Raw genomic sequence first — 72,089 nt, forward strand, 5'->3', positions numbered from 1 at the left:
AGATATTCCTGTAATAAAAGTAGGAATAACTTCTCCTTGCACAGGTACCTAACAAATTAAAAGTGAGGGGAAAAAAAGTTACAGGGCAGGAACTACAGATTAATTGGCTTTACTGTGCTTGAGTTACTCTCTGTTTTAAACTGGCACTAGCAGTGATGTGCAGATGGAAGGAGCCTGCTGTCCACAGAGTCCCTTGTTCACTGCCCGTTTGCCCTCTGCCCCAGGAAATGCCCCCTGGACATTCACACAAGCACAAGGAATAAACGCTCTGTGGTAGCTCACCTAGTCATTAAAACTCAGTTCAAACAAAGGATTTTAAATCTCTTATTCTGAGTAACCAGCTGTCCTGCCCAAGCCTCGTTTCCTTCAGAAATAATTTCACAGACATCAGATCCCAAGCACTCTTGAATAATTTATGGCCTGGAGGGTAACAAATCTTTTTCATGAGTATCTGTAACCTCCTACTAATAAATAATTAACTGTTTGCTCATTAACAGTACTAAGAATAAAAAAGCATTAAATTTCCATTGAGTCTCCTAATATATTCCAGGAATGCTAAGGTTTAATGCATCAAGTGTTCCAATATTAAGAAATTTCAACTTGTAACATGACCAATAAAATTTATTAAGTATTATATTTACAACTATTTACATATCTCTTCCATAGATTAATATTAAAATAGACAATATACAATTTAAGAATTTTAATTCAAAGGCATTTTGTTGGAAAAAATAGGCTCTATTACGAGACCACCATATAAGAGCAAAAGGTTTTTTTTGTTTTACACAAAAATATTTTCAGTATAGGAAGTCACAGATATGGCATTACAACAGCAGACTAATATGAAGTATGATTTTGTAAATATTACAACAGTTTAGGTATCAGTTATGGAAGAGCAGGAGTTCAGAATCCTGTGGAGCATGCAATACAGTTCAATCCTTTTACAGTTATGGTGATGAAACAAGCAGCTAAATCGAACGCATGCCATACAAAGAGGAACTGCCAACCAGGAACACATTACACTTAATAAAAACAACAACTTTGGTCCAATAAAACATTAGACAAAAACAGTTTTACAGTTAAAATATCTATTTTATACAGGTTTGAACATTAATTACAAGACTATTTACATTTGCACAATATGTATAAAATAAATTATTTAAAAATGAAGACAATATTACATCTTTTTCCAAAAAGAAATCTGTACAGTAATTTACAAAACATAGTAAGATTGATTATTTTCCTCCAAGTCTTCCACTTTCTTCCACAGGCTTTCTCATCATTTTTCTGTGGGAGTTCAACTGTTACTGAAGTTTAATAATACAAAGCTTTATAGCAGATTGTAAGTATCGTTTGCTTTTTGGTGGATGTTTTAGTTATTAACAGCTTCCAGCGCTGTGAACTCACCAGGTTTTGTCATACTTTTCAGCAATAAGCTCTAAAGCTACAGGCAATTTTAAAATATAGATAACAGCAGTTACAGGGAATCTGAATTTGAAATTAGCATCCATCTTCTGTGTTTAAACAAGTGCCTGTGCCACACTTTTCTGTGGGAACACCTGAATTATTGAGAAATGTGGTATTCCCCAGAATTAAGTGCTCTGTCTCAAAAGAAAAATACCTTTGTGCATCACTGCACCTCAGTCTCTACAGGGAGGGGCAAGCCAGATGGTGCTGGTTGTCATATGGGTGTCAATTCAAAGTCATCATTAACATCAACAAGAGGAACATAAAACTCCTGGATTTCATAAATGCTGATAGATTTGTATGTAGCAGGATCAAGCTCTTGCAGTTTAAGCTGCCACTCCAGTCTCTGCACCGCATTCAGTGCTGCTGCTTCGTGCTGCTGCCTCATCAAAAGGCACGTCTGGTTTAAAAATCAAGAAAAAAGTTATTGAAATATTTGAAAAAATACTATTTCAACGAATTTGAACACAGGAAATGTCTCTAAGAGCCTCTCTGGTGATAGTAAATAACTCCCCCAGTATATATTCAGAAATTTACAAAATATTCCATTACACTACATGGCAACAAAAGTTAGGTTTTTTCTATACTAGCAGACCTTCCTTTGTGTTGCCTCCACAAAAGCCCATGATACTGCACACAAATCTACTATTTATTCATCTCCTCTTCATAATGACATTTTTTTTTTTTTTTAAGTGGAAAGACCAAGGAGTGTGTACCTTTAATTTGTCAAACTTATCATCAACATCCTGCAGCCATGACATGAACTGTCTTGCATTAAATCGATCCCTCACCGATGTTTTGCTGTCATCAGTCTGCAAGAAAAAAAATTTTACTCAAACTTGATGATTCAATCTTAAAACATACTTTAAAACACAAAACCTATTCTGTGGGACATGAACAATAAACAATCCCACAAAAACTGCTTCCCATGGAAAAAGAGATTCAAAGTATAAAGGTGTATAAATGTTGACCAACACTTCCACTGTGAGCCAGCTGCTCACTAAAAATGGGTATTTTCAGATTCCCTCCAGCTATTTACTGTGCTCTGGTTTTGAAATTTAGAGTGGGATGCTTAAAGACTTATACTCTAAAGTCTTCACTAATAAAAGGCAGATCCTTCCACAAAAATTACTGTCTCTTTTTTTCTCTTTAAAATTCAGTAACAAATCAAATCAATATCCCTCAGGGAAAAGCAAAAATTTTATTAACAGAAAACTTAAACAGCCTGATTTAACTAACTACACAAGTATTGAATGCAATTTAAAAAATATTTTTGCCATCACAATCCCTAAAAGGAGATTAAAAAAATGGAACAGACCTGTCTTATGTCCTGCTTAATGAAATAGTTGGCTTTTTAAAAATTCCAATAATTTCATAGGGATTTGGAATCTCACATCTGCCCACTTTGAGAAACTAGATATATTCTATACATAGTCCTAAAGCGAGACTATGCCAATCTAACATTTAAAGAATAACCACTAAATACAAGAAGCTGCTGTTCTTCTTTCAGGGAGAAGAGACTGCAGGAATTTGTACTGCAGCAGAAGGAATAAAAAGAAGCCCAACCAAATGTGCAAAGATTGACCTTTCTAGAGAAGAAAATTAGTATTTGCTAATGGGCTAACAGGAAAATGCAGGATGCATTACAAGACAATGTTTTCTTATGTATCTACATTCTTCTCATTAAACAAATTTAAATTAAACCATCAAGTTGGTAGTATAAAACATTGATTTCATTTATGTAAAATATTTATTTCATAATTTGCTGAACATTATATGCAAAGTTATTTCCTAAGAAAAATTACTACAGACTGAAACACAAAGCTGTTGAAGTAGTGAGGGAGGAGAGGCATTTTATTACTGCTCTTGTTATTATAAAGATGATCAAAAAAATGGCAATACTTGGAGGTACACACAACACCTCAACTTCTCCCCCAACGACGATTCCTTTTGTTTCACAAAATTCAAATACATTATCAGTTTACTTTAAAAGAATTGTAAAATCTTTACTACAAAAATGCAGTTATGTGTTCAACTCATGTATTCCTCATCTCTGAAAAGCTCAAGGTCTATGAATTGGAGCAGAAATCAAGCAAAGTATATTCAGAATTTTGGAAGAGAAAAATGTTTGCCCTATCAGTTAGAAGTACTAAGGAAATGATGCTTTAAAAATTTATCTGTATAAAACTTAAAATGAGACAACAGTACAGTCTCCATAAACTGCTATCTCCTGCTGAATCACCTTGTTGGGCATAGCTCTAGTTCTTTAAAGACTGGGGAAAAATGTAGTAAGAGACTGAAGAAACACTGGAAGCTGTAATAATTCTATAAAGGGCTCCGAAGCTAATGCAAAATCTCCCATATGTTGGAAATGTGTTCCATTTTTAAATGTCCAACATCCAATGCATCAACACATTTATTCCACCCAAAACATCAACATTTCCTCCTTGCATTATGTGCTGCTCACAGTCACTGTGACAGGTGTCAAATGCTGGTTCCATGTTTGGAAAAAACTGTCCACAAAATACCAACTCCATGAGATTATTTTCTCTTAGAGATACAGCTGCAGCCAACTTTGAGTGGCAGTGCATAAAACATACACAGATTGTGAAGCACACTGCTTATTTTATGTTTTAATGAGGACTAAATATCCACATTGAACATGTAAATAACATAGCACAAGTAAGTCCTATGCAGCCTAAAGTATTTTGAAAAAGGTTATTTAATCTGGTAGCATTCAACATTTCACTGTTGGTCATTTGTTTTTTATGGTACAGTTCTAGCAACTGTATTGCACAGAGGAGAAAAGAATAATGTGGATATATCCACAAAACATTTCCAAATTTCATAAACCAATTTTATAATTTCTCACACTACTGCATTCCAATTATCTTGATTACTGATTGATGTGATCTTCTATGCTAATGATTTCTTTGCTCTTGTTTAAGCTGTATTTGTAAGCTTCAAAAACATGTTCTGTTTATGACTGAAATCTGTTTTCTATAACAAAATCAGTAGAAGAATTTTCTTATTCTATCCATCCCATAATTCCTGGAGGTGAAAGAAAACCAGACATGGTACAAAACAAAAAAACCTCATACACACACCCCTATCTTCCTATTACTGTACACCCAATTGAGGCCCAATATAAGTAACAACCTGCAGTGGGCATAATCTTAATTCCAGGCAAATCAATGACAATTTTTCTATGGGAACAGAATTCTCACCAAATGCTTAAGCAAGGCTAGCCAGACCTTTTTGTCTGAAGTTATGAGGGATAAATCTTTACCTGAGCATCCAGAGGCACATTGTACACCTCAGCATCCAGCAGCACAGTGCAGGCACTGAAGGGTAGAGTTTGATTAGCCAAGGTCCTGGCTGCTCGGTAGTGAACACGCAGAACCTCTTGTTCATTAGAGACAATAAGCTTTTCCTAATTAAGATATCAACATATAAATATACATTTAGTAAATTAAGCATTCATTAAAATGTCCACTAATTTAAATGTTTCTTTTTTAGGGCTTACACTTTTGAACAGTGGGAGAAATGGGCAGCTGAAGATAGGAGGGGTTGTTCTTCTAATGAAATCCAAAATTTCAATTTAAAGATGCAAAGAGTGTTCCATGGATGTCAGAACTGAAAACACCTTCTTCTTAGCCCCAGCCTCCATTGATGGCTAAATGGTTCCACTCATTGAGGCAAGTTCTGGTTAATGAGGGTGGGGAAAGATGAAAGGTAGCAGGAGCATAGGGTACAGATTTGTGAATGTTAACTGTATGAAGCCTTTTACTCCAGGCACAGTGGCCAAACAAACTGAAGCAGAAATATAATATAATATATAAAATATATTTTATATAATGATATATAATATAATTATATAATATGTTTTAAACAACATGCAGTAACTCCCCAAATTTCAAGCTGCATAAATACTCTTTCCTAAATTGAGACAAGAAAAATACAACTCACTTGACAATGCTTGACTTCCAGTTGTATAAAGTGGATTTCATTTGAAGAACAGCCCTTAATGAGTAAAATAATTATGAACATGCACAATTTTTTTAAGACTTAGAAGAATGTTTGTATGTGTTTACTGCTCCACAATAAAATGGCTCTATTTTTTTATCAAAATAAAATAAAGTGGATTATAATTTTATAACGTATTTCCTGGTTTTAGAAAACAGGGAAAGGAGCACCTTTCCTTTAGTTAGAACCATAGAGTCTGGGTTGGAAGGGACCTTAAAGATTATCTGGTTACAACCCCCCAGCTGTGGGCAAGAACACCTTCCACTAGACCAGTTTGCTCAGGGCTCCACACAGCCTGGCCTTGAACCCTACCAGGAACGGGGCATCCACAGGTTCTCTGGGCAATCTGTTCCAGTGCCTCACCACCCTGACAATAAAGAATTTCTTCTTAATATTCTAATCTAAATCTCTCCTCTTGTGGTTTACAAGTGTACCTCCCCTTCTCTTATCACTATTTGTCTGTATTAAAAGTCACTTTCCCTCTTTCATGGAAGCCCCTTTGCATGCTGAAATGCCCCAGTGAAGTCTCCCTGGAGCCTCTCTTCTCCAGGCTGAACAGCCCTAGCTCTCTCAGTCTATTCTCCACAGGAGAGGTGCTCCAGCCCTCTCACCAGTTTCATGGCCCTCCTCTGGACTCACTCCAACAGGTCCATGTCCTCCTGTGTCAGGGACCCCAGAGCTGAATGCAGCTCTCTGGGGAGCAGGGGGTCTCACCAGAGCAGAGTAGAGGGACAGAAGTACCTCCCTCGCCCTACTGGCCACAATATTTTTAGTTGCAACAGATTTCCTTTCAGTCAAAACTTGAACCATGTTTACAATCTTGGTACTTCTTATTTTATACTTTTCACTGAAATACTAAATTTAAGTAAAATCCCTCCCTCAGCTGGGTTTGTTAAGTCACATTGAAGTTGTCAATTTAAAAAGCATCATGCTATGTTTGATGTGGCAGCTCCTTGTATAACTATGTGGAAATCCTTATACATCTGTGCCAGAAAGGGGTTCTGCCTGTGCCCACAAGCTATCTGGCTCACAATACTGGCGTCTAAAGCTAGGTTAGCAAGGAAAAAGGGCAACCTAAAAATAAAGAATACTCCTAAAGCAAGAGTATTTTCCGTATTTCTGTATTCAAAAATCAATGATACCTACAGATGTAGTTCTAAAATAATTTTAGGCAGTTTCTGAGCAGAATACTGCCAAACATATTTTAGTCTTAGAGCCACATGTGTATCCTCTCAATACAGAATTTACTATGTTTTCAATTCTTTAAACTCAGTCAGTTTGGTTCTGAAGTCTACAACCATCATTAGTTTTCAAAACTACAGTGTGAAGCTTCCTTCCCACTGCCTCTAGGATAAATCTGGGACACAACTCAGAGCAATTAGCAGGAAAAAAACTGCTCTCTTACCAACTTGAGGGCTCTGCTAACCAGGTTGAAACCATTTCCCCCTGCTCGCTTAGAAGTTTCTCCAATTAATAAATTTGGATAGAAAGAAGATTATTTGTAAACATTGTTAAATTGAGAAAAATGTTGTCTGTTCATTGCAAAGACAAAAACTCCTAAAGCTTAAATCCAGGACATAAAATTAAATTAGCCTTACCCTTTCAATACTGTGCTGTAAACGTAGCTTCATTCTTACAACCTCCTGTTGTTTAAATAGTTCCTTAAGTGGGTCTGACAGTGATGGAGGTGGTGTAATCTGTGGGAAAAGTATTAAAAATAGTATAGTGAATATATATTTAACATGTTAGCACTGCTTATGTGATTTATATAAAAAACAAAACCCAAGAAACAATAAGTAAGGCATTAAAAAAAAAAACATGAGCTTTTTACTGTCCATTAATTTCGTGAATTCGATGTGTAAAAGGTTTTAAGGATTCCATACCATAAAATTCATTTCACCCAAGTGAAAATGGTGTTTCAAGCTGTTTAGTGCATTTAACCAGTCATTATCAGCATTCCATAGCTGCTCTTTTTAAAATGCTATACTGTAGAATATAGTAAGAATACAACTTGCTTTCAGTTTTTAAGATTTTTTTAAAGCACAGTTGTTCATTGTGAAAAGACAAAAACTGGCTAGCAAAATGCAAGAGCAAAGCAAAAAAAAAAAGTATTGCTAAAAAACCCCCAAATCACTTGATATATTCATACAACAGCAACAGCATTTTATACTGCACAAAAGATAACCAACCATACTCCTAATCTTGCAATCATGCAGAACACAGCCAAGCACAAAAGGTAGACTAGAGATGCAGACAGTAGCTTAAAAAAGTGCTTTTTCCTGTCAGTTATTCAAATAAGTTTTTTAAAAAGAAAATAATTTTTAAAAACCAAATATACTTGAGTGACATATCAACACTGTTACTGATTTGCTATTCTATAAACATTCTGCATCTTCAGTCAATTATAGTAAACAACCAGAATTACTGTCTGGTCTGAGATGTATGAAAAACAAGGCACCTGGAGCTCTCCAGGCAACTGCAGAAATCAGGTGCTTTTTGAGAGGTAACTAATAAAAATCTTGGGAGTTTTAAGGCTCCACCCAAAGTTTACTTTTCTTTATGCCAGTTCGATCTGACAGTTCAGCATGGGTTTTAACAAGTGGCACTGCTTTGGAAAGACCCATTCAAATTACATGAAACAGTACCTTACTACCTCTGATACTCAAAAACCACAGCTCAAATACATACCTGCTACATGTAACTATAGTAAATATGCTAGTTACTATCACCTACCTCGTACCTAACAAACAGAAAGATAAATAAATCTCTTCAATAAGTCCTTCTACTGTCAAGAAGTAATAAATCCATTATTTATTGACACACTATAGATTAAACTAGATTTTTAATATCAATCTTGCACCTACACATTCCAGTAGTGATTTATCTACCAAAAATGCCTGAATTATTATTATTACATTGAAAAATTATTTCAGGACAATTTTTTCCCCAATTGGAAGTTAGCCAATGTCTCTGGAATTATAGAGCGTAATACGAATAACTGATTACAGTTCTTTTCTTAAATTATTTTATCTTATAAAATGGCATTCAACTCCTTCACATTTCAAACTACAGAATAGGATACACTTCATTTTTCTCAGTGAAAACAGTTTGGCTCTCAAGCCAGTAATGTTTATGGCAGAGCCATTTTGTATAAAACATCAGTATTAAAAACAAATATACTCCCTATAGTCTAGTTTTTCCTGAAAACTTTGCATTCATAGTACAGTATAAGAGTGCTGTCACAGTCTTTCAATAAAATAAGACATGATGCTTCTAAGTAATATCAAGCTTTAATTTTAATAAACCCAAAATATCTCCCAAAATCTCTGTTCTTTTGCTTACAGAAAAGCACACAGATAAGAAACAAGACTGAGAATCTGTCGATAAATAAGCTTTGGGTTTATGCATCTACATTTTCCAGAAATAAAAATTTCAGAGCTGGCAAGCATCCGTATCACCTGAACAATGTCACAGAATCACAGAATGGTCCGGGTAGGAAGGGACCTTAGAGGTCATCGAGTTCCAAGCCCCCTGTCATGTGCAGGGATGCCCCCCACTAGACCAGGTTATTCAAGGCCCCATCCAAACTGCGCTGAACATTTCCAGGGATGAGGCATCCACAGTTTGTCTTGGCAACCCACTCCAGTGTCTCGCCACTCTCACAGTGGTGAATTTTTTAGTAATATCTAATCCAAACCTGCCCTCTCTCAGTTTGATGCCATTCACCCTTGTCCTGTAAGAAATATTGTAAAATATTATTCCCTTAAATTTACAGACTGTTTCATTGCACAAGAGAAATGAGGATCAACACCATAGAAATAATTTGACAAGGAGATGATCACCTAGACAGCAGAGCTGTGTGGACTTTTATTTAAACATGTAGAACTCTGTGTCAGCAGATTATGTTCAGCCCCGAACACAGATCATGTTCTGACTTGTGTGACATTGACAGATCTCCATGACCCCAGAGATCCCTACTGCCACTGGATACATCCGTAAACTCTTCACTCTTGCCCAGCCCAGCACTACCTGCCAAAATGTACAGCTAAATACTAGGTTTGGTTGCAGTAATTTATGGAATGATCTGTTTTTTCCTCTCCTCTTGGAAACTTGGGAAAAGTGAGCCTCAGATCCTTAAGAGTCTGAACGCAGGATCTGGGTAGTTGCACACCACCTGCTGGAAAACCCAGCCTGTGAACCAGTACTGGACTCAGACAAAGGAAATTGGTTTCTTTGAGATCAGAAAGTCTAACTTAAAGGTCTTGAGGGAGGAACACCCAGAGGAGCCTCTTGGACCTTCTAGTCAAAGAAACTGCTGCTAAAGAGACCACAAAAAAACTGTGTAGGGAAAATACAAGCACATAGGTTGGACTTGCAAGAACAGAGCATGAAACTGAGCACCACAAAAAAAGGTGCCCTCTGTTTTTTTGCATAACCAAAATATTAAGCTATTTTCTTAAGGGCCCACACTCCATACAGAAGAGAGAGAAACAAAAGGGCGCTGCCCGCTTCAGAGAATTTTCTGTTCTCAGTCTGAGAAACAACTCAGAAAAGCCAGACATAACTTGGCCTTGTGCCTCTGCTCCACCTCACCTGGAGCCAGCCATTAGAGCATGTTTGGTTGGCAAGAGCTCATGTTCAAGACATGCCCTCCCCCTCTCCAATACATCAAAATCCGTCAGCAACTTTACTGCAGGCTTGCATGCTTCAAAGCAACTACAACAAGAGCATCAACTCTTCACTCTGTAAGCCTTCAATCCCCATTTGTGCCTGCTACAAACCTTCACTCTTCTGCGTCATCCGAACAACTGGCCTGCTCTAATGCTCTAGTTCATGCATTTTGAAATAAAGTTTGGTAATATGCCTAAAATTAGATTTTACCACTTGAGTTTCTACAGCAATGCCAAGGAGACTGGACTTTACTAGAAACACATCTGCTAGATAGCCATTGAAGGCTGGCACTGAATCGTCCTGGTACCTCCTCTCAGGAGACAATACAGATAAAGATGACTGAACCCTGTAGAACATGGAACAATCCAAAAGGCAACAGAGCCAAGAACGACTGTAATTTACTCTGTTAGAAGATTCAGATTTGTTTCCTTCTATTGTGAACTGACCTGATGTCTCCCACCTTATGTTCTGCATTTGTCCTGGTGAGAGGGAAGCCATAATTCATATGTGGATACCTTCAAAGCCTTAGGTGATCAAGACTGTGTATTACAATATATAAACAAGGCAGTGGAAACAAGGTTTCAGCACACCATCTCCTGGTTCCCACCTACAGCACGTTTGAAGTTCATCAGATAAACCACAGTGCATCATTAAAATTCCAATGCAGAGAACAGTATGTTACACCAACCATTCTAAGTCTCAGAGTGCCAGAGCTAAATATATGGTCTTCACATAGACCTACACAAAGGGTATCTGTAACACAGGAATAATTAAAGAAAGAGTATCTACTTTCTGTCTACGTAAATTGATGAGGCAAAAATTTGGTTAACAGAGAATCATTAGAAAATCAAAGGAAAAAAATGTAAAATAAACTCGGCGAAAAGATAACTTTACAACTGCTTATTAAATTCTGCATAATAGGCATAACAACATGTTATTAATATTTCATAATTTCAGAGAGACTAGGCCTAGCCTTTCTTTTCACTTTGTTGGACAATGTCTACAATAAACAAACAGTCATTTCTGAGAATGAAATGATCCTTGGTTTAGCAATACTCCTTTTTATGGTATTTGTAACAGGAATTACAGTAATTTCATGACCATAAGGCACACCGGACTATAAGGCACAACTCCGGGAGTCGGCAAATTTCGCAACTTTGTTCATCATATAAGGTGCACTGGACTACAAGGTGCACTTCTGGGTTTGGGCCAAAATTTTAGTCAAAAGAGCGCGCCTTAAAGTCATGAAATTACTGTATTATGATTGTGATTTTTAGTGGTGACAAAATAAAATTATTAAACTATATATATGAGCAAATTCTGGCAGTGAATTAAATCTGAACTATTACCAATTTTTTTTAACCATTTTTTTTCTGAAAGGAAACATGGAAAGTTTTATCAAAATTGTACGTCTACACAAGTAGCAGTAATTAAATAAAGCGCTTAGTTGCATTGGAGATTTTTCACACAAACAAAACTGAGGAGTATCTTCTTATTTGAAGAAAACTCATGTTTTTTCTTATACTTTAATTCTAATGAAAATAACCATCAATTTCCTAATAATTTCCTTTGGCTTCTCGAAATTTATATCCTTCCTTTTTACTTCTAGGAGCTCAAAATAAAAAGCTCCACCTGTTCTCTCTACATCTGCAGAATATTACCAGGACCATCAAAGTATATACAAAACAATGAACTGTTTAAACCATCATTACCATCAGAACACGTATGTGTAAGGAAGCAAACCAGAAATCAAAATGAGACAAAAATCAGTAACTGTAGTCCTTCAATTACATATTTACATTTTTATCCATTTTTCTTTTCAACAATTAATTAAAAGTCATTGAGAACAGGAAGCACACATCCATCTCTGGTATTTTCTGAACCTGTTATCTGAGGTTTTGCCTCAGGTACCTACATTTATCTTCATCGACGGCAGAGTCCCTATTATACACACCGTACGGAGAGGGCGCCTGGGGCTGCCTTGGAAAGCCTACGCTGATCGGGTTTCCGTTACTAATTCGTTACTTTGTTGCGCACGGCACGGATCTTTGCAGGAAAAAAAAAAAGTGCGCCTTATAGTCCGGTGCACCTTATATGATCTACAAAGTTGCGAATTTTGCCGACTGGGTGTGCCTTATAGTCCAGTGCACTTTATGGTCGTGAAATTACTGTAAGTCAAAAACTCTGCCCTCCTTATCCCTCCTTATGGTGTCTACACATATTGCCATTTATGATCAGGAATCGAATTCTATTGCTCAGGTAGGAGACGGGCCAGGGAAAAATACATGCCATGCATCTCTACTTCCCACTTATCCCACATTAAGCACTGATGTGTGATGCCAAAGCAGTAAGCTGTAGCTTGGAAACAGTATGTACTTGACTAGTAGCAGCTTAAAAAAAAAAATAAATCTATGCCTCCAGTGATGAAGATGTTACAGAAGCTGCAACAGCTACTGACAAAGATTTGTAGACTTGGGAAGGCTGACAGCCTGGTACATTGTAGTGAAGTTTACCATACACCCTGGTTCACTTACAGACCTTGTAAAAGGGTCATCTTACCCACATCTTTCCTCTGACTATAACTGGCCTACTAATTCCAAAAAGTTGAGAACAGCTCGTACAGGGAATTAGGACTAGCTGTGTAATGAAGCAAATGGTCTTAAATTTACACATTAAACTTCTATTCATTGCTTCATCAAAAAATCCTCAAATCTAATGGAAAAAATTAAAGCTTTTTTACTCTTAAGTAAGGGTGAGTTATCTTAGATGAGCTGATATAACTTGTCTATTCAGAAATGAAGAGCTTAGACCTAAACAAGTGTCTCTGTACTACAGATATTCTTCAGTAAAAAGGAAAAAAGCCTCGACATTAGTTAATGAAATTATGAATACTTTAGATTGATGGATTGTAAATGCCAGGACACAGCAGATTGTAACTGCTGCTTTTGAGATAGCTGGGAGGCACTCTCCTACTTAAAACATTTGGTGATGGACTTAGTATGCTGAAGCACTGCACTTCCACCCCCCTCCAAATGAAACAGCTTTGAGTACATAATGAAATTATTGACAGTAGAAATTCAGAGAAACTCTCAATAATTGACTACACTTCTGAAAGAGTAGGCTTTATATACTCTGAAACAGTGTTTGTCTGTATGCCCTTGACAGGTGTTTGTCTTACAGTGACTGTGAAACCACTGTTTATATTTCCAGTGAATGGGGTTTTTAAATATGATGCCATTAATCAATATTAATTTGATGTATGTCAACTTACTGCTTCCAGCAGAATATTCAGATCCTGTTAGGAAGAATACAGAAGTTACACAAATAAAACCAAAACATGCCTTTCATTGTACTGCATGTTGAAAGACCATGTTACTTACAGTTGGGATGCATATCTTGCTCAGGGGATTGCCATCCAGCAGGTAGGAACCATTGAAGGTCACATATTCATCGTAATATTGAGGTGCCTGAGGAATAACACTGCACAGCAATTTACGCTTCTCTTCTATTTTCTTCCTTATGTGCAAGTATTCAAAATAGGGGTTTGCTCTTTCAGAACTGTATGGTTGAATCTCTTCAAGTTTCAGAGAATCAACAATAGCTGCCAGTGACTGCTGGGTCTTCTCCTTGGCCTGCAGCAAAGACGGGTTTGCTTGCACAGGCTGAGGCACACGTGACACCTTCCTTTTACGTGGATGATGTACCTGAGCATCATCATCCTCAGTTAATCTAATTCTTGCTTTCATAGATGCTGATGATTCAGATTCTTTTTCTGATGCTTGTGTACACCCAAGAGGATTCTGCTTGCCCTGGTTAGCAAGCAAATTTGCTCTGTTCCTTGTGATTCTTTGAGGTACTTCTTGCTGTTCCATCTTCTGATCCTCAGCAATTTCCTCTACTTTAACTATTTGGTTGTATTTATGCACCTCTTCCTGTGTGATTTGCTGTGAACTACTTTCCAAACCGGACAGAGAGGAGTACTGTGGTGGATCATCTGCCAACACATTTTCTCTGTCTGCAGTGCAGGGGCTTTTATTAACCAATTCATTTGTAATTCCCTTTGACATTCCTGAACTTAGTTCACAGAGATCAGCATTGGCTCTACTATCAACATGCACAGAGACCAACTTTTCTCGCTGGTCTTTTTCACTTCTAATACCTGAAGTATCTGCTGTGTTACCATCCACTTCACTCAGGGCATTCTTACAAACAACTTTACTGAATGAGTATGAATTCATATTTAACTGTGAACTGCTATCACTTTCAGGAGTATCTTTCTCTAATGGTAGCATTGGTAAATCATTAACCCTTTCATAGCTCTGTGAAACATCTTTTGCAGAGCTCTCAGAACATAAAGCCATGGGTGTATCAATCTTCTTAATGTCTGAAGGGAAGAAAGCATTTTCCAAGTCTCTGGTACTAGTAGCATCTGTATCCAAAGTAGAAGTTGTAGTCTGAACTACATTTTGCTGTTGTATCAATGATGAATCTTGACTGATCATGCCTGGTAAAGAAACACGTTCTGACACAACTGGAAGTGGCTGGATAGGTAAAGAACAAGGCAACTGTGAAGGCAAAAATGATGCAGACTCTTGAGAACTGGAACTTCCCTTAATTTCAGGGTGCTGAGGCAAAAATTCAGATACTTGTTGCTCTTTTAATGTCCCGCTCTCAGAATTAATTACTGCTATAATGCTTTTAGCATCTTGCTCTGATACACCACAACCTGAGCTGTTGAAGTCATTATTTAATGAATTAAGTCTGTCAAAAGGCACATCCCATAGTTTGGTTTTCTGAGTCACACCACTTTGACTACAAGGCTCTAAATGCATGTTAGAGTCTTCTGAGGGGCTCATCTGAGCAGTATCTTTAATTGTACTTGTCCCCATTGTTGTCTGTTTGTTGCTAACAGCTCTATTTGGGGAAGATGTGAAGTTTGACTGCAGAACAGTCACACTACTTTGAAAATCTCTTTCAAGCGTGCTGCACGGTAGTTCTGGTTTAGGAGAAGTGCTACCATAAGTCTGAACTGACAGCAGAGTGTTCTGGTTGTTTTCTTCTGATGTTTGAGGCTGTTTGCTGTGTTCAGAAACTGCAGCAGGCATGCTGCATCTTCGAACCTCCGCAACAGGCCTACACTCATTTAAAACCAACTTCACATCTTCAGCAGATGCTGATCTAACATACATTTGTGGGAGCCTGTTCGTGAAAGGTGGCTTAATGCGATCTGGCAACTCAGCAAGACCATCAGCCTCTTTTTCTACAAGGGCTGGTGATTTGGCACTTGCCAAAAATGGTGACTGTGAAAAAGACATTTGGGAATCAGAACCTTCTGGCATAAAGTCTGAATCATATTCAGTTACAGGCCTTGGAGTAGTTACTGTGGTATGGCAAGAATCCTCAGAGCTCGCAACAGAAACCATTGACACTGACCTGGAGCTCAGCCCCATCTTTTCACTTTCTGATTTGGGAGATCTATTTAAATTATCTAGAGACAAGGAAGGCTTTGCAACATTGAGACTTCTCGTATCTACTGACTGTGATCTATTACTTGTAGCATCTTTCTGCTGTTTCTCCTTCATACAAACATCTGGCAACTCTGAACTTTTTGAACGAATCAGTTCTTTGCCTTTTACTTCAGCTATTGAGTGTTTGGGTTTTTCCTTCATTTTGTTATGTTCTGAACAAGTGCGGTTTCTCAAACGTTCCTTCTCCTTCTGCTTTATTTTTTCTTTATGCTTTCTATGCCACTGCTCTATTTCCAGATCTTTAAGGCTAAGCATTCTTTCAAAACTAGTTTGCATTAAATCATCATTGACTAATCTTTTCTCTTTAGGCCGAGCATCCTTTGGTGCAGGAGCTGGTTTAGGCTTCAGTTTCTCATGTTCAAGTTTTAGTTTAAGCAAACCACTCTGATGCAGTTTATCTTTATGCTTGTCTCTCTCTTTGTATCTGTCTATATCTTTATCTTTTTTATCTTTCTCTCTACCATCTGGAGTTTTCAACAAATCATCTTTTGGTTTTTCTTTCAAAGATGACAGTTTGTCATGAACTGTTTTGTTACTTTCGGTAATAGTACATCTCCTTTCCTCTTGCATGTGTTTTGAGTTTGCTAATGATGAGGTCTCCTTGTCTTTGGATTTATCTTTTTTTTCAAATTCCTTTTCTTTACTTCTATTTTTTTCTGATTTACTATATTCAGATTCTTTTTCGAACTGTTTGACTTTTCTTTCAGTACAGTGTTTTTCTTTGCTTTCAGCCCAATGTCTGTCTTTATCGGCCTTTTCTTTATCATGCTTCTTATCAGCTTTTTCTTTACTTCTTTCCTTGTCATCAACTTTTTTAAGAGCACCCATGCTTTTTACTTTATCATTTTCCTTATGGCACCTTTCTGCTTGCTGAACACTCGCCTTCTCCTTTACTTTCTCAGTATTTTCATTTACTTCTGCTTTTTCTTTCTCTATTTTGTATTCATGCTTTAACTTTTTCTCTTTTTCTCCATGTTTTCTTTCTATCTTTTCAACATCTTTTTCTTTGATTGAGAATCGCTTTTCTGTCTTTTCTTTATTTTCCTTTAAATTCTTTTCCTGCTTTTCAGTATCTGTTTCTCTTTCTACTATATGCAAGCTGGTTGCCTCATCTTTAACACCAAAACAGAACAATTCTAGTTCTCTATCTGCAAGTGTAACTTCTTTTTCTTCTTTTGTATCTTTTATTTTTTCATCCTTGAGAAACTTCTCATTTTCTTTTTTGTTTTTCTCTTTTTCTCTCTCATCTTTAATACTTCTCTCTTTCTGGAACTGTTTCTCCTTAACTAACTTATCTTCTTTTGCCACACTTTTTTCTAGCTTTGATTTTCTGTCTGAAGAAAGAGATTCATGTTCTGTATTTATCAACGTATCATCATTTTCATCACTTTTGAAAAAGTTCTCTTTCCAAAATTCTCTGTCAAACTCAATACTTCTTTGAACCTCTTTAACATTATGTTTGTGTTTCTCCCTCTCCCCATCCTGTTCCTTTTTGTGCTTTTCCTTTTCTTTTTCTTTGTGCTTTAATTTATGCTTTTTAAGTGTCTTACCTTCCTTGTCAATTTTTCTCAAAGTATATTCTGAATTCTCAAATGTTGAGCTATTATCTTCCTCTTTAATTTTAGGACTAGATTTTTCACCAAATTCCAAGTGAAAATCCTTTTGATGATGCTTGCTTTTTTCTTTGTGCTTGCAAGATTTGCCACTAGAACTTTCTACCAGATAATCAGAATCAGTGTTGTGATCATACCGAACTAATTCAGGCTGCAATGTTATTTCAGAACCGCCTGGTGATAAGCAAGTTTTGGTGTTTTCTTGCTTTAATGGCGTTGACTGCTTTTCACTTAACCCACAGGGATGCTTTGGAGATTTTCCAGTGGGGATATGAAACAGCTGTAAAGAAGAATCTTCTTTTGAGGTGAAAGACTTCTTAAAGGTTTCTTCCTCTCTAGCTTTATCTAAAGAATCTAACCCAGAAGTAGCTACATTTGTTACTCGAGCATTTTCTTTTTCTTGCTTTACTTCTTGATTCTCTTTATTTTTGCTTTGATTTTTTACCTTCTTTTTAACTTTGCCCTTTTGCTTGTGCTCGTTTGTGACCATATATTCTTTCTTCACTCTGACATCAGAATTTGATGTCTCTGAAACAGAGCAAGGAGAGACCATTTTCTTGTCCTGAAGTATTTCTTCATCTGAACTTTCAGAACTTGAATACAGAACTCTAGAGGGTTTCTGCTTTTTGTTTTTGAATGATTTTGAAAAGACAACTTTTTCTTGTTTCACAAACAAGTTGGTCTTTTCAACTTCGGTCTCATCTTCTTTCCTTGGGTCCTTTCTAAGAATGTGTTTGTCATCAATCATTTTTTTCATTTCATCTTCATCATCATCTTTGAATTCATACTCATCTAGAGCAGATGGAAGTGGTGCCTTACTAGAGGATGTTTGTTTGCTGTTGTTGGCTACAGAGTCCTTCTCTGCTTCTGAATCAACATTCCCATCTACGCTGGAAGGATTTACTGATGGAGCTTCTTCAGAATCTAGAGTAAAGAAACCAAAAATTAATTGAATACTCATGGGACACTTGTCACACTTCAGGACAAAAGAGTTCCGTTCAGCAGTCACCTCTTTACAAATCAAAAAAGAATAAAACCTACCTTAAACACACAACAAAACTTCTCTCTAGAATTAGGCTTTTTAAGAGAAAACAAAAGGTAATGAAATCAAAGTTCTCCCTCCCTTTACAGATCTCACTTAGGCATGCAAAAATACTAATTAACATTTACATCTAATAAAAGTAACATACTTTAAACTTTGAAAACGTCACCTATTGTGCATAATTCCTGTATAACCTGACTCTTACAATACCCGCACAGACAGACCGTTGAGGAATCAATTGCTAAACAGCAACAAGTTTCTATCACCCACATGGACAAATATTTGTCTTAAGATTAATGCTTCCAGCTAAGCTGAAGTTGATTCTGTGAAGTGATGCCACAACTGTCCCTTAGAACAGAAGGGCCATGCATTGTATTTCAGGTCATCCTAATGCCAAAAAAGTTAACACTACATCACAACATAGGGCAAAATATGGCTTTTTTCCCTTGAATTATAGCAAAATTTTGAACAGAAAACATTCCTGGGGGTGGGTTTTATTTATTTGGGAAAGAAAAAACAACTTTTACAATCATGTGATATGATGGTCTTCTTCACATGCTTTTCACAGATCACAGAATAGTTGAGGTTGGAAGGGACCTCTGGAGATCATCTAGTTCAACTTGCCCTGCTCAAGCAAGGGCATCCAGAGTCAGCTGCCCAGGACCCTGCTCAGAAAATTTTTAAATTATCTCCTACAAGGGAGACTCCACAGCCTCCCTGGACAACCCATGCCACTGCTTGGTCATCCTCACAGTGAAAGAAGTGTTTCCTGCTGTTCAGAGGGAACTTCCTGTGTTTCACTGTGTGCCCATTGCCTCTGGTCCCGTTACTGTGCACAACTGACAAAAGCCCAGCTCTGCCTTCTTTGCAATCTTCCCCTCGGGTATTTTTACGCATCAACAAGATTCCCCTGAGCCACTGCTTTTCTAGGCTCTTTATTATCTTTCTGGCCCTTCCCTGGACTCTCTCCATTATGTCAATGTCTCTCCTGCACTGGGGAGCCCAGAACTGGACCCAGTACTCCAGCTGTGGCCTTACCAGTGCTGAGCAGAGGCAAAGGATCACCTCCCTCAACCTGCTGGCAACATTCCTCCTAATGCAGCCTGGGACACCACTGGCCTTCTTAGTAGCAAGGGCACGTTGCTGGCACGTGATCAACTTAGTGACCACCAGGACACCCAGGGCCATTTCTGCAAAGCTGCTCTCCCAGCTGGTCAGATCCCAGCCTGCACTGCTGCTTTCATGGTTGCTCCTCCTCGGCTGCAGGACTTCACACTGCTCCTTGTTGAACTACATGAGATTCCCACGAGCCCTCTTCTCCAACACAGTGAGGTTCCTCTGGATGGCAGCACAACTCTGATGCACTACTCAATTCTCCTTAGAACCCCCAGTCCTGTGTCATTAGGAAACTTCTCTACCTCAATTATCAATGAAGTGTTAAACAGGAGTGGATGCAGAATTGATCCAAGGTACACAGGCAATTACTGGCCTCCAAATAAACTTTGTGCCACTAATCACCACCCTTCTGGCCTAGGAGTTCATCCTGTTTTCAATCCACCTCATTTCTTTTATCAAAAAGATTCTGAATTGTTGAAGATTCTGTGAAAGCCAAATGAAAATTTCCTGTCTGGTACTCAAGTAAGTTACTCATAGTTAACAATCTTTTGCTTCTGAGGAGGCAACAATTCTTTCTGTGCTCCAAGAGGTGTTACATACTTCTCAATCTACACAAACACAGGAGGAACCAAGAATTACTGCCTCCACTTAAGCAACTTATCTCCCTGGTTGCCCACAGAAACCCGTGGTTCCCCCACTGGCAGAACTTTTCTACACTGAGTAACTAAGTTACACCCATGTGAAACACTGACTCCTGTTTCATCTACTAAAGTGGGAAATAAGTGACTCTGAGGATAATTTTCACCATGAAACAAACCATCTCAGAAACATGCTATATCATAACAAATACAGTATTTTCCTTTATATCTTTCTGTGGTAAAGCCACCATTCTGATATAGAGTTCATATGCAAAGTAGGAATGGCATATTAAAGACAGAAAGAAAAGTAAAAAAAAACTAAATTCAGAATACACATTTCAGATAATTCAAATGAAAAATTTAACAAACTACCTCAAAAAATAAAACTGGAAGGCAACCTTAGCAATATCAACTGTTACCTGCACCAAGTCTTAATAGCTAACACTCTGCAAAAGGTTAAGACCACTTAAACTGAGGTGAAATGATTCATGTAAGTATGCAATTAAATAGTTACTTTTACCTGAGCAACTCTCCTCATCATCAGAGATGGGCACCTCTCTTTTCAACAGCATTTCCAATTCTTCAGTTTCAGCAACATCAACAGGTCTTTCCCCATGCTTATTGGCTTGAAACGGATTTCCACCGTGTCGAAGCAACAGCTTCACAATCTGCAGCATTAAATAAATTAACTTCTGGGTTATCCACAGTATGTTACTTGACCAGCATAAAAATCCCCTGCTGCACACAAAGTATGAGTAATGTGATATGCAATTCTAAATCCTATCTGAGACTGAGACTGGAAAGCAAGACTTCAGCAACTAAAATGCAAAGTCCAGGTTGTATATACATAGTCTGCTACATAAAGGATGGGGGAAGACTAGAGACTGCTGCCCTCTGCTACACAGACAGAGTATCATTATATAAAAAAGAAACAGGGGCCTTTTGTTCTTGCTGTTCTAGCATTTCTTCACACAATTTATCTCGCTCCCCACCTAGAGGCTCTCTACTCCTCTGCACTTGATTCACCTTCTTGCTCCAAATTGTATTACACTTAAATAAGGAACAGCTCAAGTTTTACAAGTCACAGTACTACTGGTTTCCTCAGCATTACCAAAAAGCCCTGAGAGAGATCCAAGTATCTTACTGGAGGATCAAACCACCCCCACTACAACTGCATGCAATAAATCAAAATCATCAACTTCTCTATCATCAAGGGCAACAATTTGTTAATGTTACAGTGATACCAAGCCCACTGCATTTTCAGCACAGTGTCCAGTACTACTTTTTTTTCCTATGTGTAAAGAATGTGGAAATTCAGCAGACAGTGATACCTTAACAGGAAGCCTCAGAATTATTTTGGAACATAATGCCATTGAGATGGCCACAGATACCTGTACTGATACCAGATAAGCAAGAGGTCCTGTTCCCCAAGACTATTACAACTCTATGAAAACTTGACCTGAAGACCCAAGATCTTTGTTTACATACCTATAAAAAGCAGTTACTAAATAGCTAAAAAAAAAAAAATTCCCAACAGATTATCATAATTAATTTCTCTATCTTTTCCAGAAAAACTTTTCAAACTCAACTCTTGTTTGTAGGGTGTACTTGATTTAAGGATGTATTCATTCTATCTTTTGCTTTATACAACAAATCACACACATAGTAATGAAATAAAAGAGATATAAAGTGAAAGCAGAGTCATATCTGCATCTTACTTGTATCAAGAACAAATTATAAGTTAGTGTTAGTAAGCTCCATTTATCTTCTCCACTAAGTGTTGATTGGTAAATTTTAAAAATAGTAAGAATATATATATTTATCAATTCTCTATTTCAATGCCATAAATAATATTTTAAAATAAATAGAGGATATATACCTTTAAATATTTATAAACATATATGTATAATATACATAAATCCACAGTATACTATATAGGAGACATTTTTCTTTAGAGAATTCTATACAGTAAAAGTTTCTCAAAAAAGTAATTTAAGTGCTTATTTACTAAGAAAGTAATGGTGAAACTTCTAAATAGTTAAGAAAACAGATACTGGTAGAAAGTATCTGGCAACAGAAGTCAGATGAAACAAAGACAATCAGAAAAACTTTAAGATGTTCCCAAAACAGCAGACGCAGAACTACAAGATCATACAAATGTAATGAGGACAGTTAGGATTTGTTCTGAAGCTTCAGCATTTCAAACCATGTATTTATCCCCTTCCTACTCTCCCAGAACACTCACATTTCTATGGCCACTACTAGCAGAATCATGAAGTGGGGTATCATCATCCAAGCCCTGTGTGTTCACATCTGCTCCCGCTGCTATCAGAACTTTAGCAACATCGTAGTAGCCAACGTTACAAGCTTCATGCAGTGGTGTCCAACCTAGGGTGAAGAATGCACATTTAAGACAAAGATCAAAGATTTGGTTTTTCATTCCTGTGCTATAGGTCTCTATTTCCTCCGAACATTACAAAACACACTCACACACAGTACTTGGCAGAACAGCAACGCCACCCATCTGATGAAAACATATGCTTTATCAACTTCAAATCTCCCATCAAATTCCAAGTTTTTCTGAGATTAAACTGAATGCTGGAATCACAAATCAGATAGTTGAAGACAATATCTGGCAAAAAATCCCCAGGCTAAACATGCTAGAGATTCTTTGACTAGTAAACATTTGAACTGTGTTAGGTGTAGATATAAATAATATTATAATATATGGATACCATTTGAAAACCACACTATTGGAAACAGTAAGTGTGCCAAATTACCATAACCAGTGCTCCTTTATGTGCAAGGAATCATTAACAACACTAGTAGCTTGATAATAAGCTATTAATAATGGCAGAGAACTTATTCTGGTATTTTCCAGAACACTAGTTACTGTCTGCAATTTTGATTTTCACAAGCTCACTGCTCATTTTCTGTAGCACAGTGTCAACTGAAGATGACAACCCACACATGCTATATTCCTTACCTCAATTTCCTCTCCCCAACTTGGTAACTTCCACTTCACAGCTGACCTGAATTGCTGTTGATGCCTTCTCAAAGCCCAGTTCTGGGGAGGCATTCAACTTTTGTTTCCAGCATAACCAGTAAAAGAGTTTGATCACATGAACTCTGTATCTAATCAGTAGCAGTCTTGTACATCCATGAAGTGGAGGAACAAGAAATCCCTAACTTATCTAATCCCTCAGTAATGGGATTTCTCACCTTCATCTTTCACTCAACTTCCAAGCTGCCACTCATTTAAATTTAAAAAAAAAAAAAAAAATAAAAAAAAAGGAAAAAAGATGCATCTAAGTTATTCTAAAGCAAAACACTTCTTTCTGTTCCTCATACACTAAATTTGCTCTTCAATCATTACTTGGGTTATTTACTTCCAGCACTGGCTACCACCTCCTTCTTTCCATTTTCTTGCCATTTGCTCTTTTGACACTCACCCAACATGATAACACTCTTCTGCTCTCAGCCTTCTGATCCCTATCTTTTATTCTCTGTACTAATTATCTCCACAATTTATTTTTCTCCATGTTGTACTGCTTTGGTTTTTCATCCTTTCACAATGCCCTGCCTGCCAACTCTAGCGCTGGCTTGCTGTCAATATCTGTTTCCTTTACTCTTGTTCTCACATGGCAGTATCATTCTGGCATATATCCCATGAGCAGGGTTACTTCCTCCATTACTAATTCATTTTCTGCTCCTTTAGTTCTGCCAAATCCTTAGCTAAAAACCCTCTAATTCTCTAAACTACACTGCATCCTAAATTCCTGCTTTTCTCCACTCATGACTCACTGCTTCAGTCCTCCCCCTCTTCCTGACTTCTCCCTCTGCACAGTATTTTGAAGTTCAGCCATCTCTGCTTCTCACTTCAGATTACCAATAAAAAATATCTCACTTGATCCCAAACACCTCCTCCAGAACTTTGACTGAAGTCTCCAACATACTTGTTTCCAGCTGATCCTCAGAATCAGCTCTCACCCATTGTCCTTTTACTTTCATCTGCCTTTAAAATTAAGCATCTGCCCTAGGTCAGACTGGGATGAAGATGCGAAGTTAACTTCTTTCAGAGTAACCCATACAGTAATATGCACTGCGTTTGGGGCTACACCAGTACTCTCAGCATACTGGTGCTTTGGCTACTGCTGAACAGGGCTTGTGAAGTGTCATGGTTTTCTCTCTCCCTCCTACTCCACAAGAGTTTGGGAGGGGACACAGCTGGGAGAGGTGACCTAATGTATATTCCATACCATAGGATGCCACGCAATAAAGAGAAGGAAGGAGGGTAGTTTGTACATAACGGCAATTTTGTCTTTCCAAGCATCTGTTACACCTGCTGAGGCCCCGTTTCCTGGGAAGGGACTGAACATTTGCCTGACGATGGGAAGTAGGGAATGAATTCCTCTTCTTCCTTTGCTTGCACATGCAGCTTCTGCTATTCTTATTAAATGGTCTTCAAAACAACCCACAAGGCTTTTTGCGATCTTATTTTCTCCCCACACCTAGTTGAGGAAGGGAAGTGAGAGAGCAGCTGGGTGAGTGCCTGGCAGCTTGCCAAGGTCAACCCACTACATCTCTTCTTCAAGTGTTTCTATTATTCTCCCAGTGATTTCCATGGGCCTGTCTTCCCCTAAACCTCCCCCTCCTTTTCTAAAATTGCTCTTGTCAACAAGTTCTTCTCATCTCCCCTCTCAACTTCTTTGAAGATCTCACTGTTCTACTTCTTGTCTTCTCTTCTTCTACATGCCAGTCCTGGGCAGCTTCATGTTCAAATACAAATTCAGCTACTCTCTTCAAACCAAGAAATTACCAATCTGTTATCTTACCTAAAGTCAGGATTTCAGTTCATCTCATTAATATCTTCTCTTGATGTCAAGTTTAAACTGACAACCAACTGTGCTATACAGTTCTTAGTTTCTCCCACAGGGGCCTGCTACCTCAACTCCTCCCTGACATTCCCACTGAGAACATAATTCACACTCATAAACCAAAACCCATAAACCTAAAAATATCGTATATGTTACAACTTAACAAAGCTCATCAATCATTGCTTAAATCACAGCAAATACTGACATGTCAAGGCTGTCATTAATCCAGCAGGACTAGATGACAACTGCAACCATACCACACTCATCTGCCTTGGCGCATATCAGCTGTCCCAGTGAACACAGTGCACATCACCACCTCCACCATCACTAAACTTTGCATCTCCTCACAAAGCCCACAGTTTCATCATTTAACTCTGCCCAGCATAATCCTAGCAAGTTCAGCAAGTGTGCACAGATTTCTGTGAATACCTACTGCGCAAAGGCCATGGACACAACTGAAATATCTAGATATTAAAACACTGTTCTAATAATACACTATGTACTATAGCATCCCAGTACTACCACTGGAAATGAAAAACACAATTTTGGGAATTCCTGTGAAGTTATACTTTTTCATTTGTATACAACATGAACCAAAAGGAAACCTTGGTTAACAACTGCAGTGTTACTTTTAATTTATACAGTTAAGAGTACTCATATTAACTTACCTGCAAAATCTTTTACATTTACATTTGCACCTAATCTGATTAGCTCTTTGACCTGTTTAACATCTCCTCGAATTGCTGCCATGTGTAGAGGAGTTTCCCCTCGTTCATTTCTCTTGTTAACTTTGTCTTTTTGTCTTGAAGAAGAGGTTGGAGTTTTCTTTTGTGTTGGTGTTGTTTGTAAGGAATGATTCAAGGTGGAATCTACAAAACAAGTTTTTAAATGGTTGCTGTTAAGTTAAAGTGAGATGAAGCAAAAAAATTACCAACACTTGCTTTCAAAAATGATAATGACTAGTGAATAATTATATTTAAATAAAAGACATTTCACCCCTCACTCGTGTCAGCACAATGCTGATTTTCAATGTGAAAAGGGGCATTTTGCAAAATCTTACTATTTTAACCAGGTTTCTGGCACAGATGAAGTCTATCCAAACTACAAGGCTCACATACTCTGGTATAAATTCTCCTGAATCAAGACAAGGTGAGATCATGCAAATCAGCATCTATCCTGTTTCCCCTTCCTCCAGCAAAATTCCACTATATTTTTATGTAGTGAGATGCCAATTTAAGGAATTACATTCTGTGTATTGTACTAAATATATAAATCCTCAGCTGTACCAACACAGCTGGGTGGACTGGATAGTTCCTTAAGGAAACCCAGTAATTTGCTTCTAAATAGCAATTTTGTAAAAAATTTACACCTGTAGAACATACACATACATCAAGATTTTTTTAAATGCAGCTGGACCAAGAACAGTTTGAAATGGTGAATTAAAAGCAAGATGTCTTCCCTCTCCCATTAAATCAGAAGGAAATGGTCCCATTTCCTCAAAATTAAAATCCTGATCCAAAGTGAGACAATGAGATAACAGTTAAGCTTCAATAAAAAAAAAAACCAAACAAAAGGATGTATTTCAGGCTTTAAATAATCCATATGGAACAGTGTCTGAGAGGCAAAAATAAACAAAGGAAGAAATTAAATTTTCAATTTTTACAGATGTCACAGTGCAAAGTTTTTCACATAAAGAATTTCACATCAAGATTTTTTCATCAGATTAATCATACACATGAAATAAATTTTAACACAAGAATGAATGATTTAAAATAGGGGGAAAAATCAAAGATTTTTGAAAAACATCAGTGTTCTGAACATTCTGACTAGGACAGAATTAAATAGGCAGGAGGAAGAAAACTGTTAACTCTGTAAGATCACCTGGACTGTTGTCTCTTGCTGTCATCTGCATAAGAAGTGCCATCTGTTTGCGCTCTGACAGAGGGTAACCAAACAGAATGCTAACGGGTGCTGACTTCTTATTCCCAGCATCCTTCTTCATTTTCTTTTTCTCCGGACCTTCCTTCTCTAGAAATAGGAACATTTCAAGACTCATACTTCAGTTTCATCAGTATATTTTTCTAAAAATAAAACCATTCTCTTAAGGTCTGTAAACTCTTGATAGGTAGCAGGTGATGAAAAACAGAAATCACACCTCTAACTTACTGCATTTGCATTAGTGTTGGTTACCTGTTCTAATCATATTAGGGTAATAAGCTACTGAGATAAAGTACTTAAAGCTGCAAGCAGGATTACCAAAAAATTCTAACAGATGAAAAACCTGTTTCACAGGAGGAATGCTGTGTATGTTTCATCTCTAATTCTCAGAGATTAAAGACAGGAACTTAAAATTTCTGTAAAATCAGCTGGTCAGCTTTCAACATTCAATACAGATTTGAGATTACACTCTCTTCTACTTCTCTCAAGACATCATGTTAACAATTAGGAAAAGCCTATTTAATATTGGTACCTGCTAAGTAATTGGTTAAAAGACTCTTTCTCAAACTCATCCTGTTATGTTATCTTAAAGCAATTTTTTCTGCATAATTCATATCCTTCAAAAACATACAGCTGTTTTATATACATAACTTCTTTCCTTTTATCAATATTTACGGAAGCTGTTTAATATTTCATCTCCAAGTTTTAAACCAGGAGCTAAAATTATACATCTGAGTAAACATCAAAAACAAAACAAAACTCCCCCCAAAACCAAGAAACCCTGTCATCTACAAAAGCAGAAAACCTTAAAACAGAGGACTCCACAGAGGAAGACTTCACTGAGCTTTGGGAGAAAGGTAAAAATTAGAAGCTTAAGTCCCTTTAAGGTTCCTAGTTTATATTTCACTTTCTACAATTCTGCATTCTTGCTCCATTAGTTTCCTCTCAACTAATTTTCTGCCTTCCTAGTTTCCTCTAAATCTCATTTTCTAGGCCTGATTACAGATACAAGCTTTAGTAATGCAATGCTCTTGAGGCACAGGAAGGCACAGCAACAGTTCTTATCTTGAATTCCATACTGACCCATAAGAAATACATGATTTTACGGGCTAAACAATTGCCAGCAAGAGTATTTAAGAATGGAAAGCTACAGACCTATGCACATATTTTTAAAACTTCTATAAATGTATCCATCATGTTTTAAAAGGCAACAGGTCCCTTTTTGCAGAACAAAATAATGTTTTTTTTCCTAAACTGCAGGCAACTCACAGTCTTGGATATCTAAAAAATTAATTCAATATCCAAATCAACACGTATTTGTGTAGTGCCCTACTGGTAAAAACATCTGCATAGGAAAATTTAAAAAAACCTTTACGATACAACTGTACTTTCAACTTTTCACTGCAGCATGCTGTTCCCTCTGCAAAGATACAGCATACTCTTTACTGACTAATTTAGTACTTCTATCAAAATAACATATTTCAGTTTGACCAGAATAATCAGCTATTTCTTAGTATATGTTATTTGCTGTTCATGATTCTTTCCTTGAAAAACACATTTATTTTCATTCTGAATTATTCCTTACTATTTTATAGCTATTTTCAGCTTGAGAAAATAATATATCAAAAAATGAAATAAAGTTTTTTTATTATCTAGGTTTTACTCTTTTATACATGGAGGTTTTCTGATTTTTTGGGTTTTGCCTTTTTATTTTAATCAGCAAAAATTATTCCTGCCTCATGTTCAATGCTGCATTTCAGTGGTGAGGTAAATTATTCTTCTATTGCACTTTATTAACAAAGTGTTTGCAAAGCATTTCTAGATCTTACCAATTAAAATTACCAAGTAAGAACACAACTGTTCTCACCAAGATATACTGTAATTACGCATTTACTGCTCAAAATGAGACATAGTTTTCTTCAAATGGATATTAGACTTCATATACACTTTCAGTAAATCTAAACAGTTCAATAAACATAAATCACCATGATCAATAACAACCCTGAAAAAGTCTCAAGATTATAGCAGGTGCACCTGATAATCCCCCCAAAGATCTCATGGATATGACCTTGTTCTGACAAGAGGAGTTGAAGAAAGTTTAAGATGTTAAGTTTAGAATTTAATGTATAAAATTGACTATTAAACTCAATCAATTGGGGGTTTTTTGTTTTGGGGTTTTTTTTTTTTACATTTTGAGCCTTTTGTTTTCACGTTCTATGGAATACAAATATCTTCTTTTACATTTACATTCTCATCACTTTCTGCTGTTCTTCAGCAGTTAGAAATGAACATAAGGGTTAGAAACAGAACATAAGAGATTTTTTCACTTTTAATAATAACAAAAAAACCAGAACTTTTCAAGTAGCTTCATGTTCAACCACCTTCATTGGTTGAAGGTAGACCATCCCTCAGGACAATATCTTTCTATGATTTTCCCTTGGCAACACAAGTTTATCACCAAACACTTAAAAAAATTATTTTGAAATAGTCAAGTTATGTGTAACAGGAATTCAGAAGCATCTGAGCACTTATTTGTAAAAGAGTTCAATGGGATCCACTAACAATACTTAAAACCTACTGGCAAGAGGAACATGAGAGACACTGGTGATTATTTAGGATAATTTATGCATGACAGATTTTGTCCCAAGGCAACCAATAATGTATCTGGTTTTTTGTTTGCTTGCTTTTTTGTCCAATTGGATAAATTACAAATAGTCACTCAAGTAATTTTTAATGTTCTGGAAAATTAAATTATTAAGTTATGTAATAAGTGGCTTTCTCAACACAAATCATGCCAAATTAACAGAGTATTTAATTTGGTAAAATAATCACCTCACTGGATAAAGGAAATTAAGCAAAAAAAACCCCCCCAAATTCAAACTTCAGAGCTCATGATAGTTTTTTTTTTACATGTAAAAGACTACCATTGTAGTCCAAATCCTAAAGAATAAGAGGATCAAAAAATAGGACCATACATAATTAAAATATGAACTGCTTGAAATAAATGCTATGAAGTAATAAGATTGAAAGATATACAACCAAAGAATGATATGCTCATTACTAGGTCAAGACCTACTCTGCTGCTGATGAAGTTCAGAGACAGAGTTTACTGAGCTCTATGTTATCATTGCAACCTGACTGAAGTTATTTGCAAGAGAAACACATCATGACTGGTTGTGTTTCCTAGCCTCAGGGAAAGAGAAAGCTTAGAATGTAATGCAGAGACCCCACAGTGCATTTAACAATGCAGAGAGGTCAAGGTACTATTGTGATACCTAATTAATCAAGTTTATGACATCTTTATTTAACGAAACAAACACACAAAACCACCTCCACTTTCCTGCCTGTAGCCCAAACAACAACTAAGTAAACTTGTTATAGTTTAAGAATAAGCCCAAATCCAGCAAGCAGGCAAGCAGTGTGTGAACAGTCCCTTCAACACCCTCACTAACTACTGAAAGCACGAGCACAGGAATTATGTTACTGTGATGTACCCATGCAACATCAAGAGGTCAGCTAAGTGCTAAAAGAAATATAACTGTGTCATGTCTGGACAACTTTAAAGACTGAAATTGAAGGGGTCAGAAAACAAAACCAAGATCCTGCTATTAACAGTACCTCTGGAAAATGTAATTTCCAAGAAAGATCAACAAATTACCACATTCAGTGTAATTGTAACTCGATGTTCCTGAATAATCAACTCTGTAACAAGACTCTCTTTGCAATGAAAAGATTTTTAAGATCTGCAGCTACGTTTAATTATTATGAAAAATTCAAATTTTTCTCTTCAGACTACTAAGTGTAGTAGTCTACTAAGGTGTAGTAGTCCACTAAGGTGGAGAAAGCAAACAAATCTGACCTCTGCAAAATCAACACTTGTCTACTGTTCTTATTCCAATAATCACATCAGAGGTTACTTAAAACTAACCAGATTACTTACATAAATGAAAAAAATTTAAATAACTCTATTTAAGTAGTCTAAATAACTGATGTCTTTTCAATCAATTTTATGGTTTTGGATTGGGAGACTTAAAATCAGAGAATTTATTTTAAAAGGTATGAAAAATAGTTCTGCTTCAACTATCCAATCCAGCAATGTTAATCAAAGCTTGTGTGTAGACTCCTCCCTAAGATTTACTTATAAATTATCTATACTGCAGTACAAATAAATCTGCCTGCAGAATGCATCCATTGTATTATTTTTTTGTAGTTGCTCTGACCAAGAATGGCAATGTCACAACAGAGCCCTCAATTTTGGGAAGCCACCACAGCTAGGGGAGTGGCACAGCCAAAGAAGAACAACAGAAGGAACACAACAGGATGCTGCTGATAAAGACACGGACAGAGTGTTCTTCCAGGTGTGTCCTGTTCCCAGGGGATTCTCCAGAAGGCCACACCTCTTCTAGGACTCACATTATCTTTACAGCTCCTGCAGGCATCTCAACTGGCATTGCAGGACTGCCTTTATGCAACTGGATGCAATCATCATGGGTATTAAATTATTAAGAAAGCAACTAAAAGGCTCAATCTTAAAATACTGTATACAAATTTATTGCAGCATTTTCTTAAGAAAAAAAATAGATTGAAATTCAGATAAAGAGGTGGGCTATAACTGTTCTAGACTCTTACAGTACTCTAAAAGTGCTGTTTGGTTTCAATCTACTAACTGGGTGCAAAATGTACTTTGTGTATAGTGCTGCAGAAATCAAATGAAAAAACCCTCCAAAACATTTCTGTGTTACGTCAACATTCATTTTGGCTCTCCATGTTCATTATCACTTGCAATACTCAGAAAATACCAGGCAAAAAAAAAAAGCAGCTTACCAAGAAAAGGAACAAAGAATCAATTTCTATAGAAATGAGCAAAAAAAACCTGACAAAATTTTAGTTTACATTAGACCCTGGAGCTAGAACCAAGAAAGCTCTAATGATGAAAAACTCTAAAAATTAGGTATCCCCATTCTTTGACTCATTTACACACCTAAACAGGATGAAGTCCAATTACCATGGAGTTTCTACAATCAGCTAGGGACTCTATAATGTATCTTGGGGATAAGCCATTTATTAAACCATTAAATTGAATTTTTAAAGTACCTCTAACTGCGTTCACATTTTGGGGTTTTTAAAACTGAGACATATTTTTAAAGACCTTGAAACTGGTAAGAAGCTTTTCATTACCTTTAATTTTTCCCCCTGTGTCTGATTACACTCTCATTTCAAAAAACTTACTTTCTTCCTTCTCAACATTTGCCATTCTCTGTACACAGCTATCACAGAGACACTTCTGTCAGAGGTAACCATTTAGCTCAGTGAGAGCAAATCTTTTCCATGTATAATGCCAAGTTTGTGCCAGAAGCAGCATTTCATGTCATGATCACTGATGTCAGTCCTAATCCATGTCAAACTTGGCACCACTGTAAGTGTCTAATTCCCAGTGGTCTAATCTAATTGGTTAGACACAGAATCTGCATTACAGGAACAGTTTTTCATCCTAGTAATGCTATTGCTCTAAAGTTTCTGGAAGGTCTATGTACCAAGTTTCCACCTGCAAAAGGGCAGTTGCTCTAACCTCCTTACCTCAGCTGAGATAAAATGTTCACCAAGCTGCGATGTTTGCTACCATAGTTAAAAACCACATGCCTTCTACTTTCATGTTAAATATTTCTTGCCCCTATCTGAACTGTCTCTTTCACCTCCCTGCTACAACTTCTGACAAAAAAATTTTGTAGTGTGAGCACTGTCTTGTTGTGCATGTCTAAGTGTCTGAAGTAATCAATCTTGTTTGTGGCAACTGTGAAAACAGATGCTATAGCAAAAAACACACAAAAAGTTCTGCTACTTTACAAGATGATTGGGACAATGACTTACTTAAAGTTGATGGGGGTGGGGAGACATGAAAAAATATTTTCAACACAGAAAACTTTTGATAAATACCAAATACTACATCTAAATACATTTATTTCCATTATGAAAAAATAGTTATGGTTTAATATGAAACAAAAAATTTAATAAAGCAGTTGCTGGGAGCATACTCCTAATTTAGACATGGTCTTTTCAGAATCAAATGGTATTGTGAATAGTGTAAGACTCAAGAATGCTGTAAAACCACTGGAAACAAAACTACAGCCAAGAGCATTGTTTTGTAATGTGACTTTCAAATATGGATTTCATACTACAGTTTCTTTACAGTAATAAAAATATGTATTATCAAGGAGCCGTATCTCCTGCATGAAATCAATCCTGAACAAAAATTAAACACACACTGAGGTATACACTTCTACCTTGCATTTAAATCTAAGCATACTAAGGGAACTACCTAGTCATGAAAATATTTAAATGTTCAATAAGCAATGTACAAAAAACTGTAGCACTGAGCCTTTGAGAAATCTGGGGAATTTCTGTGCATTCAGCTGGCCATGGATACTGTTTGGTTATCAACTGAACTATTACTGGACTACTACTGCACAATGACACATTAATTAACTACCTAAACCTAGAGGTAAGTGTACCTCTTGGAATGAATCCAGCTCCCTCCATCTTGATTCAAAAAGAACTTTGTTAAGAATAGCAGTTTGAAACCTTGAAATCAGTTCTAATATAAATAAGCTTAAGCTGGGAAGAACTACTTAGCCTGTGCAGTAAAGGTACAGATCATAGGAACTCAAACTGAACTTAAACTGAAAGGAAAGTGTGCTCTCCATGGCTAGTTTAGTTAGCTCTGTCACCTTAGTAACCTTTTCTATGGAGGACAGTACATCTACCAATCTATCTGATGCTCCCTCCCCAAAAAAAGGCTATGAAAGGCTGACAGCTGTGTCTCAAATCAAGGCATTCACATGGTTTTTCATCTGTTTACTCGTTTGAACAAATGGACCCCAGAGATGACAATACAAAGAAAGATTTGTTACTGAAACAGAAGGAAAGAATGAGGTTAGGAAACAACTGGAGAATACAGATCAACTATGGTGGAATGCTGGTCATTGCTAATGACAGGATGAAAGCCTATCAGACTGAGATGCAACAATCAGAAGCAAGCAAGCAAGCAACTTTTATACTTAGTATTCTTTTTAAAGAGAAAAAAAAACCAATGTAAAAACATAAAATATTAATTAAGTTAGGATATATTTTACCAGTAAATAATTAGTTAAGGAAATAAAAAGGTTCTACCTGTGTCTGAATTGCGATCTTCATTTCTGGATGGACTAACAGTAAAAGGAAGTTTACGTTTCATGGAAGACTTTTCTTTCATCTCCTTCCCCACATCACTCCTATCCACTTTTGGAGTTTTGCTGTAGGATGCAATCTTGTCCTTGCTCTAATATAAATAAAAAGTATACTAAGTAATTTTTGCATAAAGCAGGATAGTCTTATAACGTACACAGACTGAGAAGACTGATAGGTGAGAATGTATGTGCTTGTGTATGTGTATTACAAAATTTTTTGAAAAAACAAAATAATAAATTGTCATTTCTTTTTTAAATTACTAACTTCTATGTTATTTCTACTTTCAGATACATCACTGTAGAAATGCTGTTCACTATTATAGGCTTAATTAATTAGCAAAAGAACAACACAAACTGAACAAGAATTTGCCAAGTCTTGATGACCACCCCAATTTCCTTCCCTGACCATAACAATCCCACTGTAAGTACAATAAAAGCCCACACTGCAATTCAGACTGAATTGTAAACCACCCAAAACCCCTCTAATTACCCTCCCCTGCCTCCACTCCCACCCTGTAATCCATCAATACAGAACTCCCTTTCTATTTCAACAGTAACAGCGTAATGTTTCATTTGAGAAAAACCTATGAATAAACTTTTAAAACTAATATCAAATTTAGAAAAAACAGGTACAACCTATTGGATTCTTGAGTTGTATAAATCTAGATATTTTGGCCTATAAACCATATTTCAAATAGACAGAGAAAAACCTAAACAGGCTCACTATATACTTATACTTCATTACTTCACTAATACAGGAGGAAAGAATGTAAAAGATACCAGGTTAGTGTAGAGACTGCTTGAGAGAACCCTCTGCAAACCCCAATATCTTAGCCTACCAATTGAGATGCAATGCAGAGACATCATGTCCTCTGTTCATTACATAGTGCACAAACACATCATCCAGCTCAGTCAGCTATCGCAATTCCACAGCTTTGTATCATTCTTAACACATGATCAGATGAAACTACTGATAGATTAACTTCCTAAAGGTAGAAGAACATATATAGCCTTGCCAATCACTGAAAACCAGAAGGCCAATCCTTGGTACTTCTGAAGATTTATTGATTGCAGGAAAACTAAAAAAAAATAACTTCAAGTAAAAGTTCTGTTCTCAAAGGCATCGCTCCCTTTTTTTAAAAGAACGCCAAACTCAGGTAGGAAGATATCATCTGACATGCTGAGTTTAAACTGTTGCCAAAAAGTTAAGCAGAACTGATTAGAAAAAGAACCTATAAACAAACCCTACAACCTTCAGAAGACAAATATGTGTACAAGGGAAATTACAAAGAAGGCAGTAGTCTGCGTCAATGAAATTCCTGAAGTTTAAAGGTTGCTGCCCTCCGAACACCTACCTTCTTCACAGTCAGTTTAGAAAACCAAAATTCCAAAACAAAATGCAGAACAAAACCCACACACCAAAACCAAAGTCAACTCTCCTTCAAAATCCCAAAAGAAACATCCTCCCTCTGCTCTCTTTTTTTTTCCCTACATGCTCAAACATGAAAACATAAAAACCCAAACCCCTTAAGACTCCCCCAGGCTCCTGGAATATACAGTGCCTGTGGTATTAGTTATGAAAGAATTCAAGTCATTGTTTCCAAATGCATCTCTAAGTTGGCAAGAGCAGATCCAGACTCCATTAAGCCTTTTCCCATCTCTTCTACCACACACACAGGTTACCCACTTGAACCCAACCTCGCCAAGAGCTTGCTCATCCCTTGTTTCTAAATCAATTATTCCTCCTATCTATGTATGTGAATTTCCCACAATATGATGAAGTGGCATCAAAATTTTACTTCTTTCTCTACAATGTTATCTTATGTTAGGGACTATGCAATAGAAAGGATGAACTAAAAATAATTTAATATTCCTAAACAGAAAACATAGGTTTCGGCTTGTTCTGTAGAGAAAAAAAAACACAAAAAAACCCAACAAAACCACAACTTTTTGCAGTTGGTAATCTTTAAAAATAATTCCTTTTTTGGGGGCACTCCTCATTAAAATACATCAGTAGGTGCTCTCAAAGAGGCACAAGCTGCATAAGTAATTTGATAGTTTTACTTTATTCTTAAATTGCTTATATGTATTATGTTAAATATTATGACTGATGCACTAGTTTTTGAATAATGATTGAAAATTAATTTTGTGATAATCTAGTTAGGTGAGAGAGTTCAAAATGCACACTTTCAGACAAATAAAAACACATTAAAAATAAAAAAATACTATACATAGAATACACAGAAACCGAAAAGAAAAAAAGAAGACAGACTATTGTGCTCCTTAGCTACTGTGGAAATAAGCATTCAACATTCACTGGTGGACTTTCCAATTCAAAAGATGCAATGAACAGGGTGTTTGAGAAGTCTGTACAAAGTTGATGCTGTTTATTATTTTCAGTGACAATACTGAAATAGAGATACAATCAGATATGTAGACATCATCACAACTGAAAGAGAGAAAGAAGCAAAGAGCCCTGGCACAGAGAATGCAAAATGACTGACTGATTTGAAAAGCAGTCTTGAAAAGTCAGGATAAAACTAAGGTCCTACAAACTGATTAGTTAAATGTACAATTACAAAATGCTGTGTTAAAAGATAGACAACTCTTAATGGCATCCTGGGTTCAACTTCAAGTAGAGGAAGTAGAAGCAGGAAGAGGAGTAGAAACCCTGCAGGTTAGACAAGGAATTCCATTTCAAGGAGTGAGCATTCACTGTTCCAATTCTTCCTGGTCACTGCAACAACATGGACATCTCTTTTTCAGAGTCCAAGGCAAGATACAAAACTCAGCATCAACAGGTCTGTTAAATTACTTTAATGTGACCCATGAAAGCAACCTAAAACGAAGCTGATATTTTTTATAAAATAACCTGTAAATCCCGTGGACTTTTTAAAGAGGTTGATTAATTCGAAGTGAAAACTGCTAACCAGATAAAATACTGACAACATGTTGATGTTCAGAAAAGCCAAGCACTGCTGCAAAGTGAAAAGCATTACATACTTTCCATGTCCACTACAGCTAGAGAACATTTAATGGCTTTACAGTGCAACAGACTAGCAAAGATTATTTCTCCTTTACTAAGTATCTAACTCTCTGCCAGTCAGCATAATTAAGTATCAGAATAAACTGCCCAAGGAGACAGGAATTTCCAGCAGGCAAGCCTTTAAAGAAAAGGTCTGGCAAACATCTGTCAGGAACTGAGTACAGCTTATTCTACTCTGGGGCAAATGGATGAACTGGATCTGCACGTCTCAACATTTAATGCATGCCTCACTGGAGGATGTAGTAACAAGGAAGAATTTTCTCTGTCAACAAAACCATACTAGTGTGCTATGATGAGGAACACATTTTTAATCTGTACAACAGGAACTGTCTCAGAAGGCTAACAAACAGTAGTCTGGACAGTTTCTTGATATCCCATTCCAACTCTATTGTCTGGTACTGCTACAATCAATGACAAGACAAAAGGAGACAACAGAGAGCTATATAATCTAGCAGATGTACTAAGCCCTGGGAGAACAAGCATTCTTTTTCTGCCTATCAAAGATAATTACATACTGAAGCATGTTCTGTATGGTATTAAATGGTATTGGGCACTATTGTTGCAGTCTTCCAAGGAGAGAATTAATTCTTACAAACTCCAAATGTGTTTCTCCTTTGGATGACATATCCCTAGTTTACTCCTGAGTTTGGCGATATGAGGTATAAATTAAAAGATAAATTAAAATTTCATCATGTTCATATTTTACAAAATACCTCATGCAAACAGTAGATGGTCTAGGTGTTGTATACAGCTATACTATTATTTTATGCTTGTCAGATGACCAACTGAAATAAAAATACATGTATCCTAATGCATACATGATATAAACTCAGTTTATTAACAGCAATGCTATTTCTAATAAATTGTTTTGAGTTCTCAGAAGACCTGAATGCATAGCTGATTCACACAGTTATTCACTAGTTGTTACAGCTGCATAATAAGCATTAATTTCTGGACAAATATGAAAGATTATGTCTAACAATAGCAATTACATTTATCTCTCAACAGCTAAGAGTGCACAATCAGAACTAGTTGAACAATATAAAATTATGAAATGGAAATAAAATCCTACAACTGTTTTTTTCTCTAATCTTATGTTAACCACTGGAATAGCCTCATGCCATTTAGGTCATTACAGTCTTTATTTTGTGAAGAATGAGGATTTTTTTAGTGGAGCGGTATCCTTCAGCATTACTGTTTACTTGTAAGAGGCACTGTTGTTTTATGAATATTATTTCACACCAGGGCTTAGCACTTCCTAACATCAATTACATTAGCTAATAAATCACTAATATTTTTCATACTTCTAATGCTTTAAGAACTATTACTTTTAAATTCATGCATTTTAGGCATTGAGAAAAATCCTTATTTGCTATACAGACATCTCCACTACCTTTTAAAGATATTTCATTAAAATTATCACTGTTGATTTGATCTGGTCAATCTTCACTTCAGAGTTCTATGTTTGTGTATGTAGTACAGATTTGCCTTCATGACCTTGTGTTGTTTAAACTCACACTTTACTCTTAGTGTATTACCTGCCAAATTTACAATAATTTTCTTGACAGAACCTAAATTATGACACTTTGGCAATATTTCCTCTATCTTTTCTAATCCACTCAGAAAAGTGCAGATTAGTCAAAGGCCAGCTGAACATGTCTGACAATTGTCCATGTGTTAGAGAACAGGTGTGTGACAGTTCAAGTGGTTATTTAACATAATCATGTATTCAGTTCTTCTCAAAATATGAGAACTCTATTTATAGTGTTAAAAACTCGAATACAGGAACAATAACATAACCACTTACACTCTCCATTAATAATAATTCTCCATTTTTATTTAGGATCTTATATTATACATTGTTTTGTATCATACAATTCCAAACTAAACCCTACATCATTCTAATCTCAAATTGTACACTGTACCAGGGTGGACAGTAAGCAACACTGGACAGAACAGTGTAAGCAGTTTATCAGTTTATTTTTTGGTACCAGTTTAATCAGACTATCACTGGCATTTCATATTCACAGCCTTTGTCTGACTTCCATTCCCTACTCTTTCCCTAAATTACTGAATGACACTTTCATTCCAAACAAGGACCAGAATAAACAGAAATAAAAAGAAAATCAAAGAAAACCCAACATTATTTCATCCCTTTACTAGTAAGCCAATTTCCTTTCCCCATTTTATTCTGTTATCTTCCTTTTCTTATCTAAGTAGTTCATCAGAGTGAGCAGAAAGAATTACCTTTGCCTCACTTTACCAGGACCAATGAAACAAACTGGAAAAAGGCTAAAAGGTCTAAAGGTTTCTATGAATGTTTTTGGAAGACAAAGTTACAAATACATGCTGAATCTTCTGATCTTCCTTTTTTTTAACCTCTTCCCTTCTTATATCCATTCATCAAAAAGTCTTGCAGAGAATACAGATTTCAACAACAGAGTAAGTATGACCACACACACACACACAATCCATTTTTAGAGACTACAGTTCTAAAGATTGCTAGGAAACAAACTTTCTCCTTAGGGCAATATACATGTCATTCATCATTCTCAATGCAGAGTATTATTCCAGCTTCTGCTATTCATTAGTAGTGCAGATAAACCCGTGGTCTATTGCACAAGTGTACTAGGCAGACAAATTGGAGAACTGGGTGATTTGACACTTGCCACCAGAACTCTGAAAATCATGGGATGCTTCACATTTATAAACAACAAACCACTCTTAAGCATGACTGGACTTCCCATATTCCTTCATTCTCCAACACTCAAAAGTGGAATGCACAATTTTTAGATGGGCCTCCATTGTACAGGAGCTACTCTTAAGCTTTGTGCAGCATTTGCTTTGCAGTTTTTCTTTGGTCTGCGCTCTGTCACAGTCCTTCACAAATGTTTTGTGTGTTTGTTAAACTAATACACTGTAAAATAAAATATGGATTGCTGTTCTTGTGAGTATATGAAGACTTCATATTAGCTAAGATATGCTAGGAAACTATATACTAACTTACATCAAATAAAACCAAAGTATCCAGCTTCCTTTTAAATTAACTTGAAAGTTAACAATAAAAGTCAAATTCTGTCCCACAGTTGAACTTGCAGTTAAACCAATGTAAAAATATATATCTTTTTTCAATACTAAAGATATCAGAACACAGATTCATATTTATTTCTTCCAATTACAGCAGTAAAAATAATGAAATATGCTTTATTTTACAGAAATTAAATGGACATTATTACAATTTTACCTTTCTCGCAGTTGTTTTTTCCACCATGGTGCTATTGCTGTCAGAATTTTCAACTTGAACTGTTTTTGTGGACCCAAATTTGGGCATTTTATAGCGGTTTAGCTAGTTGTATCTTGTATCAGTGGGTTCATCCTGTGTCTGAAAAACAAACAAACAACATTACATAAATATACACACTGCAGTGTCATTTCAGGACAAATGTTACTGCAGATGGTAGCAAAGCTGAATAGTACCCCAAAAAAGATGACTACTGGCTTCAAGATGACTAAAAGATGACACCTGGCTTCAAGCATCATTCCTCATGCAGCTCAACTCTTGGGGCAAAACCCCAAAAGGTCTAACATGGCTGTTGCTGGGGATGGTGTAATGAAGAAAGAACCAAGTCAGCTGTTAAACTGACTCATCCCTCTAGCTTACCTTTTGGGAAGACTGAACACTTTTGGCTATTTTAATAGGTTCACAGGTTCAATATCTCACTTCATGTTAAACGTCCTAGGGCTTAGAAAAATGAACAAGATTTGTAGCAACATCGTGAAGAAAAATTAAGCTTCCTAGCCTGGGAGACTGAAATATTGTATATTTAAAGTAATATGGACAACAAGTCAAGTCTTGTGATTTATTATCCTTTCTGTTGTATCAAGAGATGCCTGCCAGAAGAAAAATCTTCTAAAGTTTAAACTTGGAACTAGAAACCTTAATTTCCATTGTCTATCAAATCAATTACATAAGCCACCACTAGAGACAGATATATATTCACATCTACATAAAGCCCCAAGAGCTGTGTGGTGTTTCATCTCCACGGTATACCAAACAAGTGTCATTACAGACTCACATAATGGAAGAAGTCTGACTTGCCTCTTCCACAGAGGGAAGAGCCACCCTTTTTGTAAGAATGGCTGAGAGGAAAGATCACACAGAAGGTAAAACTGACAGCAGTTTAGAGCTGGTGACTTTCTATGGGTCTTTTTGAGTTGATGTATTTTGTTGCAAGTATTTAAGTAATCACAATCCTATTGAGTTATCATAATTTTATGCTTGATCAAGCCATCATTTCAGGTGCAACAATTCTATTGTTGCTTTACCATTAAGATTTTGGGATCATCATGTAGAGAATTTGTTGCTGTTTTAGGACCATGGTCATTATTTTGGTTTGATACAGTTAACTGACAACAAATCTGGTGCAGATGACTTTGAGAAAACCATTTTGCACACTACACTTGACACACGAGATGTTGATATTCAAACAAATTTCTACATCCTGCTCACACATCCATCCCCCATAAGGCTTAAACTATGGAAAACAGGAATATTTGTCTAAGATTAATACTGTTGTATACAACAATTTAGCATGCTACTTTCTTAATCTTCCAGAATAGGAGGGGAAGAAAAGTTCAAAAAGCTAAATCCTTGAGATAGAGAAGTAGGAAATGTTGCACTAAGGTCTGCTGATTTTCCTCCCTTTCCCCTACACTTGAGGAGGTTTTTTTTGTTTGCTGTTTTTTTTTTAACACTAACCACAAGCTTATGAAAAACAGGAAGAGATTAATTAGAAACAACCTCACATTGTATAACCAGAATCTTGTCTCCACTACGATACATGATACAATATTGTGAAATTCGTATGGTTCTGCTCTTACCTAAGACAAAACAAACATTAAAATATTCCCTTAATTCATGAAGCGTTAACGGGATTTATGCAGTCCTACTGATACAGAGAGTAGTTGTTCAATTTTAATGAACATCAAAGCACATGGTTATCAGCTTTTTGTTTTTAGTCACTTTTTATAACAGCTGCAGGAACAAAAAATGATTATCAGTTCAAAGAAGATAAAGAAACACTACACTGTGTTTCCTGTAATTAAAAAAAACCCCTTCCTTAATCCTAAAAGAAGCAACAAGTACAGTAGTTTCACGAATACAAGCCGCACGGATTATAAGCCGCACCCCCGGTGCCTCGACAATGTTGCTGTCTTTGTCAATAGATAAGCCGCACCCCGAATATTAGCCGCACTTTCGTTCGTCGCGAGAATCCGTGCGCAGCTTTCACAAATTGGCCAATTAGTAACAGGATCGCGGCATAGCGGGCTTTACTGGCTCGGGGCGGGGCCAGGAAGGCTCGGCCCGCTCATGGTTGCCGACGGGGCCGGGTGGCCCAGCTCAGCGCCACGGCTCGGCGGGGCTGGCGGGGCGGTGCTGCCGCCGCCGCCGGGCTCGCTGGCCCCCCTCTCCCGTCAGCACCGCCCCGCTGCCGCGTTCGCTCGCCCGGCTGGCAGGGCTGTCGCCGCCGGGCTCGCCGCCCGCCCCGCTGCCGCTTTCGCTCGCCCTGCACCGCGCCTCGCGAGCGCCGCGCCCGCCCCGCCCCGCGGCGCTTTCGCGAGCGGCGCTTTCGCGAGCGGCGCTTTGGCTCGCCGAGCGGCGCTTTCGCTCGCCCCGCCGGCAGGGCTGCCGCCGCCGCCACCAGGCTCGCCAGCCGCCCCCTCCCGTCTGCACCGCCGCCACGTTTCCTCGCCCTGACCGGCACTGCAGGCCCCCGCACCGCCGGGCTCCCCCACGCTGCTGGCCCCGATTCTGCTGGGCTTCCCCCGCTGCCAGGCAGCCCCACCCGCCGGCCTTCCTGCTTCTGCCATGCTCCCCTGCACTGCTAGCCCCAGTTCTCCCGGGCTCCCCCGCCATGCTGGCCCGGGCTCTGCCGCCCCCCTGCCCCGCCCTGCTGGCTCAGGCTCTGCCGCCCGCCCCCCACACTGCTGGCCCCGCCTCTGCCAGGCTTTCCCACCTCTGCCGGGGCCGGCCGGGCTCCAGCTTGGCTTGGGGCTGCCGCGGGCTCTCACTTCCGTGTTGGCAGCTTTTAGAATTTTGTTAATAGATTAGCCGCCCCGGAATATTAGCCGCACTTCCGGGTTTCCACCAAAATTTTGGTCAAATTGGTGCGGCTTGTATTCGTGAAATTACTGTACTATCTTCACAGAATACTACTGTGCTGATTAGACCAAACATAGTGTATTACCATAGCAGAAAGTATCTGTTTCCATGGGTTTAAAAAGTGTCAAGTCATAAATCTGCTTTTGCTCATTAAGCCTCTCAAATCTTCTAAGTTTCATTTGTAACATTTCCCATTGTATACAACATGACCACGACTACTTTAAAAAAATCATCAGCTCAGAGTTTTCTTTATTATTTTAAATAGATTATTTCTCATTGCATATGCTGCTGTTTCCTTCCCTTCCTTTTTTACTGCTACCTGGCTCCCTGAAACTACCTCCACTCCTGCTTTGCCTCTCTTTCTTTCCTGGTTTCATATGCCATTCCCTGGTGTACGACAGTAAGAAGTCAAACCTCACAAGCTTAGTAAAATTTATTAGCTTAGATTGGCTCCCTTGATCTCATTTTCCTCACCAGCAGGGGTTACACCACATGAACAAGAGTTGCCCTTCACAAAAGGCCCAGCCTTCCTGCATGTCTTACCTGGAAAGCAATAGTTTATTTTTTAAAATGGTAGAACAGAAAAACCCAGCCTCAAGTACTGTATAGAGGCAAGAGGATTATGAAAACACTTTCAAAACAGATTTCAATTAAAGGTATTTCTAATAATAGAGTTAGTTTAATATACAAATAGAACCAAATGAAAACAGAAAGCATAGGATGTTTCCATTTTCTTTACCAAATGATCAAGAGGTAGAAGCAGATGTGCAGAAAGCTCCACCTGAACATGAGCAAAACTTTACTGTGCAGATGAGCACTGGGACAGATCACCCAGAGAGGCTGCAAAATCTCCCTCACTGGAGGTATTCCAAAACCCTCTGGACACAGTCCTGTGCTGGGGGCTCTGGGATGGCCCTGCTGGAGCAGGGAGGTTGGAACAGATGACCCACCTGCCAGTCTGACCTATTCTGTGATTCTGTGATCAAAAGTAAATGTGAATTCATTAAATTTTTTACCCAAGTCAAATATGCTTTGGAAAAAATCCTGCTTTGGAAGTTCACTAAAACTGTGTCACATACTGGATTATCAAAGCAGAACCACCACACTAAGACCAACCAACAGCACTATTTCCATAAAGTGCCATTCCAACTCAAGTTCTACACAGTGTTCGCATCCACAGTGAAAATGTAGAACACGGACTTCCAGGGGAACCTAGATGTGTCTACTTTCAGTTTTCCTCAGTGCCATTTCTTAATGCAATTACTGGTTTATTAGGCAATCTTGATGGCACATTTTAAATCACCAGAAACCTAAATTAAAAGTTAAACTCTATACATTCAAATTATTCTCCTCTGTCACAACAAGCAGTGTCCTTGCTTTTCATCTGACATACAGACACAGCTGTGCTTTCCCTCAAACTGGTATCAAGTTTTTCAATACAACAGAATCTGCTTCCTACTAAAGAAACTTCTAAAGAAACAAAATCAGATATTATTATTTTATGTTTGGACATCTTTTCTGCACACTCATTACCAATCATGAGTCATACTACTGGAAATACTGCTGAACTCTTTTCTCAGTCAGTTTTCAAGTAAGGAACTAAAAATTCTGTTTTCTCCTTGAAGTAACAAAGGTAAGCATTTAGACAGATCTATGCGCAGTGACATAAAATGCCAGGATTATCTCATATAAATAACCCTGGACATAAAAAACAATCCCAAAAAAAATCTACCAACCACGAGAATTTCAGATGTAATTAGCTACAGAAAATTAGCCAAAAAGTTACTAATGCCAAAAAGTTACTGTATAAGCTTACAACTAGCACTGACGAAAAAGTTTGTCTTTACCTATGTAAAAAAGCAGGGAATTAATGCAGAATTACAATGGTGCTGTTGTCACTGTCATTCACCTCTTTGCATCTTTCAGCCTGGTCTTCTGAAAAATTAAGGCCCGTGGGTTTGCGTTAGATGCATATATATGACTCGCTTATCAGACTTCCAAGACTGTAGATGGATTTTCTTTAAATTTGACAGCAGCAGAAATTTTCAAATACATTAAGCACTCACAAATGTCATGGGAAAAGGTGGCCGGCCAGTGGATAATAAGAATAAAAATAATAATCCATCACTGTTTTTTGCATGGGAAGGTTTCAATACCAGCTTCATTACATAGTGCTTGTAAGAAAACTCCACATGAGACAGCCTTTTTAAACGATTTTCCTTTTTTCTCTTAGTTATGTGGAGGGAAGTTTCAGTTGAGACTTGCACATTACCGGAGTCAGACAAGACACAAATTGCTAAGAAATTAAGCAGCATTAGTTCTGGTGCTCACTGAACTTCTTGTTTCCTTTCTGGTTCAGTGTCATTACAGCAAAATGTTACAGGATGCTTTGGGAAGGTTTTCTTTGGTAGCCCTGTTGTACAGCTGATCTTGAAGGCTAGCTGACTGCTAGTACTCCAGCAAAGCAAGGGGGCACAAGATTAACCTTCTATGAGAATACCAGTAGTAGATGAGTTAATTTCCAAGACACTGTATCTACTCTCCTGCTCTAGAAAGCATTTACACTTAGAAAGCAGGGGTCTAGAGTAAGGCAATCTTCTCAATTACCTCTGCTTTCCTGTACTTCCCATATCTTCATCTACAGAGAAGAACAAAAACAAACTAAAAACCAACCAATAATAAATTAAAAATAGTAATAGTAATAATAATTAAAAGATCTCTCTTTTAATAAGGATTTACTCCAGACTGGAAAACAGTGAATCAACTACACCAAGTTTCTGCTAGAAATAGTTGACAGAAATGCTTCAGAATGTTTTAATAAAATTAAACTACTGAAAATGACAACTACAGTTATATCTAAATTAGCAAGAAGTAAAGAATTGTCAAGACCAAATCTGTAAAGTGGAACAGCTGGTAAAAAAAATCCCTAATATACACTAGTCACATTTAGCAGATTAGCTCTGGACTATTTCTAGTGCAGTTCCATGTACTAAATGCACATTAAAGGTTGGAGCACATTCAAAAAATTCCTAAACACATCTCCCAGCTTAAGCCAGAAGGAATCAAGCTCTGAAAACACTACACATAGCAAACTAAACTACAGTGACAAGAGAGGATAGTCACTGATTTAAACTAAGACTGACCTGATTTTCACTTCGCAATCTCCTCCTTCCCAGCCCTAGAAATTTGTCTCTTCCAAGTTTATTTTGAAATGACTGGTATGATCTAGATCACAAAGCTACTAAGAGTCTACCAAAAGAAAAAAAAAAAAGTTAGTGGATGAGTACAAGAGAGATGTCTAAGAACAGCTGAACTGAGGGAAAGGCAGGCAAAAGCCAACATTACGTATTCTGTTCAGAGAAAGCCAGCTGGCCAATCCGTATGTACACACTGGCTAATTAAGAAGTATGTAGGTAGCTCACGCCTAGCCATACCAAATGTTATCTGCATTCTGGTGGGAGTGTGTCAAAGACAGATGAGGTTAACACACTGGGAGAGAGGGAATGGGAATGGTACAAAGGACCAAAAAGCTACAGAAAACTGGTATTTTTAAATCTTGTAAGAAGCAGAGCTTTAGCAAAAAGATGTTCATTTAACTAAGTTTAACACTCTGTGTTCTTTTTTCTTCTCCTTATCAGGAAAGTGCAAATGACTTCAGTATTTTATTTCACAACAAAAGCATCCTTCAGCTAACAGCTCAGAGAAGTGTTTTCTTTCCAAAAGAGAGGTTAACTAATTATTAATGCTAAATGAAATGTGTGATGGGAGATGTAACAGCACTGCCAATTCTTTTATTCTTATGAACTCAGTGCTTCTATGCACAATTACTCAACCAGAGCCAACTGCTACACAATGAAATGGCTCCTGGTAAATGAACATGTTATCAGGTCAACATCTACCTTTTCACCTACAGTGTCCAGTAAGAAAAAAGGGTTTGAGACAGAACAAGAGATTATTAATGATATTTCAGTTAGAGGCTGGGGATGTGCTAAGAGTCACAAGGCCAGCAATTTGGTACTGTTTGGAAAGACACCATTCAGGTTACAACACACAGTAGGAAGGGCAGTGAAGTCCAGTAGTACAGGGCCAGACTTTTCTGGGTTGCAATTTAAACGTGATGTCTACAAAATGAACATCTATCTGTATTTTAACCTGGTAACTCCCACACAGAAATATGTCTAAAGCTTCAGATTAGCCAAATGACAATGTGGCTGTGACAAGGAGGCAGCCGAGAGAGAGGTTTGAGAGGACAATGCCAAGAAGGGATCGTCTCTGGGAGGAAAGCACAGGGGACTCCATGATCAACACACAAATATTTTTCCCCAGAATACTTTTTTTTTCCTGTATTACAAAAACCTCTAGTCTTGCCACTCCTATCCCTTGTAAAAAAGCATGAGCATTCCATATCCTTTCTGTTTAAATGGAGAATGACCAGCTTATCCCTGTGTTCCTTTTTCCACTACCTCCTTGGACAGATATACTTGCAGAAATGAAGTCTCAAACATTGCTGATGTCTCATGAAAATGTCAAAATGCTGGTAAAGGATTTGCTGAGAGCAAGCACTTAATCTCATAGAACATCATACAAAATACTGTTCTGAAAGGTCAAAATTTCAGTGACTACAGACAGAAAAATATTTGTACCAAGGTCTTCACTGCAGAAAACTACAACACAGCTATTCCATAATCATTTAGAGCAGCTTATTTGATCTTTACAATGAACACACTGAAAAGGTCATTATAGGCTTTATTTGAACAGAAATGGTTTTAGGTTTCTTGTACAAGTCCTATGAAAACAGCGTTACATGGATCCCTGCAAAAAAGACTTCCTCTCAACCATTTAGCAACTGAGAATGCTGCTATAGTCCAGCATATCTTACTGCTAAGTAGGATTAGGGAACATTTTAACTCCCTGGGTGCTAAAGTCAAAGTTGAATAGCTATGAAATCTAAGCAGTAGAACATTTTTTCTACAAAGCTGTTAAAGCATTAGATATATGCAGCTATAATGGACTAAATATACACTGCAGTACATCCCTTCTGGCAAGCCTGCCTCCTGCTGAAGGCTAGAGTCATATTATTCCTCACAAGTTCTAAGGCAAATACATTCTGCATAAGAAAAGATTAAATAAAAGGCTATTTGTGTACACCGTACTATTTGAGATTGTATTTTTACCATCACCACTTCCTGAATGTGGTACACACTATAATACCTTCAAATACAACAAACAGAACAATTTACCAGACTCTTTTTGCCCTGCACTCCATGGTGTCTCATTGTACTCACAATTCAGTTCTCTGGCAGTAACCAGCAAATAAATTACCAACCACTACTGACTTTAGGTAGTGCAGTAACTTAGTATGTTAGAGAGAACACTGTCTGAATGATACATGCAGTGGCTTTTGCAGATGAAAGGTGACAAGACCACTTTTATTTGGAAAATATTCACAAGGTCTTTTCACACAATTGCGACGGTTCAGTGCGTGCACATTCCAGTGTCAGGGTTATGATGAAAGAACTAAGCTCCAACACAGTCTCAAACTAATGTGCCTAAGGCAACAGTCTGTTGCTGTATTAAGTGCAAATGCAGTACCCATCACAGACATGAGTCACAAATTTGGCAGATTTTACAGCATTTGACGATAAAAATATGACAAAACATTCTTGGTTCAGAAGTGAGAAATTCTTTTTTATTACGATTTTTTTAAAGATTTGCACAATACTTGAGACAACTTTGTGCCTAGAAAATGCAAAGCTGGGATTAGTCCTACTCCTTTGCTGTACCTATTGTGCAATCTCAGAAACAGTGCCTTACCTCTCCCCTGCAGCTATTTGCCCTATGAAATTTAAGCAGATATATAAAAAAAATTGAATAAAACAAAGCATCAGCATAATAAACATATACTTCAGAAATATGTGCCATGGGATAAATTGGATATATATATATATATATAATTATTCTGGAGACTTCTCAGACACTAGTTAACATATGGAACAGACATCCTATCAGACAGCATTCCTGCATTTGAATTTGAAATGTTCAGATACCAAGATCCAAACATAAGAACTGTACAAATGTTTCTACAATAAGCAAAATAAACTACTTATTTGAATTCCATTTTATAAAGGTGTCCTTTTATAAAGTGTAACAGTAAAACAGGCATGGGTAGTGACTACTCACAATCTCCAGAACAGCTTTTAATATACTCTGAAGCCCCTACTCATTGCATGCCAGACTACACTGTACAGGGATAGGAGGAAGGCCCTAAAAAACAGCCAACACTCAGGCAGCAAGAAAGATTTTCCAATACTTCAGCTGGAATTCACCACTACTTCCTACCAAAATAAGAAATGTATCTCATAGTCTAGGAATTTCTACTAGGAAGAGGGAAAAAAAAAAAAAAGAGAGGACATGCAACTTTCTCCTATGCAGAAAACAAACAAAACCTTTGCAGTGGTTTTGTTGCACTTGCCTATATAGGACCTTGGGTTCCTACTGATAATCCCTATCTTAAGAGCTTGAGTTTACCTGTGCTTGAAGTGTCAAGTTCCACAGATTTCCCAACACTCTTCAATTGATTTCTGCGGTAGTAGTAGCACCTAGAGTTGTCAACCTCTTTACAACAAATATTCTCTATTAAAGAGCATGACTGAATCTACAGCTTTCTAGTTAAACTTTAGTAACATTTTTCTCCTCTTATTTTAACTAAACACATGCTTATTAGAGAATACAAGAACTTCATTGTACATAGAATTAAAGAGTAGTTGAGGTGAAGAGACATTCAGAGGTCCATTTAAGTCTCTCAGTTATCCAGCCACTCAGACAGACATTTTCAGCTTTAGTTGAACTTTACACAGATCAGGCTGGGTTTGTTACTTGAGCACAAAAAACACAGTAAAAGAAATACAGAAAGTACAAAACTTCCTAACTGTAGGCACTTACAAATCATGCAGCAGCACTTCACAAGCAGCACACCATGGAAAAAGAAAAATCCTTGGCCCAAGACTTAATTTACAAAATCCTATTCACTGACTGAAAACAACACACCCCAGTACGTCTTTGAGATGTTTTACACGGACTGAAGTTTAAAGGTACTATGGGTTCATACACATGGTTCATTAGAAAGATGATGCTGCAGTAATAGCTGTATATAAGCAAGAGACTACTCCTCTTCCATGTCACAGCTTGGCATTAGGAATACCCCTGCACATCTTCTCAGAGGTTTTCTTGCAATTACATTAAATGTCAGCCAAGTAAGGACTGAAACTTCTTCTGCAGTAGGTTGGATATTTCCTGCCTCACAAATTCTCAACTAAAATTCCAAAATCTACCTGTCAGAATGAAACCAACTGACAGCCTAGTGAAGTTCTGAGGAACCAATGACCACAAACAGCTGCAGCAAGTGGCTTCACCTGCCCCTAGAGAAAGAGAATCTATTTCTCACTCTTAATATGATTCCTGCTATTTCAGCTTGTCTTGATTTCTACCTTCATAAAGGGAAGAAAATGTCTACCACTTTTTTTAAAATAGAAACCCCAACAACATCCTAAATAAAGAGCAGTACCTATCCCAGACTACTCCAAAGAAATTACTATTCATAAATCAAAATTCCATCTCCCTTCACAAATATTAATCTATTTTCACAATATTGCTGGAAGATGAAAATACATTATTTCCTTCATTTTACAGATAGCAAATTAGGTTGACAGAAATAATGAAGGGAAGAAAAAAATCAAGTGAGGAGTTTGACCAATTTGCCACACTTGTAACATCAAAGAATTTATTTTTCAGATTATTTTGCATTTGATGGTAGTTAATACTATTGACTTAATTTTCAACTTCTGCAAGCAACTAGTCCTTCCACTGCAGGAGGAAAGAGGTCAGTCTCAAAGCAGATATTCCCACGCGAGGAAAATACTTAGCATGAGCTCATAAAGAGCCGATAGCTCACACAAATTCCAAAACAGACTGAAAAAATAGATAATTTCCAGGGTCAGTGTTCAGCTTCCTCCAACATGGGATCCCCTGTTCCTATAAGCTCCTCCTAAGTTAGAGAACTTATTCCAGCTTCTGCCACAGGACTCTTGGAGCAGTAACCTAGACTGCACAAATGCATTTAATCCCAGAGATTCATACAGTTTACCATTTAAAGTGGAATGTCAACAAAAACTCATCAACTCATCATGCAATTCTGCTGTGTGCAGTAGGGCAAATGAGCAGTGCTGCTCCAATATAGAGCAGACAGCATTTCTGGTACAGCAGAAGGTAAGGGTTAGCCACACTGTAGAACACAGCAAGAAGTCATGCAAATACAGACAAGAAGCACTCGTTTAACTTCTTTTGCAACACACTCCTCCCATTTCCTTCCTCTACTTTCTCTGAAGTTTCCAGTCTCAAACAGATTCTGAGATCCTCCCACTGCTAATGTCACTCCACACATCAAGATTATGAAAAAAAAGAAGAAAGCAGTTTGTTGGTATCACACTTCTAAACTCATATGGAATTAATTACTGTTTATGTCTTTCCAAGGCACTGCAAAAAAACGCATAAAAACTAACGTTTTGTCATAATATCCTTGCAGGTGCTATGTCAACCAATTAAATATTGTTTGGCATGTAAGACCTAAAAATTATCAGCAGAGCATGACAGAGGAAAAGAAGAAGGATCTGAGGTATCTATAAATGGCCTTTAAAGTTCCTCCACATGGATTATTGAACAGGGAAGAACTAAAGAAAAAAAACAACAAAACCAAGTGTGGTAGGCTAATGCCTAGCTTTAACATCTCATAGCAATATACTGATTATTGAAGACCAAGTATCCAGAAAGATATCTTTAAAAGGATGGGACACTCTCAAATAATTATTTAGATTCAAAGACCCTAAACCTGTGTAAACCTATCTGCACCAAGACTCATGCAAAAGAAGACACCAAGAAACTGCCAGCAAAGCCTTGTACAGTACTGAGAAAAGGTAGAAAGAAAATGGAGGAGGGAGATGATGAATTCTTTTCCCAGATGACTCTCTCTCTTCCATACTTAAAAAAAAAAAAAAAAAAAAAAAGCCTTAGGAATTAATCTGTTTACATAATGTTATTTAGGGAGAAAAACAATGTTGACAAACACGACCTGGACAGACAGGATGGCATAACGCTGAAAAGAGGTGAGCAGGGAAGGTGGTGCTTTGCAACAGGGGTCCCTAAATAATGTTTGATATAAACAGAGAGTTGAAATAGATGAGAAGGTACCTGAAGAAACAGGAAAGTAGGATCAAATACCATGACTTCTTTTTTAAATTTTTGAACAAAAATAGTTTTACAAGTCTGAAATCCTAAATATTAGTTGTTTAGTAAAAGGAACACACAGGGCCAAGGAACTCTTTATAGTAAGTACTCTGATTTATACAGAAATAGTACAGATGTCTATATTCAGAACAGACTTTCAGAACAGCAATTCTACCAGTTTAAGATTATGGAATTCTCCGGTATTTCAGAGAAGTTTTTGAAGGGCTGTGGGATTGCTTAATAGGGAAGCATGTAGAGTAGACACATATATTACAAATGAACTTGCAAACCCATAGTCTTAAGTAATTAATAACTTTCACAACAGGCTTGGAAAAAGGTTACTTTCTAGAAAAGCATAAAACAGTAGAATGTTTGATATCACAGTGGCATCCCAGATTGTACAGGAATGGCACAATCTTTACCAATAAGCCAGTATTATCTTGCAAAAAAAGGCAGACCATTCTATTACCACTATCTGTTAATTCATATAATTTCCTCTCAATAACCAAGAAAAGTGCTGCACTGAAAGCATTTACATTTTATGAAAACACTGTTTTTAAATTGAACAGCTTAAAGTACAAAAGCTGCAAGTTTGTGGAACTTGCATAACATAAACCAGATGATATTTTCATTAAAGAATGGTTAGGAATTATTTAAAAGCAGAAACTCCTCCCTGATTCTGAGAGACTTGTGTTGAAGCTTCTCTTTATGCATATAGATACATGTTCCCTACCACAAAATGGGAAGGATAAGATGTAAGAAATGAATATTTAGGAATAGGGTTATTTCTGGTAATGTCCTGGCATTATCAACAAACAGAAACAAACAAACAAAAAAAGCACTGCCTCTCCCAGAATGGTGACAAATCTTCCTTTCAGAAGTCAGACATCAGCTCTCATTTCAGCGTGGCAGGAGTGGCTCCTACATAGTGACAAGGGTCATCATTCCTTCTGAACCATTTACATTATTTCTACAGCATTCCCTCACGTGAGCCAGCAAGGAACTGAACGGGTGCCAGAATTCAAGATGAATCTGAAGGACACTTGTCAGTATTGTATTATTCTCAAGTGCATTTCTCTATTCTCAGATTAAACCTTTGTCTTTTCAAGGAGGGTACTAGCATTACTGTTCTTTCACAGTCTGGCTGCTCTGCAAGGAATCACTGGAAAGAAACAAACAGAAAGAACCAGTACAAACAGAACAGCTTGAATAAATGTTTTTCTTCTTTAAAGAATTACAAAGGGTCATAAAGAAGGACGAAATTCCTTTGCAGATGGCCTCAATATTAAAATAATAATTTCTGAATAAATTCTCTTATTGTTAATTATACTTCAGCTACTTTTCACATTTCTCTTTCGGCAATAGAAAATGATTGTTTCACTTTCAGTTTCTCACTCACAAGCTTACTCAGAGTCAAGCACCGGAAGAGACTTTTTCCATTAAGTTATAGCACAAGTAACGTACAGAAGACATAGATGTATTTGTCCTTCTTTAAACAAATATCAGAAACTGAATTTTTAACAGGAGAAATGAAGTGCAAAGAAGTCTGACTTAGGTAACCAGCTAATTAGTAAATTAAATAATTTTCAAAAAAATTACTTAATTAAGAATCTATACAGCAGAACTTGGTAGAATGTACCACAGCTTTACAAGACTACCACACAGAGGCAGTACAAGAAGAATACATCCTTTGACTATTAAAAATTAGGAAAAACACATTAACTACAACAGCTGAAAAAGAAGTTCTATTACATATTTGAATCAAAAAAAAGTTTGACAGTTTTATAATTTATCAAGCCTTCAACAATACATTCAGCAAAGAATCCCAACAGACTAACTAAAATTAGAAGATAATATTTTACTTGCACTGTTGGGCCAAATTCCAGGTTCAACTGGTTATGACCATAAGCACATTGCTCTAGCCTGCAGGGAGCCTGGGAAGGACTAGATGGTGGGGTCAGATGGGCTTCCTGACCTCATCTAGTCTGTTATTCTGTCCCATGAATCAGAAATGCAGATGGTCTTCACCTCAGCAGCAGGATGGCTACAGGCTGTTCTCTCCTCCTGCTGACATATTCAGCATAGGCAAAGGTTTGTGCCTTCTATATTCTCCAGAAACTTATGTATGTAGTCAGGACAGCATTTATTCTAACAAATCCCCACATCGGTGGCCAGAAGAACTGGTGCATCTTGTGAGTACGGGCGTCACACTCCAATGGTACCAGGACGACTGTGTAGAATGCAAACATTGTATTCCTACTGAGGGTAAGACCTAGGTGTCAACATGAACTTTTACACGGAAAAACCACCTCACCTCTTAGAATCAGACACAGATAAGTCTCTGGAGTGCCTAAAGGGATCACTCTTTATTCTCAATAGTCTCTCAAGAGAAAGGAGATCCTTGATTCTACAAAGAGGAATTCTATTCCAGGGAAATAAAAGAATATGCTAGCCCAAGAACTCTGGCTCTTAGGAGCCAAAGGCACTTATGACAAAATCCATTAGTCCTTCCTTTAAAGCTACAAGTCTATAAACTTGAATGTTCACAGGTGCTTCCTCTTGAGTCTTTTTTAGGATGAGCTATGGGTTCAAAGGAAACACCTGCACAGTTTAGCTAAATATGATACACTCTTTAAACTACTTGGAGAAGTGGAGTTGTAAACGTCAGGTTTGATCTACTGGTTATTACTTAAAGATGTAGCTAAGTAAGTATTTTTCAATTAAGAAAGACTATTGAATATGTAGAATCGACCAGAATAAAACTTAAAAGCCTTTTTATCAGTACTTAGACAAACATATGATAAGCAAACCTACTGCCAAGCACTTTTCAACTCCTGCCATAGGAATCTACCTTCTCTCTAGCCTACAGATCTCCAGGACAAGAGATTTCATAACTATGCCATATGTTATTACCTCAGTAATTTCTCTTTAAATCTTCATAAACTAATGATAATTTGTCAATCTAAAATCAAGAAAACCCACAACTTACCTGCAGCACTGCCAGAAAGAACATTACATAAAACACACACAAAAGGCCCTTCACAGGCTAAGAACAGATGAACTGCTAACACCTACTCACAGTCCTTCAGCTATAGCAGGATTCAGGACAGGTAAAGCAGGTAGCTGGAGTACTACCATTCATAAGAAGAATCTAAAGCAGTAGATGCAAGACAGAAAGCAATCTTGGCTTACTCATGGGTTCTCAACTGGCTAACAGAAGTTTCTGCCTGGGCTAAATTGTGAAGACATGCAAGATATTCAACATGCTTTATTGCCACCTCTTGGCCATCACCAAATCTCACAAAAATAACAACAAAGTCATCTGTCAGCTCCTACAGAAATAATCTTTCTTCAGGGGAAAAGAGATAGCGAGGGAACAGATGGAGAGGAAACAGAGAACAAGCAGAATACTGTTTGAAGACAAGTATAACTATTTAAGGCTGTAAAACTACAGTGAGTACTGCAGTTAACTTTCATTGAAGTTTTACTGTATCATCTGGAGAATAGAAGAAACTGGAAAGCAAACAACCAGTTATTTTCAAGACAAAAACCAAGATTTTTTTTATTTGCTTAAAAAAGGTAAAACAGGCGTCAAAACACCTGTTTCTTCTTGAAGTCAAAAGATTAATAGAGTAGCATTATCCACACACAAAAGAAAATAACACGAAATGAAAGGTCCATTTTCCCTTCACTATTAAACTAGTAGTAAGAACCCAGATTAGCAGGTTGCTGAAGAGTACAGAGAACCACAGAAAGTTGACTTCTCTCAGTTGTTTGTTGCACAGACTACTGAAGGAAGCAAACAAGAAGACATTTCCACAAACCAGCTAAGACAATTACCTGGCCAACAGAGCTTGAAAGGTTTGATAGCCAGACACCTCTTTAATAGAACTAATGCAAAAGGCTTGGAAAGAGAAGGGAAACCATAGGAAATGTCTTTATACACAAGCTCATTTCTGCTGTCATCAAACAATGGAACTTTTTAAGAACTACCACAGAACACCTGGAAATATGTAAGATTTATTTGGGATTTGTTGCACTGAATACATTCTGAAGCCCACAGAAGAGGGGGGGAAAAGTGCTTTCTACCTCTGACGCTTTCCAGCCTCATGAATGTAAGACATAATGCAAGGAAAAGCTGTTCCACTACTCTCTAACTCCAGCAAGCTACTCATGGGTAAAAAGCAGATACAGGATCAGAGGAGAAAATAGATAAAGTTTTCCTCCCCAGAGTCCATTTTTAGTTTTTGCCTCTAATATAGCCCCTAATTCTGTCTCTAGTGTTGCTAATGGTTTTTCTTAACATAAACCAGTGTAAAATCAATCCTCTTGTGACATTATCACTACCTAGAGCACTGTGTAGAAGCCATGAAACTGAGGAGCACTTATACATTTGTTGCTTGCAAAAGAGAAAAGCAGTTGCAGCAGACATAAGGATGCTTCATCAGATCCAGGGAAATAATCTAAAATAAACTAAGGCAAAATCATACTCTCAAGGGCTTCATGTCTCTACATGAATATTTAGTCTTTAAGCAAGGTGGCAATAAAGGTCCTCAACTGCCTCCACAAGATTACAGAAGAGCTTTTAGGACTTTTCTATGTTCTGGAATAATAATGAACTGACAAGAAAAAAAAATATAGATGTTAGCAGAGCTCTGACTTCTGTTATCCTGTTAATAAAATCATTCAGTGTAATAACACAAAATGCAAGACTGAGTTTGTGCTAATATTTATTTCATACCATCTGTCACTAGAGTCTAAGTAGAGACTAATGATGTAGTTAAAAAATAGTTTGATTTGGAGACTAAATGACCAATCAACATTTATAATACTCCATCTGCAATAGAACACGGAAAAGAAGAAACACCAAACAGTCATACCCAGCCCAGCGCTTTCTAAATAAGATCCAAAAAATGTTACAAGTAGGTTGTTCGGAGTGTTTATATTAACAGTGTGGTAGCAGGTTAATCATTACATATTTTGTGATCAATAGTTTTTTCCAGTTTTAAAGAGGACCAACTCCAGTAGACTCTCAGGCAATTTCATTGGCCTAAGATTGTCTAAACATGGTCAATCAATTCAACAAATACAATTAGTTTTCCTGCCTGTATGCCCAATACTGAGGAAGAAGTTCTGAATACCAAGGAAGAAGTTCTAACTCAGTCATTTCTAGGTGCCTGTATTTCCATAAAAAAGGATATCCAGGACCTACTTAAGTTAAAGCTGTAACAGCTTATGGAGTTTCTAGCAATTTAAACAGACATCTAAGGGTAAAGAAGTAAGTAAAGAAACTGGTTTTGACAATCACTGGTGACCACTGATTTATGAACACAGATATTCAACTTTCAGTGTAAGCTTTTAATCATATGGTTAAGTGGTAACATAGCAATACCTCCTGCAACTAGCACCAAGCAAACATAGAAGCTTAACACAAGCACTCATTTAGCCTGCTTATTAAAAGGCCCTTTCCTCTAAGAAGTCACCTATTGTGCAAGCCTGTTGGAAGAAACTGCACACAGACTTCAGTTTGTGGCATGGGGCTTGCTTTCTTACACAACATCTGTCCTAAGCTTTAATGTGTGTAGAATTCTGAGTTCACAAACGATTTTGAATAATCCTCTGGGTGGGAGAAGAACACACAAAGAGATGGCAATAGAAAGGCAGAAATATTTATATTTGAAAGACTGAGCTGTCATCTTTGTGAAAGAATCAAAGACTCTCTGATCAACTGCCCACACTCAGTGATTGCTACAGAAAAGCCAGGAAATAGGAAAAGAGACTCACACACCACACACTGAAAAGCTGACATTGCCACAAGAAAGCCACATGGTCCTCTGGGTGCCAAGAAAAACACTGGTACTCCTTGACATTTTAGCTTGCACAACACATACAGAAAAGTAGAACTATTAAGGGGGGAGGTGGAGTGTAAAAAGACACAGACAATCAATGGTTTCACCATTACCTTCTCAAAGAAATATTCTGCTGTACTTCAAACCCTACAATTTTATTTGAACAGACTGTTTCTCAAGCCTGCACCAGAAATCTACTAAATTCACAGAGGGTGACATTAAGGTCCCCAGCTGATCAAGTCACAAGGTCAGCAGGGAGTCTGAATTTCCATCTCAAAGAATGAAGAAAAGCAAGAGACACAACACCTGCACAGACCTCAAATAGTAAGAACAGCTGAAATACCCTGACATCTCAGATAATGCTGAAGATCTGTTGCTCTGGTGACTTTTACCCAGCTAACTATAGCAAAGGATTACAGCAAAAGAAATAAAGAAAACACAGGTTTCTTGCAGCTACACGGCACCTGCACAGCAGCTCACCCATGTCCCTACCTACAGTAACCAAGAATTGAGGACAACCAAGTTACCATGAACTTGTATGCTGAAAAACACCCACACCCTTACTGTTTCAAAATTAAGAGAGAAGGATGTGCCTCCAACCTCTAAATCATGGCTTGTTAATAAACAATTATTTTAACAATAGTTAATGATTTTTATAGACATCATGATCTCACCCTTTCCTAGCATTCCAAGATTAGAGAATTTTTTCCTGGAACATAAGTACATTTGGACGGCTCCACATCTGTCCAATAGCTTTTTGTTCCTATAACCATCACCACTCACACACTTTCCTCCATTAAAGATTTGTTTGATCCCATGAGTTACCTTGTAATTCAGAGGCACAAGACTCCCTTTCTTCCGTATCACATAGGCCACAGAAGAAAGGTATGGAACACAGTGACAGTGTCCAGGCAATTTCCACAGGAGCTCTAGCTAATAACACTGATATTAAATAATAGTAATAATTATATTGGAATGTGCTGGTTAGGGAGGTGGTGGGACCAGGGCCCCTGAAGGTGTTTAAGGGAAGACAGGACATGGCACTTAGTGCCACAGTCTACTTGACATCACAGTGTTTGCTCACAGGTTGGACTCAACGACCTCAGAGGTCTTCTACAACCTAACTGATTCTGCGATTCTGCAAAATATTTATTTTACTTGGGAGTTTAAAGAAAAAAAAACCCCTTTAATTTCTTATCACATACACAACCTTTAGGGGGAAGAAAAAAGATTAAAAAAACCCCAAACCCAAAAACCCTCCAACAAAACAAAAAACCCAAGACTGAACATTATCAATGGTACCTCGAGAGTCTGACAGGGACTAGAATGAAGAACTGAGCCTGGCATCCTCTCATTCCCTGCCCTTCCTTTGTTGCCTGCTGTCACCTGTGCAGCGCGAGTTGCCGCGCTCCATCCATATCGGCGGCTGCCCGGCGCTGGCAGGGAAGGCAGGGAACGCGTTATCCCGCCGAGCAGCCAGCCAGCCTCGGCGGGGTCGGCACCGGCGGAGCAACTCCCGAGGCTGCAGGGAGCAGCCGAAATTCCCGACACGGAGGCGGGGCGTGTGTGTTATGTGCGTGTGTGTCCGTGTGCTGTGTGTGCTCTGTGTGTGTACACTGCCATGCCGCGCTCGGCACCCGCGCGCCGCTCGCCCGTGCCGCCTCCCCACCTTCCCCGCACATTCCCGGCCCGGCCTCCCGCGGGAACCTCCCGTAGGCGGCGGGCCCCTCACGCCGGGCGGCGGGGCAGGGGCAAGGCTCGGCGGGCCAGGCGGTGACAGCGGCGGCCATGGCTCCCGCCGCGGCGCTGACGGGCTGACAGCGCGGCCGGACGGAGCCGGGCGGGAGGCGCGGTGCCCACAGCCCGGGGGGACACGGCGGCAGCGGTGACACCGCCGAGGCGGGCACCGGGTGGGCGCTCCCCGGGCTCAGGGACAAGGGGGCGGCACCCCGCGAGCACCGGGTGGGGCCGGGGGATCCCGCCGCGCGCCGGGAAGGTGCGCTCCGGTCCTTACCTTCTCCCGGGAGCGCGGCAGCGGGACGCGTCCTCCTCCGGCTGCTGCTCCTGTGTCTGTGGACGGCGCGGCCGCGGGGAATCGGGCAGGGCAGCGAGTGCCGCCCACAGTGCCCAAGGGCTGAGGCTCAGCCGCGGCTCCGGGCGCTGGGGCTGTCGGGGATTGCAAACACCCCGCCCGCCCTTCTTCTTTCTTTCCTTCCTTCCTTCACTCCCTCCTTCCTTCTCTCCCTCCTTCCCTCACTCCCTCCCTCACACCCCGCGCCGCCGCTCGGCTCCCCCCGCCCCCCTCCCAGCGGCGCTCCCATTGGCCGCGCGCCGCCCACGTGGGCCTCGCGCAGGGCTCGGGACGCGGGCGAGCGGTGCCGCTGCCAACGACAGAGCGCTCGGGGCGGGGTGGGCACCGCACCGCTTCTCTCCATTCCCAGTGCCGTCCCCATCCCGAAGGAGACGGGCGCGGACACCTGCAGGGCGACGGGAAATAAGGGGCTCGCGGGATGCCACGGACGGACGAGGCTGGGACGGGGAATAGGGCGCGAGCATTGCGCATGCGCGAGGGGGGGTTGCTGGGGGCAGCTGCGCACCCTCTTGGGCTGCGGCCGCTGGAACCTTCTGGAAATGGCAGCGGCGGCGGCGGCCTCGGCTGGTCACGGGGCGAGGTGGCGGACGAGATCTTTTCCGGTCCCTGCCGCGGGACGGGAGCTGACATGCAGCCACCGGCGCGCCCCGCTTTGCCTCGCCCCGTCCTGCCGCTGCCGCCCCCTCCCCGGGGAGGGGTTTTTTCCGGCGGTGATGGCGCAGTGAGTTTTAACTATCCGGCGTCGTGCGCATGCGCGACGGGCGCGGCCCATCCCGTTCCATCCCATTCTTTTCCATCCCATCACCGGGCGCTAGCGGGTACGGAGGGGCTGCGGCTAAAAGCCCCGCAGTCTTTGGGAGAAGCCCCCGGACGCAGGTGCGTGTGGCGCGGTGCCGGAGCGCCCGGGGTGGCCGCTGGCTTTCGCGAAAGGCTGTGGGATGTCGATCCCACCGCGCCTGGGGGTCTGGTCCGTGCTGCATCCCCCCTTCCCCCCACACAGATGCAATTCCCATCCCCCTGCTGCTGCAGGACATGACAACTTCTGGGTTTCCGGAGGAGTTTTTTGGGGGTGCCCTGGTTGCACCAATGAGCCAGACATCAGAGGAAGACATGCAAGGAAGGGGTTACGGAATTGACGGATGATGTAGCCCTAGTTGGCAGCGTTGGAAAGGGGTCATTCATCTGCCCTCGTGAAAGGTTCTGCATCTCCTTGTAACAATATGCGGCACGACTTAAGGAACGCGCCTGGTGCCGTATTCGTGGGTTTTCGAGTAATGCTTTCCAGATCGCTTCTAGGAGGTGCTGAAGGGCTGCCAGGTGTAGTATTTTGACACGGTAGCTAAACAAAGCCCTTCAGCATAGTCATAATTGCCGTGGTCGCTCTGCTGCTGGATTACTTTAGTCTGTTACTGGGTAGAAATTCCTTAATATTTCCTATTAATCGGAAAAGTAATTTTTTTTTTCAAAAATCAGGAGATTACTTTGATTGAGGCCACCTATTGTGTGGACTTGCCGTATATTCTGATCCTCATGTGTGATGTACCAGCATGGATAGAGGATAGCATCAAAAATCCCTGATATTCCCATGCTCCACTGCTTACTGTTCAGACAGACTTCTCTCATTTGCTTTCACAATCTTCCTGTACCAATGCTGGTACAGATCATTTGTGTTGTAAAGCAACTGCCTTCACTTTCATTTGATTGTGTCAGTGTACAGTGGGTACTGTCCGGAACAGCACTGTCAGCGTGAGTGGCCATGTAACAAAGGGAGTTGCCTTCATATTCTTTTGTATTTGGTTAATGGCAGAGGCTACCTCTAGCAGTGGCAAACTCATTGAGTAGCAGACAACCTATGGAATGTCAGCATAAGCGGAGTAAGAGCAGTTTCCAAAGGCAGAATTATTTTTTCTTCTCGTGGTATTATAAAGGGATTCACACTGTAAAACATGACAGGCTACAGGTGTGGCCTGCACTGTTACACTGCTTTTATCCTTGTGCCCGAGTAGTGTGGTGTTCCAAGAATTTGGTGTTAGGTGTTCACAACCAGCAACTGAGGTGACGGGGAAGGAGTCTCATGGGCAATATCTGCAGCAGCAGATGTTAAGATCTGATAATAAACTGGAAAAAATACTGTTCCTTACGCCTTTAGTAAGAACAACTGATTGAACTAATGAAAAGCATCATCAGTTGACTGCTAGTTGCTACCCCTGCATTCGTTTCTTGCCCTTATTTCCAGCAGCCTCTCTCTTTTACATCTAGCACAGCTGCAAGATGCTTTTGTAGCTGCACGGTGTTGGTGTGCATAGGACTTCCCTTGATCTGCTCTCCCCAGGGGAACATCCTGTGTCACCAGCCCTGTGAACTACTGCTCTTAGGACAAACAGGTCCAGCACCTGGTTGAACTGTGTCATTGCTGAATTCAGTCTAGTAACTGAAGGACTGAAAATTTCAGACTGCAGTACAAAAATCTGACATAAGAACTTGCAGGATGCCACCCAGGTGAAAGTGTGTGCACCAGCCTCTAGGAGGTAACTGGCTGGTCAGCCTGTGGGGCCAGCAAACATCCTGCACAGGTGGAATGGGATTTCACTGCTTCTTCCTATTTACTGACAGAACACTGTTCCAGATAATATTTTTCTAGCTGTTTGTGGTGGTCATGGAAATCCTTTCTGTTATCCAACATCACACACATCATTGGATATCTAGAATTTCCTATTACTCCACATTTCCTTCTGTCTTCACCAAAGGAAAGAACTGTCACCTCCCCACTCTTGCAGTCTTGTGGATTCTTCTGGTGTCTTGTGCTTCTGTGTCCTACATCCCATTTCCTTTCTCAAGACTACCTATTTTAAAATTTTCTCAAGGTAGTATTTTTTTTCTTCCCCAGTTTCTTTTACTTCTTTATCTTCCACTTTTAGAGAATTAATATAGTACGTGAATTAATTTTTCCCCTCATTCAAGGACAGGCAAACAAGACCACTGAAAATAGAATCAGTTCTGTTGGTGCTGCAGTACCAGTTTCAGCAATGTGTTGACTGGTGCTGTAATTGACTCATTTTTTGCTTAACTCACCACCCAGTACTCTGACAATCCAGGATATTAACCACTCAGTTTGAAATTGTAGAATTGCATGTGTGTAATTACTGGACAGGTTAGTGCTACTGCCTAGAATTAATAGTAGTGACCCTCTGCTACTGAGGATAATGAAAATTATGTCCTGTTAATATTTGTTACCAAAAACGTCCTACTACTAGTAAAATACACTTTTTTTACTACTAGAAAAAGCAAGCACAAGGTATTATCTACAGCTATTCAGAAACAGAAAAGAGAACCTGGATGTATCAGTTCTTGCACTATTCTGGAACTCCAGATATAGTGATCACCTTGTTAATTCTCATCACAATCCTGCATAAGTTAACATTGTGAAAATAATTTATTGTATATAGTAAACAGCTATATGTAACAAATAATGCAGAATATATATTTCTACTCGAGATGTTTGAAATGTTCAAATTTCAACAAAACCTGGAGTAACACAAGATGTAAAATTTTTTAAACCATTTAATACAATGATTGCCCAAACTTTTTTTGTGGAGAAACCAGGACCATAAACCCTCATATAATTGATGAGTGAAGTGGGTAAGATGAGAGAGAATAGTTATTTTCTTATTTCTCTACAATCATTTCACAGTCCTGTAGCTGCCCTCCAATACTCAATTTAAAGAGTGATGTATCAGATTTGTGCCATGCAGTAGGGATAACTTAAATTATCCTATTCTAGTCAAATGATTGGCAGATTCTCACATGTTGCATCAAAATGACTGACAGCTTGTCTGTGGAACATCACTAACAATCTCCAAAAGATGGGAACTGTGGAGGTCCATGTTCTGCTCATGAGATAAAACATCAAAATTGTCATAAATTGGGGAGAAAAGTGGGATACAAATTCTCTCTGGCTTTAAAAATGAGTGGAATCTGTCATTCTAGTGCTTTGTTATTGTTTAAAGCTTGACATGTCCAAAATTTTGTTTCCCTTCAACATGAAAACCATTAATAACTGCAGCACAGTATAGTTTCCCAATGCATACAACATCCTCACTTGTATTAAGCATATACTTCAGAGGTTAGAATAAGGTAAGGCTGTAAGAACTAGAATACAGTTTTGTTGTTAAAATGGAACAGTCAGCGTAGGATACTAAAATGAATCTGTCTTTGCATCAAGATGTGACATGCCTTCTGCCTCATTTCATGTCTCTAGAGAAGTGCCACATAGTGCCAGATGCCTGGCCTGCTGCAAGGCCTGAGGCTGTTACAAACATGGAGTGACCTTTCAGAAGAGCATTCAGAAACTTTTAATGACAGATAAGATTTCAATCCATGTACTATTTTCTCCCCTGCACTATGTTCTGTACTGCTTCTATGCAGGATTTTTTTTCATGCTTGTTTGGAAGCTGCTTCACTCATGGGTTGTATAAATTTATTGAGTTTTCTTTTCCATTTGTATGCAATTCAATAGTTTCATTTTATAAATAAAGTAAGATGGAAGAGATAGCAAGTTTCTCATACAAATGATTTACAGATATATTATGTTCCCAGAACTACCAGCAGTAATACTGCTTTTTTAACAGCTTGTGAAGGAACTTCACAGAGCCTATTGAAATAATGACAGACCACATGAGATAGCCATTATGCAGGTAATCTGTAAAAACAGAATTTAACTCCAAAGAGGGAGAATAGTTTGGTGAAGTACTATTAATCAGACTATCAAAACAAACTAATATAGAATTATAAATTATACAGTTAAAGATTAATGTATCTCCTCAATTGCAATACAAATATAAGTTCCATGGCAGATTTTAGAAGAGACAGACACAATGTGGCTTCGGGTGACTGATGTGTCCACATTTCCTAATTGACATGGAAATGTATGTCCTTATAGCAAAAGCATTTGCCCCATTTTATAAGCATAGGTATTAAGTGTCAATATGCAGTCAAATAAAAAAAAAAATCTTCAACTTTTTTGTGTTGAAAGAAATTCCTCAATTTCACACAGATTAGTTCTTGAAAGTAGCTGGTACACAATAATAAGGTCAAAGAAGGATCTGTAAATCAAAGATCCAGTGTCAGATATTATTACCCTTAGGCACATGTTGAACTGCTCTGATATATTCTGTCTTCCCCCAGCTCCGTACCTTGTCTGTACTATATATATGTTTATAGGAAGCACAGGAAGGTAGTTGGTTTTTGTTACTTTTATTCTTTTAGCAGAATACTACTGCTGTTTGGGGCTTTACATTCTTCCTGATTACAGAATGATACTAAGAAGAACGAAGCTGAAGAACCACTTCTAACTGAACTTACGAGATTTTTTACACAACACAGCTCAGATAACCTTTCGTGTTTGCATTTGTTTGTTTATAAATTGCCAATAAAAGTAACATGATGAAGTTTTGTCAGATAATCTCCTTTCAGTTTGGTTCCTTGTGCATTTATCAGATTTGTAATTTAGTGAGTTTTGTCGCTTCTTCAAAGAGCTTTAGAAAAAGCTGAAAGAATTTTCAATGACAGATCAAAAGACACAACTTTTCATTTCTCATTGACCCTAAGTGGACTCTTTCAAGCAGTCACTTTACACAGTCTACAGAACCACTTTTCTTAAAGTCTGGAATTATGATTAAACTGTGCTATAGTTAAATTTAATCCAACACAGTAAGTTGGATAGTCTAATTGCTGTTACTTTTTTTTTAAACAAAAATATTAGAATGTACATAATTTTAGTGAGATTCAAGGTACTTTATTCTTTTCAGACAGTTCATTTTATATTACAAAAATCCTTAGAGATCATCTCGAACTCCAAAACCTGGTCCTTTGGGTGGTTCAGTCAGGGAAGTAAGGCCACCAGCTGGCTCACAAGAAAAACGTCCACTCCTGAAAAATGAAAGCAGTTTAGTCATTGCTGGTATTGATAAAAAAGTCAGATTCTGTTTAATTGTGATAGAAGACAGTCACACATCTGACTTAAGGCTGAAGCCACTATTTCTTTTTTGTTCTTCCCATTCAACCTTCAGAAAAAGTGTGATGTAGCTGTTAAAATGAAAGGATTCCAAATTCAAGTAGTGACAAATAATTTCATAACTGAAATGCAAAGTAGGACCATTTGTTTTCTTTTATATTCATTTACAGGTTGGCCAGGCAGCATCAAATTTAATCAATCACAGTTTTTGTTATAGATGCTCGTGTTTTTTTGAAACTGTAACTATTTTAAGATTATTGTTCTTTTATTCAAAACCTATTTATAGAAACAATAGGAATAGGTAACACCCACGTCAAATTAATTTCCCCATTGACAGAAATGTAGGTGGGCTAACAAAGAACAGTGGGAAATAACAGACAAGAAAAGTTAAGCAATAACAACCCTCTTACTAACTTAAAATCTTTGGGTTGTGTTAGAAATCAGAAAAAAACACAACCAACAAACCAGTCAACCAACAGGAATTTGTTGGTTTAAACGATCTAGTCACCTGTTGGAATTTTTGTCATCATTCACCTATTAAGCACTAAGACAAATCAGAATTCACATTTTCACATTTCGTGCTCCTCTGGTCAGTCATCAAGAACATACAAATTCTCACTTCTTCCAGTTTGTTTTGGCTTTGAATGCATGCACTTCTGTTCAGTGAATTACTTAATGCTTTTTAGCTGTAAGGCTGTGAACTCAAATAACTGGAAAAGTAATTTAGTTTCTCAGAAGAATCACCCTTCATGTAGGTCACCAATATAATACACATAATTTATAAATACAGGCAATTATATATTATAGTTTATTATAAATATAGCATACCTTGGGCCTGGTTTGGGAACTTTGCCAGCCTTTAGCTCATCAATTATGTCTTCAATATCCTTGGGTGTCAGATCTTCCTGTTAAAAAAAAAAAAAAATTAAGTCACTGACAAAACTGAAAGAGTCATCAGTTATGCTAAATGCAGCACTTCAAATTTATCCGATCAGTGTGACCCCAGCACAGGTAATTTTGATCTTATCCTAACACACACAGTGGCTTGAAGAACGAGGAAAATTGAAAAGTCTACTGCCATTTTAATGTTGAGACTTTGTTCCATGTGTAGTTACAGAAATTATATTAAAACAATATTGATGCAGGCCAAGGATTTGTGTTTTCAGCTTCCTGGTACTAGGGAGCTGGATCTCTGCCTACCCACTACACACATGCCATAACACATACTGCAAAATGGTGTCGGCTGCAACAAAAATTTTTGGGTACAGTTCAAGACAAGGCTTCTTAAATTAGTCCATACTTTCCAACAGACTGCTTTGAAGTGCTTTCCAAAGCTTATCAGATACGTATATAAAAATTCCAGATTTACGGGCAGACCACAATCACAAAAATGCATTGCTCCTCTTGTATAAAATACACTAATACACCTGATACAAATGAAGTTTCTAGCAAGAGGCCAGGAAACTAAAAGATGTACATAGTGAGTTGTTCCTGCCAATAGGAATTAGAAAACTGACCACAACTTCACGATCTGGAACAACTGGAAAATACAGGTAAGCCAGCAAAGAAGCTTAATCTTTTAAAAGGGGATGTAGTACTTACGTAGTAATTGTCATTTATTTGTACCATCGGTGCGTTTACACAAGCACCTAAACATTCCACTTCTATCAGCGTGAAGAGCTTATCAGGTGTTGTTTCCCCAACTTTAATACCTAAATCAATAAATTAATTAGGCTCAGCAATGGTTATGAACAAGAGTAATAAAGCATGAATCTAAGTACTCCATGCATTGCATTACTTGTATTTTGGCCTTAAAAACATTTGCAAAGTTAAACCCCCTTAAATGAGTCCAAAATGTTTTCACTAAACAGAAGTTTCTAATAAACTGTTAAGTCAGTTTTCAGATACACTTTTGAGACCTTGTTTACAGTTGTGATTCATTGAAAAATAACCATGAAATGACAATTCTAAGAAACACAACAGATCTACAGTAATTTCATGATTACAAGCCACACCATTTTGACTAGAATTTTGCTCCCACCCCGGAAATGCGGCTTACACTCAGGGGCGGCTAATATGTGAATAATTTTCTGACATTTCCAACCCCAGAAGTGCAAACCGAGGTGCTGAGTCGAGCACCTGCCAGTAAAACCCGGCTTTCCGCAATTGTTACAAATTGGTTACTCTGTTGTGCCACGGGTGGAGCCAGCTCCGTGCCAGCAGCACAGGGGTGGGGGAGGCAGGGGAGCTCCCTCCTGCTGGCCCCGCAGCCCAGGGGGGCAGGCGGGGAGCTCCTGTCCCCTCCTGCCGCCGCTGCTGTGGGTGCCAGCGGACTCCATCCGCGCCTCCCACCACCACCGCAGGTGCCAGCGGGCTCCATCCCTGCCACCGCGGCGCGGCGCCGGGCCGGGGCAAGTGAGCCCAGTGGCAGTGGTGGCCGGCCCCGAGCCGCCCCGCTGAGCGGCAGCGCCGAGCTGGGCCACCTGGCCCCGTCGGTAGCCCCGAGCCCTCACAGCCCGAGCCGAGCCAGTAAACCCCGCCATGCCGCGATTCTGTTACTATTTGGCAACTTTGTTGCACACGGGTCCTCCCTGCGAACGACAGAGCAGCTTATAATTGGGTGCGGCTTATAATCGTGAATTTACTGTACTCAAGAACATTCTTAGCAATCAATACAATAAAATGGAAAAATAGGGACACATAGCTTTTATGTGCTGATAGGAAATGCAGTAATATAGTGTTGAATATTCCCACATTAACCAACATCCAAGAGTTGTTAGCTACAAATTCATGAACAACTTGCAAGTTTATACACAAAGGATGATTTACTGAACTGTACACATAGCATCCATGGCATCTTACTGTTCTGCTAGAGATGCAGACCTTCCCCAGAGGCGAGTTAGTCCAATTAACATCTCAGAGTCTGATCTCTACAAAATACTCCATGGAAGGAAGAATGCTGAAAAGCAGTTTTCCTCCATTTACTAGTAGGAAGGGGTTGGAAATAATAAAAGTTGTAAATAAGGCCTGTCTCAGAAAAAAACTACAGAAGCATCCTTACTGCTTTGATTTCTCAAGGTGAGAGTTTCAATTGAAATTAAACTATCTATGCAGTAACAAGATATTTCATCTAAATACGCCTTTTTCAGACAACAGAGTATATGAAATTACAAATAATAGGCAGCTGTTCTGCAGCTCGTCACTGGTTCTTAGAAAAAGTTAACATGGTTTTTCATAGGGGAAGAGTTGTAAGTTGCTGATCTTACCCTCTCTTTTCCCCATAACCACCCAAAAAGGAGGAAAAAAACCTTAACCCACACACAAAACCCCTGAGTACTCAATTGACTTTTCCCATGGAGAGTTCACAGATTATGTTAACATCATGTTATCATCCAGAGGGACCTTAAGAGGCTAAAGAGGTGGGCCACGTGATGGAAGTTGAACAAGGCCCACTATATGAAGAATTTTACTTTAGTATCATTAACAAAAGTAAAAAAACCCACAACATATATTACAAATGTGTGTCATACCAAGTTTCTTCTTAATGGCTTCTAAAATGCTGTCAGAGTCTCGCAGCATGCACGGCGTGGTGGTGCAGACCTGAATGTGGTATTTCCCAACAGGTTTGCGATTGTACATGGTGTAGAAGGTTGCTACTTCATAGACTCTCATGGGAGGCATTTCTAAAACTTCAGCAACCTGTGATGGGAGAAACATGCTGTATTGAATTCTCAGAGGGCAGCAGTAAAGGCATTTAGCAAATCATTTCAGTGAAGTCACCTGTGCTGTTTGCAGTAACAGGTAAGAGGGTGGGGTGGGTATCAAAGCACAAATGTATTCCAAGTGCCAGGACTGGACACCTGAGTTCTCTGAGTGGCATCACCCTGCTCGAGCACAAACTGCACTAAGCCACAGAGAGCACAGCGAGGACATGCATCTTGTCAAACACAAGGGGATATATGAGGAGTCAGCTGGATTTGGGCTTTCCTTGTCAGCTCCAGCTCACACTGCACTCGGCTATGTGAATGAACAAACCTGTATGAACCTGTCCACACTAATCCATGGAAGCCTTTTGGTAAGGAATACTTGTAAGCTGGTACCATTCTTATGTAATTCATATAGAGCAGGCCTCCCTCAGGTTCTGCAGATTGCTGTCACAGCTAATAAGCAGGGACTGAAGCATGATCTCCATGGAGCCACTTCTGGTGCAAGTATCCCTGATCTCATTAACCTGGAACCCTGGCAAACTGCTCAAGTTGAGAACTGGATTTGGTTTCAGCAGTTAAACTGTTTTACGTTCCAGTTTCTCTAGCAGGCAAATAGCAAATAATGGAAAATATCTGTTCACTTAAAAGCCTTAAAATTATTTTAAAAATAATTTAAACCTGAAACTTAAATAAACAAATACAGGCTGCCACCATTAATGGCACTTTAAGACTTTATGTTATGCTGTAGAAACTGTAGCAGACATAAGCTGCCTTTGTTTAAATGCTCATTTACCGCCTTCAGTCATTCCTCTAATGCTACCAGTCCTCACCTTAAACTGAATTTAAAACTTAACACTTTAAAATTGATGATATGCCAGATGGTAACAAAGTAAAACAGATTTACTCGAATGTAAACCAGATTTTTTAAAATTTCTTGATATTTGGTTACTGTCATGCAGCCTCTCACTTTGGAGCAATGTAGTTGTTTGCTTGGTTATTCTGAAACAATTTTAATAATTAACTGACAAGTCTTCCGGGCACTTGCTGTGAGGTGTTACCCAATGTTCCTGATATCTACTATACTAACACTGCTCTTGCAGAGTCCTTACAGTGATTAAGTATAATCCAGGCAATGTGGGAAATGCCATTAATCTGGGAGGAAGAAAACCCCTTTTTTCTGGAAGGAAGAAAACATTGCCTTTTTTTCTTTCCCCACATTCAGCAGTGAACAAAATCAAATTTCTGTTCCTAATTCTAGGATCATTCTGGGAGAAGAGCCTATCTGAATAGGCTTTATCTAAGTTTTGATTTGTTCTGTATGTGGTTTCTAGCAATGGGCTAATATTATGTAAACAGAACCCTGAGTTTTCTGCATTAGTTTTCCCGTTTATTTTAAAAAATGTAGTCTCATAGGGAATTTTCATAATTCTGTGCCACATGTAAATTCCTATGTTAGTAAGCTTTCATTAATTAACATTAATACTCTAGTAAGATATTGAAAGAAAACAATAAAATTATGCTTGAAAGATAATTAAGTACTAAATACCTTGTTCATAGCTGATATGGGCAGCCATCCATGCTGTCTTTGGGCCAAATCCAGCACTGCCATGACAGCTGCAGACTTGTGTCCCTCTGGGTAGTTGTTTATGATCGCTTCTATTCGCTTGTTAAAGGGAAAGAAGGAAAACAAATCAGAACTGCTCTGAAGACAAAGTCTGTGTATTGAACTTTTTTTTTTGTTTGCATACCTTTAGGTTTTCAGGTGTGAACTCAAATGGAGTATTTGGATTGTTTTCAGGAC

At 38.5% G+C, this 72,089-nt stretch overlaps 2 protein-coding genes across 3 annotated transcripts in view; both read right to left on the bottom strand.

Moving 5' to 3' along the window:
* Nucleotides 1-688: 688 nt before the first annotated feature.
* ANKRD12 (ankyrin repeat domain 12) lies at nt 689-60,604 on the bottom strand. Of its 2 annotated transcripts, XM_033052735.1 has the most exons (12): nt 60,491-60,604; nt 40,430-40,567; nt 34,084-34,231; nt 26,860-27,006; nt 25,647-25,847; nt 22,347-22,489; nt 20,622-20,769; nt 13,545-18,229; nt 7,092-7,190; nt 4,757-4,900; nt 2,184-2,279; nt 689-1,867 (listed from the first exon to the last, which is right to left on the bottom strand). In XM_033052735.1, the coding sequence occupies exons 2-12, from the start codon at nt 40,514-40,516 to the stop codon at nt 1,682-1,684; spliced, it is 6,084 nt and encodes a 2,027-aa protein (XP_032908626.1). In that variant the 5' UTR covers nt 40,517-40,567; nt 60,491-60,604; the 3' UTR covers nt 689-1,681. The 2 variants fall into 2 exon arrangements, with proteins under 2 accessions (XP_032908626.1, XP_032908634.1); XM_033052743.1 differs by lacking the exons at nt 34,084-34,231; nt 60,491-60,604 and having other exon boundaries at nt 40,430-40,515.
* A 4,292-nt stretch (nt 60,605-64,896) lies between these two features.
* The window catches only part of NDUFV2 (NADH:ubiquinone oxidoreductase core subunit V2), a 14,352-nt gene continuing 7,159 nt past the window's right edge, over nt 64,897-72,089 (bottom strand). Inside the window, exons 3-8 of the mRNA XM_033052756.2 lie at nt 72,037-72,089; nt 71,835-71,951; nt 70,112-70,280; nt 68,184-68,293; nt 67,410-67,486; nt 64,897-66,496 (exon numbers count right to left, since the gene is read on the bottom strand). The exon at nt 72,037-72,089 is cut by the window's right edge and continues 10 nt beyond it. Coding sequence (XP_032908647.1) covers nt 66,403-66,496; nt 67,410-67,486; nt 68,184-68,293; nt 70,112-70,280; nt 71,835-71,951; nt 72,037-72,089 — 620 coding nt within the window. The 3' untranslated portion in view covers nt 64,897-66,402. The remainder of the gene's footprint in view (nt 66,497-67,409; nt 67,487-68,183; nt 68,294-70,111; nt 70,281-71,834; nt 71,952-72,036) is intronic.

This window comes from Catharus ustulatus, chromosome 1 (assembly GCF_009819885.2).
Source record: "Catharus ustulatus isolate bCatUst1 chromosome 1, bCatUst1.pri.v2, whole genome shotgun sequence".
In the NCBI taxonomy this organism is placed as follows: Eukaryota; Metazoa; Chordata; class Aves; order Passeriformes; family Turdidae; genus Catharus; species Catharus ustulatus.

Bases quoted from the DNA above. Each gene is read 5' to 3' on its own strand.
- ANKRD12 (XM_033052735.1), bottom strand. From the start codon at position 40,516: ATGCCCAAATTTGGGTCCACAAAAACAGTTCAAGTTGAAAATTCTGAC. The intron at 34,232-40,429 runs GTAAAATTGTAA...TATTTATATTAG, and splicing joins AAAAAACAACTGCGAGAAAG to AGCAAGGACAAGATTGCATC. The intron at 7,191-13,544 runs GTAAGTAACATG...CTTTTCCCACAG, and splicing joins GCAAGATATGCATCCCAACT to ATTACACCACCTCCATCACT.